Genomic DNA, 72,089 nt, shown 5'->3' on the forward strand with positions numbered 1-72,089 from the left:
AGTACAGCCGTTTTATTTGAATAGCGCATTAAGCGCCTACACTGCCCATTTATTATCTTTAGTTTGAAAAATGGGGAAATTAATGAAAGTAAATGAGAGGACACTGATTGAGGGCAGCAACACTAAACCCATTTTGTAAAGCTGGGTCCTGACATGAGTGCTAATCGACAGATAGGTAGGTTTAGCCTCTGCTCTCGTGTTATTAATGTTGTGGAGGGGTTTGAGATTGAATGTGATGAAACACCATTGTCGGAGGTTTTGTTTGGTGACATATCAGCCATTTGGTGTTGTCTTGTAAATGGGCCTTCATTAAGCAGGCTGATAATTTCAAATGCAAGGTTTTAGATTCCAGCAGGAAGGAGAAGAAAACATATCAGAGATTTGGATCCCTTCGTTTAATAGAAAAGGCAAGTATAACTGCCAGAGTGATAAATGCATTACAGTCCTGTTAGCATTCAATCTGCTCTCAGAAAAATGCAAATATTGTTGGAGAAGTTACTGTAGGCTCAGAGAGTAATAACTCAATGTGCTCACTCATCCATTCTCCCAGCCATCATGCATTATTATCAGTCACTGTGAATCGTGATCCAGAATATTGTGCCAGGGAAAAAAAAGTGATGGGATTAAGCTGTGGGCTCCTGAAAATTGCTTTCATATTTTGGGCATTCACCAGACATAGACACTCTGTGAAGATTTCACTGCCTTGTGGAAAATGTATTGCTCCTGCCAGAAAACCTCTTTCGAACAGTTTGTCACTTACAAGTGAGGACAGAACTGCAAGAGGGCCAGTCTTTTTTAATTTAATAGATTGTTGACTGAACTATAGTCAAGGTTTTACCTTTCCTCCTACCAGCCAACCTAACGTCTTGTACCAAAGCAGAACCTTTGGAGAAATTTCAACACTTCTCCAACCCCAATCTAAAAGCACAAAACTTTCAGAGTTTAATTAAAAACGACCAATATTAATAGGCAATTACAATTTAGATTTTTGTCTAAAGGTAGCCTTTTTGCTTGCTTGTTCCAGTCAGATTTTAAACCTATAAAATGGACAATCATGTTAGAATCTTTTTTTTTAAATTAAAGCTACTCGTACAAGTCAGGTTTGCTAAAATTATGACACTAAAATCCTTTTTATAAATTTGGGCCCTGACATGATTGGAAGGTTTAGCCTCTGCTTTCCAGCTACGGCCTGTGGAGGAGTTTGAGGTTAACCGGCTCATCAGAAACACCATTGTTAATTGCATGGTGTTGTCACGTTGTGAATCATAACAGTAAGGGTGGGGCTTTTGCTGTGGGCTTTGCAATCCTAACATTGGGACCAAATTGGAGTCTTAAGCTCTCAATTGCTGGTCGCAGGATCAGCATTGTAGAGAAATGGGCATTGGTGAGGCAGATAAGGGACCACAGAGATGCTTCAGTGTGGAGGTGTTATTGGAAGTGAGTCCAAACCAAAAATGATAAGGTTGGAACCTGATAAGCCCCTTTTAACAGAGGGGACATGCCTCCGGATGAGACATCTGGCCCACAAGTGCAGTATTTGTTGCCTCCAGCCCAATTATTGGGACATAGGGCGCGATTCTCCGCAAATGCGGCGAGTCGTAAAGGCTGCCGTGAAACTGCCCGTGTTTCACGGCAGCCTCCGCGCCCCCTCCCGGGACCCGATTGTTCCCCCCGGGCGGGGCTAGCAGTGCGGCCCCGTGAAGCACGGCATCGCGGGCTTAGCGACCGTCGCTAAGCCCGCGCGCCAAGCGTCACGGCGGCTGACGCGCAAGGTGACGTCAACCGCACATGCGCGGGTTGGACGGCTCCAACCCGTGCATGCGCGGATGACGTCATCACGCAGATGCGTCAAACCTGTGCATGCGCGGGCCGTCATGCCCCTCAGCCGCCCCGCGGACTGCTCCTGCAGGGCGGCGGAGGAGCAAATAGTGCGCGGGTATCGGACCCGCTGCCCGCGATCTGTGCTCACCGATTGTAGGTCCATGCCACCCTTGGCACGGCCGTGGTGCGGCCGTGCCAATCGGTGCCATGGTTGTCCGGGACGGCTCTTTGCGGCCGTTTTCATGAACGATGAGAGCAGGTGTGATTGCGTTCGTGAAAACTGCCGTAAAGGCCTGGGAACTCGGCCCATCGGCCTGGGGAGAATCGCTGTTCGCCGTAAAAAACGGCGAGCAGCGATTCGTGTCGTGGGGCGGCCGTGGGGGGGGGGTGGGGGGGGGAGAATAGCGGGAGGGCGGGAAAAATGTCGGGAAGGCCCTCCCGCTATTCTCCGACCCGTCGTGGGCAGCGGAGAATCGCGCCCAGAGCCTTTGGCTCTGAGTCGCCTGCAGAAAGGGTAGCATAGTGGTTAGCACAATTGCTTCACAGCTCCAGGGTCCCAGGTTCGATTCCCAGCAGGGTCACTGTCTGTGCGGAATTTGCATGTTCTCTCTGTGTCTGTGTGGGTTTCCTCGGGGTGCTCCAGGTTTCCTCCCACAGTCCAAAGGTGGTGCGGGTTAGGTGGATTGGCCATGCTAAATTTCTCTTAGTGTCCAAAAAATGTTAAGTTGGGGTTATTGGGTTACGGGGATAGGATAGATATGTGGGCTTCAGTAGGGTGCTCTTTGTATGGGCCGGTGCAGACTCGGTGGGCTGAATGGCCTCCTTCTGCACTGTAAATTCTATGATTCTATGATTCTATGAAAGACAGACCTCCTCTATTAAGCCAGGTAGCTGCTAATGTGGCAGGAGGCTACTCTGCTAATGGTAAAAGGCTGGGAAAGCTGCAAATTGTCCCTGAATGGTATTAACATCCTTGGACCACCATGTTAATCTTGCTCTAGAGATATGAATCATCTTTGTTGGCGGCACATTCACCCAGTTTGCAAGGCTCTTTAGAAAGATCGTTGTCTACCTACCTTGGTCTCTTTTACCACCGATCTTTCCCAGAAACATCAAACTTTCAAAGCCACAATGTCTTATTACATGCCCAAGAAATTCAAGCTGTCTCTTCCTGATCGTGGTCAGCAGATTTTACCACTTCTTCATTGGTAGTGTGGCTTGTCCAAAATATCTTCCTTATTCGTCTCAAAAACCACAATTCCCTAGCTTAATTTCTTCACTGCATTTCTTCATTGCTCGTACAACACATGCTTCTATGGGCGGGATTTACCGGGCAAGCCGTCGCGTGTTTTTGGCATCGGAGGCGGCCTGCCAGCAGGATTTTCTGTTCCTGTTGTTGTCAATGGGATTTCCAGTTTACTGCACCCCTCGACGTCGGGAAACCCATGCACCATCGGTGGGACTGTAATATCCCGCCAGCATGAGCAGCTGGTAAATTCCACCCCATATGTCAAATTGTTGCGGTGTTCCAAGATTCTCAGCTTTGTTTTCATGGTTAATCATGAGTTGATCATAATCTTTTTCATTTTTTGAAACACATCTCTGGCCGCGACAACTCTTTGTTTTATTTCTTGGTTGCACAGTTCCGTCCAATTTTAACATATTTCCTAGGTCACAAAATTTGTCTGCATCTTCGAACTTTTCACTCTTCACTGTGAACTTACATTCTGGTATGAATTTCTTTTTGGGCACTCCTAGACATCTTGGGCGAAATTCTCCCAAAACGGGAGAAATCGTCAAACTGCCGTAAAACCCGGGCGGGTTTTACGGCATCGCGCCCCTTCCCGACGGGGGACCGATTCTGGTCCCCCGTCGGGGCTAGCAGCCCGACGTCGGAGGCCCCGACAAGTCGGGCTTAACGAAAATCGTTAAGCCCGCTTGTCGGACTTAGCGCCGGCTGACGCGTCATATGACGTCAGCCGCGCATGCGCAGGTGGGAAGACTCCACCCGCGCATGCGCGGGTGACGTCATCGCGTTTTTGCGCGAAACCCGCGCATGCGCGGTCCGGGTTGCCCCTCAGCCGCCCCGCGTATTGATACTGCGGGGCGGCGGAAGGACAAATAGTGCGCGGGCATCGGGCCCGCTGCCCGCGATCGGTGGGCACCGATCGCGGGCCCATGGCACCCTTGGCACGGCCGTGGTACTGCCGTGCCAATCGGTGCCATGGTTATTTTTTTCCAGGTGGTCACGACGTTTTTACGAATGGCAGGACCAGGTGTGTTTGCCGTTCGTAAAAAGGTCGTAAAGGGCTGGGACTTCGGCCCTTCTAACAGCTGTGAATCGCTGCCGGCCGTAAAAAAACGGCGGCAGCGATTCGTGTCGGGATTTCGGCGGGGGGGGGGGGGGAGAATAGCGGGAGGGCGTCAAAAAAGTCGGGAAGGCCCTCCCGCTATTCTCCCACCCGTCGTGGGGGGGGGAGAATTTTGCCCCTTGTTTCCTGATAGCTTATGCTCAGAAAAAAACACAATTCCCTAGCTTAATTTCCCCTCTGCATTCCTTCTCATTTCTTCTCATTTTCACTCACTTCTCTATCCACAATCTTCTGCAATTTCTGTTTAGTGTCGGAAACAAAACAGTGCCATTGGAACAGGGACAGTAAAGAGACTAGATTATGAACTGTGCATTTATTTATAACTGTTATATGTACCCTAAATTGTTGATTTGTTAAAACACGCTTCTCCATATAGTAAAGAAAATATATAGCTCAAACTCCCGTAATCTTCTTTTCATTTTGCCTCATAAAATGAAATCTCCTGACTTATTTTCATTTTATCTTTCACTTTACTCTTTCTCTAACTCATATATATTACGTGGAATTACACTGAATATACAGTACATTTTAACCCACTTTCCAGCACCTGGTCTTACAGGTTACAGCATTTCCGATGCAGATCCAAGTACCTTTTAAATGAATTGAACATTAAATGAGTTGAGCTTGGCATGATGGCACAGTGGTTCGCACTGCTACCTCACAGTGCCAGGGTCTCAGGTTCGATCCCAACCTTGGGTGACTGTCTGTGTGGAGTTTGCACGTTGCTCTCCATGTCTGTGTGGGTTTCCTCTGGGTGCTCCATTTCCTCCTACAGTGCAAAGATGTACAGGTTAGGTGGATTGGCCAAGATAATTTTCTCCTTAGTTCCCAAAGATGTGCAGGTTAGGTGGATTGGCCATGATCAATGCTTAGGGTTACCACGTTACTGACGCCATAGGTAGGGGACAAGACCTTTCCTGTCTAAGCTATTTAGCTCCCTAATAATTTTGTATACCTCAATTAGGTCACCCCTTATCCCCCACTGTTCTAAGGAAAACAACCCTAGCCAACAAATCTGTCCTCATCTCTGCAATTTTCAATCCCTGGCAACAATCTTGTAAATCTCATCTGCACTCTCTCCAAAGCAATTATGTCCTTCCTGCAATGTAGTGACCAGAACTGTGAAACCCCAGCTGTGAATACCGTGTCCAGTCCATCAATGTTGATTTTGTAGGAGTTTTGCCTGAATGCCTGTGGAACTGGCTTCAAGAAGGTGGTGAAATTATATTCAATAAATAAAGAAGTTAGTTTAAGTAATAGTGACCAGGACAACTGTCATGGCCTATCCATCCCATGAAAGAATAAAAGAAATGATTTATATTGCCAACATTCAAGGACAGTAAGAGTTTCTTGTATGCAGAATTGAAAAGATCAAGAGTGATTTGCAAATCTGGTGCAGCATAGACAATGACACTGCAGTCATTGCAAACTGCAGATCATGTATATCTATGGTAGTTTAGTTTTGGTTTGGTGATGACTGAGGTTGAAGAGTTTCCTATCTAGATGGTATCTAATGTTGATACCAGAGGGCCGTTGATCTTTATGGTGAATAGCCATTTCTGGTGCCAGGTAGATTGTAAAGAGAATGGGGGCTATCACACAGCCTTGCTTGACCCGTCTGGATTCTGAAGCCATTGTCTTCAGAACTCTCACTCATCACCAAACATTTGGAGAATTGTGATGAAGTTGCTTGGACATTCAAAAATCTGGAGAAGAAATTACTGAGTTTAATGCTTTGGTATAGGCAGCTAGACAAGAGCTAACGCACACGACCCTCTTGAGACTTACCAGCCCAGAACACGGTAATGTTTTCCTTTACAGTATTTATCAAACCGATATTATCCATGGTGGCACAGTGGTTAGCACTGCTGTCTCACAGTGCCAGGGACCCAGGTTCGATACCGACCTTGGGTGACTGTGTGGAGTTTACATGTTCTCCCATTGTCTGCGTGGGTTTCCTCCCGGTGCTCCGATATCCTCTCACAGTCCAAAGACGTGCAAGTTAGGTTGTGGAGATAGGATGGGAGAGTGGGTCTGGGTGGAGTGATCTTTCAGAGGGTTGGTGTAGATTCGATGGGCCAAATGGCCTCCTTCTGCACTGTTGGGATTATATGATTCTATGATTATATTCTGTCATTGTTTTCAAGGCTTACCAAGAGCAGAGTGGGAAGAATTCCAACCACCAATGAAAATCTATCTTACAGCTTTCATTACTTCACTAAGCTCATTAAGGGGCCTCACGGTAGCATGGTGGTTAGCATCAATGCTTCACAGCTCCAGGGTCCCAGGTTCGAATCCCGGCTGGGTCACTGTCTGTGTGGAGTCTGCACGTCCTCCCCGTGTGTGCGTGGGTTTCCTCCGGGTGCTCCGGTTTCCTCCCACAGTCCAAAGATGTGCGGGTTAGGTGGATTGGCCATGCTAAATTGCCCGTACTGTAAGGTTAATGGGGGGATTGTTGGGTTACGGGTATACTGGTTACGTGGGTTTAAGGAGGGTGATCATTGCTCGGCACAACATCGAGGGCCGAAGGGCCTGTTTTGTGCTGTACTGTTCTATGTTCTATGTTCTAATCAGGTATCCTCAGCCAGGAAGATCCATTGTACTCCAGTGAACTAAAGTATTGGATTTCTGAGTCTGCCATAGAAAATCAAGTCTAGTTCCTATTGCCAGATATGAAATCTTGGAGCTAACTTGACTTCAAAAAAATCATGCTCAGCATGTCTTAGTGTTAAACTGAGTATCTCCCTCCTCTTGCGGATTTGTACATCCAATTTTTGAAGAACGGCGCATAACTTTTTAATTCCCTTGGCTTGTATTTAGTCCTTGATTGGCACACTTGAAAAAAACTAACATTTTTAACATCTATGAATAAATTAATTCATCTTATGTGTGATTGTTGGTATGGTCAGCATTTATTGTCCATTCCTTTTTTAAAATAAATTTAGATTACCCAATTATTTTTCCAATTAAGGGGCAATTTAGATTGGCCAATCCGCCTACTCTGCACATTTTTGGGTTGTGGGGGCGAAACCCACGCAGACACGGGGAGAATGTGCAAACTCCACACGGACAGTGACCCAGAGCCGGGATCGAACCTGGGACCTCAGCGCCGTGAGGCAGCTGTGCTAACCACTAGGCCACCATGCTGCCCTTATTGCCCATTCCTAATTGTCCTTTTGAAGGTGGCGATGAACCATTTCAGTCCTTGTAATTTAGGTACACCCACAGTGCTGTTAGGGAGTCAGCTCCAGGACTTTGAGGCAGCGACAGTGAAGGAATGACAATTTGTTTAAAGGTCAGGATGGCGCAAGGCCTGTTGGGGAGAAGCTTGCAGGTGGTGGTGCCACCTGCTGCTCTCACCCTGCTAAGTGATAAAGAATGCAGGTTTGCAAGATTGAGTTTGTAGCATTCTTGGCTCTGAATGAGAATGTTGTGGGTCGAACTACAGAATCTCACTAACATTTCAGTGCTTCCTGAGGTAGTTGTACACTGTCTCAGGTGCTGTGTTACTAATAGGAAGTTAAAGGTGAATGCAAAAGATTAAGGGGAGGCAGTGGCACAGTGTTATCATAGAATTTACAGTGCAGAAGGAGGCCACTCGGCCCATCGAGTCTGCACCAGCTCTTGGAAAGAGCACTCTACCCAAGGTCAACACCTCCACCCTATCCCCATAACCCAGTAAACCCCACCCAACACCGAGGGCAATCCACTTAACCTGCACATCTTTGGACTGTGGGAGGAAACCGGAGCACCCGGAGGAAACCCACGAACACACGGGGAGGATGTGCAGACTCCGCACAGACAGTGACCCAAGCCGGGAATCGAACCTGGGACCCTGGAGCTGTGAAGCAATTGTGCTATCCACAATGCCTGACTATAATCCAGAGGATATCTGGGGACCCAGGTTTAAATTCCGCTATGGCAGATGGTGGAGTTTGAAATTTATAAAAAAAACAAAATCTGGAATTAAAAGTCTAATGGCGACTGTAAAACCATTGTCAATTGTTGTAAAAATCTATCTTGTTTTCTAATGCTCTTTCGGGAAGAAAATCTGCCGTCCTTACCTGCTATGGCCTACATGTGACTCCAGATGCACAGCAATGTGGTTAACTCTTAAATGCCCTCCAGGATCGGCAATAAATGGTGGCCCATGAACGAATGAAAAAAAAAATTAATGGCACTATTTGGAGAACAGCAGGACAATCTTCTGATGTTCTGACCAACATTCCTCCCTGCACCGACTGTGTAAAAAACAAATGATTCGCTCATTTACTGGTTTGCTGTTTATGGGATCTTGCTGGAAACAAACTATTTGCCATTTCTTGCTTCGTTCAGCAGAGTGCACTTCAGAAATAATCAATTGATTGTTGCTCACTTTGAGATGTTCTGAGGATGTGAAAGATGTATAAATGCAAGTTTTACTTCCTTTAAAGATCTCCTAATTTAAAGTTTTTTAAAGGTAATTGGTAATATATTAAGATTTTTAATATTTATCATGAAAGTTCTACTGGAGTGGGATTTGAGACTAGAATCACCTGCTTAGAGGATTCATAGGATATTTAATATAATCTATCTCGCATCCTTCCTCCTTCCTAAACACGCAGCTATGTCCTCTTATATGTTACTGCCAACATAAGGTATTATATTTTACTGCTAACATACACTATTTCCAAATTTCTGTTGTTAATGAAGTTTAACTGTGCAATTGTGCAATTAAACAGAGTGGAAGGAACTGAAAGATCAATTGTTATGAGGAGTTAAGGCCTGTGCAGTTGCTAGAATCTGGTCAATAGTGAGATTGAAGAACTAACCAATGTGTATGATTACTTGATTGGAGACAGTAAAAATATAAAATCCTGAGGAAAAGTCAGACTTTCAATACGATTACCCTAATATTCTGCTGTAAAATCAGTTGGAGGTGGGTTGAACCCTTAGGAAAATAGCACAGACAAGGACCCCGAAGAAATTGCCAGGCATCCATATTTCAATACATAACACTACAAATTTCAAAATATAAGGGTTGGAGGACCAGCAGCAGGGTGCGAAATATCACCTGGAAGGCAGTGGCAACTGCTGCCTGTGCAAGCAGCATAACGAGGAGAACTGCTGTTCAATACCGGAAGAAGACCAATGACCTCCATCGAGTTACAAGGCTAAGTTACCACATCTCTCCTGGCATCAGTTCTGCCTGCCACTCCTCAAATTCCCAAACCCCCCCCCCCCCCTCCCCATCGACTGTCCAACACCTCGCGCCCCCTCGCATCCAATCTTCAAGCTTGTTCTTCAGCACCCCTTTGGCACCTACCAGCCCAACGCCTTCATGTCCACATGTGATGCCCACAATATGACCTGCTATAGAACCCCCTTAGCCATCAAGCTTCTGGTTCACAATGCCCTCTCTTTGTTCCCACAGGAGAAGAGAGCCCACAACAAACGGAAAAGGGCCAAGGCAGTGGGAGGATTCCCAGAGATCCGAGTCCTCACCCCCTATGAGGAACGGGCCCTGGAAATTGTGGGTTGCCCAAGAAAAAGCAGTCACTGACAGCGAGGTTGGCCTGTGCCTGAGAGGTGAGGGTCCACTGCCACTTCACCCAGATGACCTGTCTCAAGTGAGTTGTTCATGTCAGACAAACTATCCTACCCTCTCACTATCCACATGTCTGTTATTTCGCAGAATCACTATCTGATGAGGTGGGCCATCTGGGGTTGTACCCATACCTGCCACCCAAGACAACATCTTGGAGAGCTCTGAGGAGACCATTGGTGAGACTATCACCCCCACCTTCCACCAGCACAGAGACACACACCTTGGTGGGTGACATTAGTGGACAGGCTTACACAGACCTGGTGAGCACCACACGTGTTGAAGGCTGCGAAGAAGATGTCGTAGTTTCTCTGCTCCGGGAAAGTACTGGACGACGACTTTCCTGGAGCGGAGAAACTACGACATCTTCTTCGCAGCCTTCAACACGTCATCAATGGAGATGAACATTTTGCCAAGGTCATCCCCACACCCCCACTACTTGCCTTCAAACAACCGCGCAACCTCAAACAAACCACTGTTTGCAGCAAACTACCCAGCCTTCAGAACAGCGACCACGCCACCACTCAACCCTGCCATGGCAATCTCTGCAAGACGTGCCAGATCATCGGCATGGATACTACATGTGAGAACACCACCCACCAGGTACGCGGTACATACTCGTGCGACTCGGCCAACGTTGTCTACCTCATACGCTGCAGGAAAGGATGTCCCGAAATGTGGTACATTTTGACGAGATCATGCAGACGCTGCGACAACTAATGAACGGACATCGCGCGACAATCACCAGGCAGGAATGTTCCCTTCCAGTCGGGGAACACTTCAGCAGTCAAGGGCATTCAGCCTCTGATATCTGGGTAAGCGTTCTCCAAGGCGGCCTTCATGACGCACGACAACGCAGAATCGCCGAGCAGAAACTTATAGCCAAGTTCCGCACACATGAGTGCGGTGTCAACCGGGATCCTGGATTCATGTCGCATTACATTCATCCCCCACCATCTGGCCTGGGCTTGCGAAATCCTACCAACTGTCCTGACTTGAGACAATTCACACCTCTTTAACCTGGGGTTACCCCGATCTCTGGATCTGGAACGACTTAATCACCTGCTAATGCTCGCATTCTAAGCATTGTCTGGCATCTTTGAATTTGTCTATATATATGTTTCTGGAACATACCTCTCCATTCACCTGAGGAAGGAGCAGTGCTCCGAAAGCTAGTGTTTCAAACAAACATGTTGTACTTTAACCTGGTGTTGTAAGACTTCTTACTGTAACTTGATAGAGTTTTTCGAAGAGGTCACAAAGATGATTGATGAGGTAGAGCAGCGGATGTTGTCTATTTGGACTTCAGTAAGGCCTTTGACAAGGTCCCTCATGGCAGACTGGTCCAAAAGATGAAGTCACATGGGATCAGGGGTGAGCTGGCATGATGGATACAGAACTGGCCAGGTCATAGAAGGCAGAGAGTAGCAATGGAAGGGTGCTTTTCTGATTGGAGGGCTGTGACTAGTGGTGTTCCGCAGGGATCAGTGCTGGGACCATTACTGTTCGTAGTATTTATAAATGATTTGGAGGAAAATGTAACTGGTTTGATTAGTAAGTTTGCAGACGACACCAAGGTTGATGGAATTGCGGATAGCGATGAGGACTGTCAGAGGATACAGCAGGATTTAAATTGTTTGGAGAGTTGGGCGGAGAGATGGCAGATGGAGTTTAATCCGGACAGATGTGAGGTAATGCATTTTGGAAGGTCTAATGCAGGTAGGGAATATACAGTGAATGGTTGAACCCTCAAGAGTATTGACAGTCAGAGAGATCTAGGTGTACAGGTCCACAGGTCACTGAAAGGGGCAACACAGGTGGAGAATATAGCCAAGAAGGCATATGGCATGCTTGCCTTCATTGGCTGGGGCACTGAGTATAAGAATTGGCAAGTAATGTTGCAGCTTTATAGAACCTTAGTTAGGCCACACTTGGAGCATAGTGTTCAATTCTGGTTGCCACACTACCAGAAAGATGTGGAGGCTTTAGAGAGGGTGCAGAAGAGATTTACCAGGATGTTGCCTGGTATGGAGGGCATTAGCTATGAGGAGCAGTTAAGAACATAGAACATAGAGAAATACAGCACAGAACAGGCCCTTCGGCCCATGATGTTGTGCCAAACTTTTGCCCTAGGTTAATCATAGATTATCATAGAATTTTGGACACTAATGGCAATTTATCATGGCCAATCCACCTAACCTGCACATCTTTAGACTGTGGGAGGAAACCGGAGCACCTGGAGGAAACCCACGCACACACGGGGAGGATGTGCAGACGCCACACAGACAGTGCCTCAAGCCGGAATCGAACCTGGGACTCTGGAGCTGTGAAGCAGTTGTGCTATCCACAATGCTACCGTGCTGCCCTTAAGAACAAATTAATCTACACTCCATTATTCTACCATAATCCTTGTACCTATCCAATAGCCGCTTGAAGGTCCCTAATGTTTCCGACTCAACTACTTCCACAGGCAGTGAATTCCATGCCCTCACTACTCTCTGGGTAAAGAACCTACCTCTGACCCTATATCTTCCACCATTCACCTTAAATTTATGTCCCCTTGTAATGGTTTGTTCCACCCGGGGAAAAATTCTCTGACTGTCTACTCTATCTATTATAATCATCTTATAAACCTCTATCAAGTCGCCCCTCATCCTTCTCCGTTCTAATGAGAAAAGGCCTAGCACCCTCAACCTTTCCTCGTATGACCTACTCTCCATTCCAGTCAACATCCTGGTAAATCTCCTTTGCACCTTTTCCAAAGCTTCCACATCCTTCCTAAAATGAGGTGACCCGAACTGCACACAGTACTCCAAATGTGGCCTTACCAAGGTTTTGTACAGCTGCATCATCACCTCACGGCTCTTAAATTCAATCCATCTGCTAATGAACGCTAGCACACCATAGGCCTTCTTCACAGCTCTATCCACTTGAGTGGCAACTTTCAAAGATCTATGAACATAGACCCCAAGATCTCTCTGCTCCTCTACATTGGCAAGAACCTTACCGTTACCCCTGTATTCCGCATTCATATTTGTCCTTCCAAAATGGACAACCTCACACTTTTCAGGGTTAAACTCCATCTACCATTTCTCAGCCAAGCTCTGCATCCTATCTATGTCTCTTTGCAGCTGACAACAGCCCTCCTCACTATCCACAACTCCACCAATCTTCGTATCATCAGCAAATTTACTGACCCACCCATCAACTCCCTCATCCAAGTCATTAATGAAAATCACAAACAGCAGAGGACCCAGAACTGATCCCTGCGGTACGCCACTGGTAACTGGGCTCCAGGCTGAATATTTGCCATCCACCACCACTCTCTGACTTCTATTGGTTAGCCAGTTTGTTATCCAACTGGCCAAATAAACTCAGTTTGTTCTCACTGGAATGATGGAAGTTGAGGGGCGACCTGATAGAGGTCTTCAAAATTATGAGGGGCATAGACAGAGTGGATAGTCAGAGGATTTTTCCCAGGGTAGAGGGGTCAATTACTGGGGGGCATAGGTTTAAGGTGCAAGGGGCAAGGTTTGGAGGAGATCTACGAGGCATGTTTTTTACACAGAGGGTAGTGGGTGCCTGGAACTCGCTGCCGGAGGAGGTGGTGGAAGCAGGGACGATAGTGACATTTAAGGGGCATCTTGACAAATACATGAATAGGATGGGAATAGGGGGATATGGACCCAGGAAGTGTAGAAGATTTTAGTTTAGACGGGAAGCATGACGAATGGCCTGTTCCTGTGCTGTACTTTTCTTTGTTCTTTGAGGGCCTCGACATCATGTCCCAGTCACTGAGGGGCATATCCCAGATGCAGGTGGGCATTGCTGAGGCACTGCAGAGCATGGCCGAGTCATTGAGGACCATCACTGACGGCATTGACACTATGGTGTAGCCAATGGGGAGCCTCCAGAACTGGCAGTGCCAGGTGACTCAGGGGCTTCTGGAGTTCACTTCAGCTGCTCCTCTATTCCACGGTGCCTCCAGGACCCTACGGAGATGGTCAGGGAGGAGGAAACGCTGGAGATAAACCCCGGGGCCTGCCACCAAGGAACTATGGCAGTCTCCACTTCTCCCGAATCCCCCCTCCTGACATTGTTACACCTCAAGGGCAGTGGGTAGAGCAGAATGGCATGGTCATGCCAGTGACACCAGTATGTTATCCGGGGCCCCCAGCTCCGGCTCCAGGCCCTCCAGAGCATGTCTGCAAAGGGCATCAAAGGACACAGGACATGGAAAGCAGCAGGCTGCCCCACCTCCAATGTGCATCCTGAGGACACATCTAGACATAGCACTAGATCACAGAAGATCAAGAAAAATGGAGAGCACTGAGTGGGTGCTGGGGCAGGGAGTCATGACCTGTAGCTAGGGAGAATGGAAATCTGTCACAGTAAAATATTCACTATTATAACATCGTGCAGCACGGTAGCACAAGTAGATAGCACTGTGGATTCACAGCGCCGTGGTCCCAGGTTCGATTCCCTGCTGGATCACTGTCTGTGCGGAGTCTGCACATTCTCCCCGTGTCTGCATGGGATTCCTCCGGGTGCTCCAGTTTTATTCCACAGTCCAAAGAGACGTGCAGGTTAGGTGGAATGGCCATGATAAATTGCCCTTTGTGACCAAAAAGGTTAGATGGGGTTATTGGGTTACGGGGATCGGGTGGAAGTGAGGGCTTAAATGGGTTGGTGCAGACTCGATGGGTCGAATGGCCTCCTTCTGCACTGTATGTTCTATGTTCATGTCACACCTCATACATGTGTACAGTGTGTGCCCCATGTACAGCAGTCCAAGATCAATAGCTCCCGTGCTGAGCCCGTTCAGAGGATGGGTGTGAGCGTGCTGTCAGTAGAAAGACAATTTCCGGTATGTTTTGCTTTTGGTGCAGTATCATTCCCTATCTAGACTTCTTCCCGAGTTCCATAAGTCCTTAAAGTTTAAACCGTTCACTTGCTCAAACTGGGACACAAGTCAGTTTTTTTCTTCTTTTCTTTGATTTCCTAAACACACTGGTTGCCAATGAATCTTGCATTAAGCTCCTGCTAAGAGACTTGACAAACACTAATTTGTACAAATTACAGTTTTTAATTGTACACATAAATAACACATTTTGTGGATTTCAGTTCATTTACATTAATTGTTGCTCTCCATTGCACTGTAATCATTGTTTTACGGCTTTTTAAACAGCCACTTTATCAATGTTTTGCAAAGTGCTATTACTGTTGGGTTTGTGCGGAACAGTTGGTTCTTTCCCTTTCGAGGTTCAGACAGGATTGAATCTGCCTTATGTGGGGCAGGGATATTGGTGTATCATCCTGCTGCACACATTGGCCTGGTGGTAATAGGGTCGGTGGTGGAGGCCTGTTGCAGGGAGAACCGTGGGGAGCCATGTTGGGATAGTTCCCCAACATGGGTTGGTTGCCTGCTCCAAGGATGAAGGTCATCAATAAGTCCATTTAAGGCCATACTCAGCGGAGATTTGGTGCCATTGCTGGCATTTTACCAACTATACAAGTCTCCATGTGCAAAGCTGCCAGCTCAGTCGAAATGGCAGATAATTTGGAGCTGAAGACTCCATATACATTGACGGGTCCATGAGAATGAAAGACAGCAGCTCTGTCAGTGAATGGGCCTGCAGGACCATGTACCCTGTAACCCAATGTCCCTACCAGTTTTGGGAGTCTTCATTGCAGCTTTTCTGTGTTGGCCAGTAAAGGCACCTCCATGGTTTGGTGTGCTCCTGCTCCTTGATCTGCTTTAGCAGTGCTTACCTCTCGTTATGGGCTGCCAATGTTTCAGGGCTGCTGGCCCTCTCATTGGGAGCATCATCAAGAGCTCACAGACGATTGTGCCACTAGTCCTGCCGATAGCGAGTGCAGGCTTGGGACCCCTATTTGATTCCAAGATCAGGGTCCTGAAGCTGGCAGGAAAATTCAAACTTCAATGACCGCTTGATCCCAGCCAGTCAGCCTATGTGCTGTGCTACTTCCCACAGGAGGTCGAGTAACAGGGATTCAAAACCAAGATGCTTCCCTTTTAATGACCAATGACTACATGTGGTTGGTTTTACTTTTATTTGTTCATGGGATATGAGCGTTGATGGCAAGGACAACATTTGTTGTCCATTGTTCATTGTCCTGGAGATGGTGGTGGTGAGCCATCTTCTTGGACTGTTGCAATCTGTCTGGTTTAGGAACACCCACAGTGCTCTTCGGAAGGAAGTTCTGGGGGTGTAATCCCACAACAGTGAAGGAATGATAATATAATTCCAAGTCAGGATGGTGTGTGACTTGGGGGGAAACATGCAGGGGTGGTGTTCCCATGTGTCTGCTGCCCTTGACCTTACATGTGGTAGAGGTCATGGTTTTGGAAGGTTCTGTTGTTGAAGCCTCAGTGAGTTGTAGCAGCGCATCTTGTACTGTTGCCACTCAGTGCTGGTGGTGGAGGGAGTGAATGTTTAACGTTATGGATGGGGTGCCGGTCAAATTTTTCTTGGTAGGAGTCAAGCTTCTGGATTGCAGTCATCCAGACAGGTAAGATTGCCAACCCTCCAGGACTGACCTGGAATCTCTAGGAATTGAAGATCAATTTTTAGGAGACTGTCACATGCAACCATAGAGAAAATCTATACAGACATTGAAAAAGATTATGGGCACAATTCATCCAAAAAATTACTAAGTGCGATTTTGGCCGATTTTGGCAGGGTGTTTTCTGCCGTCTTTTTGGGTGAGATGCAGACCTGGTTCACCCACAGTTACTTGTTTTTTGTGGCCTTGGGGAGTTTCTCCCTGGTCTAGCCCACACTTCAAAATGTTTTCAGCAGTGAGGAACTGAACCCTGGCAAGACCAGCTCCTCAGAGATCGAGACGCCATTTTAAAAGGGTGCCCCTTTGAGGGTGAGTTTGAGGGTCCCCCTCCACCCTGGGACAATGCCATCCGCCGCACACATGGGCATTACCTACCCCCCACCCCAAGTGAGCATGCCCCACTATGGGGTTGCTGAGGGCCCTCTCCTTTGAGGCAACCCTCTCCCCTTTCAGGATCCCCCCCCCCTTTCAGGACCCCCATCTTTCAGGACCTTCCCTCTTCACTCCCCCAAACTTTATGAAGCCCCTTCATAAACCCTTTCACCCCCACCCTGCATACACCCTTTCAGACCCCCTTTCATGGGCATGGCCCCCTTGACAATGCCAACTCAGAACCCGGGCAGCCTGGCACTGCCATCCTGGCACCCTGGCATTGCATCTGGGATCCTGAAAGTGCCAACCAGACCCTTGCGGGGCCAGGCTGACATTGCTAGGGTGCCAGGGTGCCTGGGTGCCAGGGGTTTGCCAGGGTACTGTCCTGCCTGCCATTGACCAAGGGGAGGCTCTAATGGCCTCTGAGATCCCCAGAGTGTCCATCGCGACTGGAGACCAGTTTTAATTGACGACCAGGTAAGGCCTCACCGACGTGACCAGTGACTTCCGGGAGCCGAGGGAATTCAGCCGCAACTAGGCTGCGCATATTTAAATGAGCCTAATGGCGAGGGTGTGATGCACATCGCACAGGGCACTGCGGGTCGGTGACTCGTGGGCGGTTTTCTACCCAGCGTGAAGCCAAATTTAGGACTCTTCCGCTATTCACCGGGCCTGCCCGGATTGGCGCCGAATGGAAAAACTGTTCCTGTGTGTTTTTTTGTCATTTTCTTTGAACATTTCTCTTCAGCAGATGTAAAAAATATTGACAATGGTGAGTATTCCATCACACCTCTGAATTGTGTCTTGTCTATGCTGCACAAACTTTGGGGAATATGGAGGCAAGTTATTCATCGCAGGATTTGGTGGATTGTGTAAAAAGTGTTGTAGTGGATGAGTGAATACTTTCCTTGCAAGATGAATTCTGGGAGCAAATCAGGGCAGCTGCCGATAAGTCTATGCTAAGATACCAAGATGTAAAACTTGGCAATTCTCTGTTGTAATTATTGAAAAGTAAATCTGTACTGGGTACGCATGGACTGGTTTTTGCAATGTTCTGGATCACTGGGATAAGAATTTCTCTGGACATTGTGTGCTGAGAAATAAATTGGTGAAATTTTGTGTTGTTTGCTATTTTCATCTGAATGTTAAATGCTGGTTTTTGTAGAGGGTTAGCAAACAGTGTAATCGTACTATTTGCAATTTAGCCTTGCTGAACTAATTGACTGAGGATGGGAATCAAAATTCGGAAAATCTCGACAGCCCAAGAAGGATACAGAAATATCAAAAAGGCAGGGGGAGAGACATTGGATGGACTCAAATTTCTGGAAGAAATCAGTCACCTTTCTTTAGCCTCTTCCTCTCCAACACTGACTGACCAGAGTCCCTGTTGTTATCAGGCTCTTAACTGCTTCAGTGTCAACAAGCCCAACCACTTCCCAATCACAATCCCTGTGATCTCCTCCCCATTGCATAAATTCTCCATTCAACTACTTCCACCCTGAAAAAAAAATCTCAGCTTCTGCAATAACCTTTCATTATTGCTGGAACCCCTCTCGCATACTTAGATATGCAAGGACCATGTCAGACTTCCACAACCCAGAAACCCTCCCTCCAGTTCAGTTACACCCAGTGACCTATTACATCAATGTTTCCATACCCCACACACAACTGTCCTCAATATTCCCACTTCACAAAACCCCCTTCAGTTGCCACACTCACTAGGATTTTTCTTTTATTCTTCTCAGGGCGGGATTATCTGGCCCTTTCCACTGACGGGATCTTCCGGTCTCACCAAAGGTGACCCCCGCATTGAGCTCTCTGGTGGCAGGATGGGAGAGCCACGCAAAATGCTGTACACATCGCCAAACTGCCTCTTCACAACCCCCCCCCCCCCCCCAGGAAACCCTGCTCTTAGACTTTAGACCCTACCTACTTACCTACTGGGCTTGAGATCCATCTTCTAATTTGTCATTGTACCCATTTCTGAGAATTCCCCAAAACTAGGGTTGCTCAGAACTGTGGTATATCTAAATGATCTGGAGAAATGTGGATGGTCTGATCAGTAAGTCTGCGGATGACATGAAGATTTGTCGAGTTTGTGATAGTGCCGAGGATTGTCAGAGGATACAACAGGATATAGATAGATTGGAGACTTGGGCACAGAAATGGCAGATGGAGTTTAATCCAGATAAATGCGAGATGATACATTTTGGAGAATCAAATGTAAGTATGAAGTATACTGTAAATGTCAGAACTCTCAGGAACATGAACAAACAGAGGGAGTGGGCGTGCAGGTCCACAGTTTCTAAAAGTGGTAACACAGGTTGCCGAGGTGATTAAGAAACCATATGGCATGCTTGCCTTCATCAGCCGGGGCATTGAATACAGGAGTTGGGAAATCATGTTGCAGCTATATAAAACCTTGGTTAGGCCACATTTAGATTATTGAATGCAGTTTTGGTCACCACACTATCAGAAGAACATGGAAGCTTTGGAGAGAGTGCAAAGGAGTTTCACCAGAATGTTGCCTGGTCTCAAGGGTGTTGGCTATGAGGAGAGTTTGAATAAACCAGGATTGTTTTCATTAGAATGACGGAGACTGAGGGGATACCTGATAGAGGTCTACAAAATTATGAGAGGCCCAGACAGAGTGGATAGTCAGAGGCTTTTACCAAGGGTGGAAGTGTTAATTACAAGGGGCCACAGGTTCAAGGTGAGAAGGGGAAAGTTTAAGGGAGATGTGCAAGGTAAGTTTTTCATGCAGAGAGCCTGGAATGTGCTGCCAGAGGATGTGGTGGGAGCAGGCACATTAGCAACATTTAAGAGGCATCTGGATGGATACATGAATAGAGAGAAAATGGGGGGATATGGACCGAGTAGGGGCAGAAGGTGTTTTTTTAGTTCGGGAATCAAGATTGGCGCAGGCTTGGAAGGCTGAAGGGCCTGTTCCTGTGCTGTACTTTTCTTTGTTCTGTGTTCTTTGTACTCCAACACCCAGAGTTTGGCATGAAATAGTGTGAATCTAGAAGTGTGGACTGGTGTTTAAGCCTGGTATAGCAGGACAGGACAGACTGTGACTATGGGCTTGCTAGGTGTACCAGAGAACCCCACCAACCTACACCAAACAGCACCCCCACCCCTACATGGCCTCCACACCCCCTCCTATACTCCTTCCCCCTTTCGCCGACCTACAGGAATGAAGCTCCTAAAGACACACTCCCGGAGTCCACGCATGTGCCCGCATCGACGAGTTCACCACCCATGCCCGCACCGATGTGTTCTACACCCTTGCCCGCTGCAAAACCAGAGCTCCGGCAATCGCAGCATACGATCAGGGACAGATTGAACCTGTGAGCCCTTCACCCGACCAGACTTCACTTTTTTAACAGGGGGTGAATATGGTGAACGTATTATAGTGACCATTCACCACTGTACTACATTGTATCACACTGTTGTCCATGCGGGCTCCACCTATGGACCATTGTACTGTACTACACTGATTGTATCATGTCGGTGCCCTTGTGGGCTGCACCCCTGGCTCTGCCCCCTTGAGGGGAGGTATAAAGAGCAGCTGCCCTGTAGGCGACTCTCATTGCAGAGCAGTCACAGGCAGGCACTGTTCTAGTTGATTAAAGCCACTGTTGACTTCAACTCTCTGTCTCGTGTGAATTCATGGTTGCATCAATACCCAACCGAGGCGAGTGTCTCTGCGATGGTGGAGGATGCTGGAGACAGCGGTGACAGGAAATCAGTGTCATCCCCGGACTTGAGCTCCGGCGTGTTCTTGGTCTCGGGTCAATGGCTTGTGTTGGTGTCCTTGTCGCTGGTCGGTACCTGGGGCTCTGGCTGTGGCTGTGGCTGGAGGTGGGGTACACCAGAAAGACCAATCCCAGAGGGCGTGTTTGGGAGGGGTTAGTAGGGGTGGTGATGAGAAGGTGTTGTGGGGATGAAGGTGGGGCGGAGGTGGTGTTGGGGAGGTAATACACGTGTCACGGGGAACCACAACTCAGTTGAGTCTCATTTCCTGGTCCAAGGCCATCTCCATGCCATCTCCTTGAGCCTGCCAACTATGTCCAGGGCCCGCTGCTCTGGCCGATACGGTGAGGAGTCGCAGGTCTGGCGGTCCCCCTCCAGTCTCTTCTCCTGCTGCCTGTGTTCTGGGCTGCTGGGAGGGGGGGAACAGAATATGCAGAGCATTAGACAGTCTGACGCATGCAGCCCAGGGGGGGAAGCTGGTGGCTTCAGTGGCCAAGGCACCCAGCCATGGCAGCCAATATGGGTGCTGGCATGTCGTGCATGGTGGGGCTTTGGCCGCCCTCCAGTGGGTGTGTGTGTGGGGGGTAACGGGGGTTGGTGCCAGAGGCACAGCACTGCCTACTCGCCCTGGCTGCGCTGAGGAGGTTGTGCCATTTCGTACGGCACTGCAAGCCGGTCCGGATGTTGTTGCTGGCAGTGCTTACTGCCTCTGCCACCTGCGCCCAGGTACAGTCAAAGGCGGTGGCTGGTAGCCTCCTTCCTGGGGGTACCGCGTTGCTCACCTTTCTTCCATGGTGGGTCTTAAGCTCGGCGTCAGTGAATAATGGGCCTCTCTCCTTGCTGCCATCTTGTTAGCTGGGATGGTGTGTGTGGGGAGAGCAGTGTGTATATGCGGCTGCAGTTTGTCAGCCTCCTGAGTGTCAACCTCGAATCCAGCGAATCCCACATCGTTTCTCATCGGAACCGATTGTGTTTCACATGGCACCGGTGGTAGCCCCTCAACAGTCGCTGAAGTGGTCCAGGAAGTCCACGACTCCTGCCCTGTTGTTATTGTAAAACTAGACATTGTAGTATAGGGCTGGATTCTCCGATTTTGAGGCTTTGTCCGGAGGAAGTGTCTAGTTTTACAATGAAAAAAATCAGCAAGGGCCCAGCCCCGTTCCTCCGACTGGTGAGGGGCTAGTAGCTGTGCCACATAAAATGCACGGCCTACCCAATATAAACGGCCAGGTCACTAGCCGCGTATGCCCACGGCAATGACCTGCAGCGGTCGCATCATACAACATGGTGCCGGCCATGCGCGGACCCGACCTGACAGATAGTGGCCACCCGCTGGCCACCGCCCACCAGTCCCCCCAGCCCTCACCACAGCAGCATGGCTGCCCCCCCCTCGCCACAGCAGCATGGCTGCCCCCCCTCGCCACAGCAGCATGGCTGCCCCCCCCTCACCACAGCAGCATGGCTGCCCCCCCCCGTCACCACAGCAGCATGGCTGCCCCCCCCTCCCTCCCCCCATGCCCGACTGTGGCAGGATCATGAAAAATGAGAGTACACGTGCCCTGCGCTGTCGGGAACTCAGCCCATCGGATACGGAGCATCGGGAGGGCCTTCAGGTAATGTCCTGAGGCTGTCCCAGCGGTGTGCGACATACTCCTCTATGATGCTGTTTTGGAGGGGCGGATTATTCGAAAACAGGCACCACCCCAGATATCAGCATCAGGCAATGGAGAATCCCACCCTGGGTCTCAGGAACGGAGAATCCCGCCGACTATATACGCTGGTCCAGCCCACACTCGGGCCGGGTCTTTATATTCCGGTTTGCTCTCCCACTGACTAGGGATTGCTGTCCCTCAACATATTTAAGTTGCAACTGGATATTGCGAAGGGCAGCCTTAATATGGCGGCAGAGCCGTATGCTCAAACACAAATTGGAAGGTAATTAATCCTGTTAATCAGACAAGTATCTGCAATTTTACGGGCGGTTTCAGAATTTTGAAACAGTGCTAAGAAACCATGTGGCTTCAGAATCTCGGCAGATATAAAAAGACAGTTAGTTGGGGGCTTCAGTTGACGTGGCAAATGGTTGAGCGTTAGGAGGGCCCTACCTGGGAGGTGCTGGAGTGGGGTTACGTTCAGGACATCGGAGGGGGAGAATGCACAGTCGGGCATGGGGGTGTGCAATCATGTGGGCATGGGATGGGGAATGGCTCATTAAGAGAGTCGGTGTGGACTAGTTTAAACTAGTATGGCAGGGGGTGGGTACCGGAGCAATAGGTCAGAGGGTGAAAGCATTGAGGGAGAACTAGGGAATAGGGCCAGTGTGGCTCTGAGGCAGAGCAGACAGGGAGATGTTGCTGAACACAGCGGGTCTGGTGGCCTGAAGTGCATATGTTTTAATGCAAGAAGTATTACGGGTAAGGCAGTTGAACTTAGAGCTTGGATTAGTACTTGGAACTATGATGTTGTTGCCATTACAGAGACCTGGCTGAGGGAAGGACAGGATTGGCAGCTAAACGCTCCAGGATTTAGATGTTTCAGGCGGGATAGAGGGGGATGTAAAAGGGGTGGTGGAGTTGCACTACTGGTTAGGGAGAATATCATAGCTGTACTACGGGAGGACACCTCAGAGGGCAGTGAGGCTATATGGGTAGAGATCAGGAATAAGAAGGGTGCAGTCAGAATGTTGGGGGTTTACTACCAGCCTCCCAACAGCCAGCGGGAGATAGAGGAGCAGATAGGTAGACAGATTTTGGAAAAGAGTAAAAACAACAGGGCTGTTGTGATGGGAGACTTCAACTTCCCCAATATTAACTGGGACTCACTTAGTGCTTGGGGCTTAGACAGGGCAAAGTTTGTAGACAGTCCAACTAGGGAAGGGGCTGTACTGGACCTGGTATTGGGGAATGAGCCCGGCCAGGTCGTAGAAGTTTCAGTAGGGGAGCATTTCGGGAACAGTGACCACAATTCAGTAAGTTTTAAAGTGCTGGTGGACAAGGATAAGAGTGGTCCCAGGGTGAATGTGCTAAATTGGGGGAAGGCTAATGATAACAATATTAGGCGGGAACTGAAGAACCTAGACTGGGGGAGGATGTTTGAGGGTAAATCAACATCTGACATGTGGGAGGCTTTCAAGTGTCAGTGAAAGGAATTCAGGACCGGCATGTTCCTGTGAGGAAGAAGGATAAATACAGCAAATTTCAGGAACCTTGGATAACGAGAGATATTGTAGGCCTCGTCAAAAAGAAAAAGGAGGCATTTGTCAGGGCTAGAAAGCTAGGAACAGACAAAGCCTGTGTGGAATATAAGGAAAGTAGGAAGGAACTTAAGCAAGGAGTCAGGAGGGCTAAAAGGGGTCACGAAAAGTCATTGGCAAATAGGGTTAAGGAAAATCCCAAGGCTTTTTACACGTACATAAAAAGCAAGAGGGTTTCCAGGGAAAGGGTTGGCCCACTGAAGGATAGGCAAGGGAATCTATTGGTGGAGCCAGAGGAAATGGGTGAGGTACTAAATGAATACTTTGCATCAGTACTCACCAAAGAGAAGGAATTGGTGGATGTTGAGTCTGGAGAAGGGTGTATAGATAGCCTGGGTCACATTGAGATCCAAAAAGATGAGGTGTTGGCCGTCTTGAAAAATATTAAGATAGATAAGTCCCCAGGGCCGATGGGATCTACCCCAGAATACTGAAGGAGGCTAGAGAGGAAATTGCTGAGGCCTTCACAAAAATCTTTGGATCCTCACTGTCTTCAGGTGCTGTCCCGGAGGACTGGAGAATAGCCAATGTTGTTCCTTTGTTTAAGAAGGGTAGCAAGGATAATCTAGGGAACTACAGGCCGGTGAGCCTTACGTCAGTGGTAGGGAAATTACTGGAGAGAATTCTTCGAGACAGGACCTACTCTCATTTGGAAGCAAATGGATGTATTAGTGAGAGGCAGCATGGTTTTGTGAAGAGGAGGTCGTGTCTCACTAACTTGATAGAGTTTTTCGAAGAGGTCACAAAGATGATTGATGCAGGTAGGGCAGTGGATGTTATCTATATGGACTTCAGTAAAGCCTTTGACAAGGTCCCTCATGGTAGACTGGTACAAAAGGTGAAGTCACACAGGATCAGGGGTGAGCTGGCAAGGTGGATACAGAACTGGCTAGGTCATAGAAGGCAGAGAGTAGCAATGGAAGGGTGCTTTTCTGATTGGAGGGCTGTGACTAGTGGTGTTCCGTAGGGATCAGTGCTGGGACCTTTGCTGTTCGTAGTATATATAAATGATTTGGAGGAAAAGGTAACTGGTCTGATTAGTAAGTTTGCAGACGACACAAAGGTTGGTGGAATTGCGGATAGCGATGAGGACTGTTAGAGGATACAGCAGGATTTAGATCGTTTGGAGACTTGTGCGGAGAGATGGCAGATGAAATGAAATGAAATGAAAATCGCTTATTGTCACAAGTAGGCTTCAAATGAAGTTACTGTGAAAAGCCCCTAGTCGCCACATTCCGGCGCCTGTTCGGGGAGGATGGAGTTTAATCCGGACAAATGTGAGCTAATGCATTTTGGAAGGTCTAATTCAGGTAGGGAATATACAGTGAATGGTAGAACCCTTAAGAGTATTGAAAGTCAGAGAGATCTAGGTGTACAGGTCCACAGGTCACTGAAAGGGGCAACACAGGTGGAGAAGGTAGTCAAGAAGGCATACGGCATGCTTGCCTTCATTGGCCGAGGCACTGAGTATAAATATTGGCAAGTCATGTTGCAGCTGTAAAGAATCTTAGTTCGGCCACATTTGGAGTATAGTGTTCAATTCTGGTCGCCACATTACCAGAAGGATGTGGAGGCTTTAGAGATGGTGCAAAAGAGATTTACCAGGATGTTGCCTGGTGTGGAGGGCATTAGCTATGAGGAGAGGTTTGACCTTTGTCCTAGGTTAATCATAGAATTTTGGACAATTTGTCATGGCCAATCCACCCAACCTGCACATCTTTGGACTGTGGGAGGAAACCGGAGTACCCGGAGGAAACCCACGCAGTCACGGGGAGGATGTGCAGACTCCACACAGACAGTGACCCAAGTCGAAATCGAACTTGGGACCCTGGAGCTGTGAAGCAATTGTGCTATCCACAATGCTACCGTGCTGCCCTTAAGAAGTTAACCTACACTCCCTTATTCTACCCTAATCCAAGTACCTATCCAATAGCCGCTTGAAGGTCCATAAATTTTCCGACTCAACTACTACCACAGGCAGTGCATTCCATGCCCCCACTACTCTCTGGGTAAAGAACCTACCTCTGACATCCCTCTATATCTTCCACCATTTATCTTAAATTTATGTCCCCTTGTAATGGTGTGTTCCACCCGGGGAAAAAGTCTCTGACTGTCTACTCTATCTATTCCCCTGATCATCTTATAAACCTCTATCAAGTCGCCCCTCATCCTTCTCCGTTCTAATGAGAAAAGGCCTAGCACCCTCAATCTTTCCTCGTATGACCTACTCTCCATTCCAGGCAACATCCTGGTAAATCTCCTTTGCACCTTTTCCAAAGCTTCCACTCCTTCCTAAAATGAGGTGACCAGAACTGCACACAGTACTCCAAATGTGGCCTGACCAAGGTTTTGTACAGCTGCATCATCACCTCACGGCTCTTAAATTCAATCCCTCTGCTAATGAACGCTAGCACACCATAGGCCTTCTTCACAGCTCTATCCACTTGAGTGGCAACTTTCAAAGAACAATGAACATAGACCCCAAGATCTCTCTGCTCCTCCACATTGCCAAGAACCCTACCATTAACCCTGTATTCCGCATTCAGATTTGTCCTTCCAAAATGGACAACCTCACACTTGTCAGGGTTAAACTCCATCTGCCACTTCTCAGCCCAGCTCTGCATTCTATCTATGTCTCTTTGAAGCCGACAACAGCCCTCCTCACCTATCCACAACTCCACCAATCTTCGTATCATCTGCAAATTTACTGACCCACCCTTCAACTCCCTCATCCAAGTCGTTAATGAAAATCACAAACAGCAGAGGACCCAGAACTGATCCTGCGGTACGCCACTGATAACTGGGCTCCAGGCTGAATATTTGCCATCCACCACCACTCTCTGTCTTCTATCGGTTAGCCAGTTTGTTATCCAACTGGCCAAATTTCCCACTATCCCATGCCTCCTTACTTTCTGCATAAGCCTACCATGGGGAAACTTATCAAATGCCTTACTAAAATCCATGTACACTACATCCACTGCTTGTACCTTCATCCACATGCTTGGTCACCTCCTCAAAGAATTCAATAAGAACTTGTAAGGCAAGACCTACCCCTCACAATCCGTGCTGACTATCCCTAATCAAGCAATGCCTTTCCCAGATGCTCAGAAATCCTATCCCTCATACCCTTTCCATTACTTTGCCTACCACCGAAGTAAGACATTACTGGCCTGTAATTCCCAGGGTTATCCCTATTCCCTTTTTTGAACAGGGGCACGACATTCGCCACTCTCCATCCTCTGGTACCACCCCTGTTGACAGCGAGGACGAAAAGATCATTGCCAACGGCTCTGCAATTTCATTTTCTTGCTTCCCATAGAATCCTTGGATATATCCCGTCGGCCCGGGGGACTTGTCTATCCTCAAGTTTTTCAAAACGCGCAACACATCTTCCTTCCTGACAAGTATCTCCTCAAGCTTATCATTCTGCTTCACGCTGTCCTCTCCAACAATATGGCCCCTCTCATTTGTAAATACTGAAGAAAAATACTTGTTCAAGGCCTCTCCTATCTCTTCAGACTCAATACACAATCTCCCGCTACTGTCCTTAATCGGACCTACTCTCACTCTAGTCATCTCATATTTCTCACGTATGTGTAAAAGGCCTTGGGGTTTTCCTTGATCCTACCCGCCAAGATTTTTCATGCCTCTCTTAGCTCTCCTAATCCCTTTCTTCAGTTCCCTCCTGGCTATCTTGTATCCCTCCAGCGCACTGTCTGAACCTTGTTTCTTCAGCCTTACATAAGTCTCCTTCTTCCTCTTAACAAGACATTTCAACCTCTCTTGTCAACCATGGTTCCCTCACTCGACCATCTCTTCCCTGCCTGACAGGGACATACATATCAAAGACAAACGCAGTACCTGATCCTTGAACAAGTTCCACATTTCACTTGTGTCCTTCCCTGACAGCCTATGTTCCCAACTTCTGCACTTCAATTCTTGTCTGACAGCATTGTATTACCCTTCCCCCAATTATAAACCTTGCCCTGTTGCTCGCACCTATCCCTGCTCCATTACTAAGTGAAAGTCACAGAATTGTGGTCACTACCTCCAAAATGCTCCCCCACTAACAATCTATCACCTGCCCTGGTTCATTACCAAGTACTAAATCCATATGGCCTCCCCTCTGGTCGGACAATACTACATACTGTGTTAGAAAAGCTTCCTGGACACTGCACAAACACTACCCCATCCAAACTATTTGATCTAAAGAGTTTCCACTCAATGTTTGGGAAGTTGAAGTCGCCCATGACTACTACCCTGTGACTTCTGCACCTTTCCAGAATCTGTTTCCCAATCTGTTCCTCCACATCTCTGCTGCTATGGGGGGCCTATAGAACACTCCCAACAAGGTGACTGCTCCTTTCCTATTTCTAACTTCAACCCATATTACCTCAGTAGGCAGATCCCCCTCGAACTGCCTTTCTGCAGCTGTTTACTATCTCTAATTAACAATGCCACCCCCCACCTCTTTACCACCCTCCCTAATCTTGTTGACACATCTATAACCAGGGACCTCCACAACCATTTCTGGCCCTCTTCTATCCAAGTTTCCGTGATGGCCACCACATCGTAGTCCCAAGTACCGATCCATGCCTTAAGTTCACCCCCTTATTCCTGATGCTTCTTGCATTAAAGTATCACACTTCAACCCATCTCCTTGCCTGCAAGTACTCTCCTTTGTCATTTTTACCTTCCCCACTGCATCACTACGTGCTTTGGCATCCTGACTATCGTCTACCTTAGTTGCTGGACTACAGATCCGGTTCCCATTCCCCTGCCAAATTAGTTTAAACCCTCCCGAAGAGTACTAGAAAACCTCCCCCCCAGGATATTGGTGCCCCTCTGGTTCAGATGCAACCCGTCCTGCTTGTACAGGTCCCACCTTCCCCAGAATGCGCTCCAATTATCCAAATACCTGAAGCCCTCCCTCCTACACCATTCCTGCAGCCACGTGTTCAACTGCACTCTCTCCCTATTCCTAGCCTCGCTATCACGTGGCAACCGGCAACAAACCAGAGATGACAACTCTGTCTGTCCTGGCCCTTAACTTCCAGCCTAACTCCCTAAACTTGTTTATTACCTCCACACCCTTTTTCCTACCTACATCGTTGGTACCAATGTGCACCACGACTTCTGGCTGCTCACCCTCCCCCTTCAGGATCCTGAAGACACGATCAGCGACATCCCTGGCCCTGGCACCCGGGAGGCAACATACCTTTCGGGAGTCTCGCTCGCGACACAGAATCTCCTATCTATTCCCTTAACCATTGAATCTCCTATTACTATTGCTTTTCTATGCTCCCCCCTTCCCTTCTGAGCCCCAGAGCCAGACTCAGTGCCAGAGACATGTTGAATAAACTCGGTTTGTTCTCACTGGAACAATAGAGGTTGAGGGGCGACCTGATAGATGTCTACAAAATTATGAGGGGAATAGACAGAGTAGATAGTCAGAGGCTTTTCCCCAGGGTAGAGGGGTCAATTACTAGGGGGCATCGGTTTAAGGTGCAAGGGGCAAGGCTTAGAGTAGATGTACGATGCAAATATTTTTACACAGAGGGTAGTGGGTGCCTGGAACTCGCTGCCGGAGGAGGTGGTGGAAGCAGGGACGATAGTGACATTTAAGGGGCATCTTGACAAATACATGAATAGGATGGGAATAGAGGGATACGGACCCTGGAAGTGTAGAAGATTGTAGTTTAGTCGGGCAGCATGGTCGGCACGGCTTGGAGGGCCGAAGGGCCTGTTCCTGTGCTATACTTTTCTTTGTTCTTTGTATGAGCGGACGTGTGACCTGCTGTGTTGTGCTGTAGCAATTCTGAAATTCTGTACCCATTGAAGGCATGGCTACTGACACCAGTAAGGAATGCCCGCACTGATGCAAAGGAGAGACACAACACCTCCCAATGGACAACTCGAGTGATGATCGAGTGGGCCACAGGACCTCTGAAGATACAGTTCAGATGCTGAGAGCAACCTTTCAGAGCCCTTCTGTATATCCCAGCAAGGACATTGCTTATTGTCCTGTGTTAGAGCTGTGTGATGCACGATCAATTACACAAAGACGAGAGTTGAATGCAATCGAGGCTTTAATACACTGAGATGTGTGGCCTCCTACAGCAGCTGGTGAAATGGCTGCTGTACAGTAAGCACACATATTTATACTCCGCCTACTGGGCGGAGCCAGAAGGCAGGGGACTACCCCCGTACCTGTAGTACAGGGCCTTACCACAAATCACCTAACATATACATCAGTGGTGACTACCACACTGTGGCACTACAGAGGGCAGAGGAATTGACCAATGAGGACATCCTAGATCACGATGCCTCCTCCCTCAGTGAAGGAAGATGCTGATCAGATGCTGCACGCTGAAGAATGCCAGGGAGACAGACAGAGCACAATCAGATGTGCAGAAGGGAGACTCAGAACACACTAACATGTACACGTTTCAAATGATCCTCACCAACAGATCCATTCAATCAAAGAACGATTCATCTTTCTGCAGCTCTGTCGCCGTTTCCTTCATTGACCTTACTATGTATCTGCACTCAATAAGACAGTGGGCTGCAGCATGGGAATGCAGCAACCTCAGGTTGTGTGATCTCTTCCATCCTTCCATCACACTGTTTGACAGAGCTAGGATACTGCTAAAGTCCCAGTGGTCTGGCAGAAATGAAAGGATAAGTGTTGCCTCACCTCAACACAAATTTATTGGAGAGCAGGAAAATAATAAGTCAGCATGCTTTTAGAATATTAACTCACGAACTGTTGGCAAGTTATTCTTCTGAAATCTCTGACATGTGCTCCTATAAGGTACTCCCTCTGTGCGGTCAGTTAGTGTGGGGGCAGCCTGCTGAAACTTCTGCCAATGGCTTCGGATGACCTTGGTGGCTATTTTCTGGCTGCCTGAGACCGCATTGTGGGCCTGTGGTGCAGGGCCCTCCTCTGTCATTGAGGCTTTGTGAGGCCACTAAGAGGGGTGATTGAGGAACTGCTATCCACACTAGGAGCTGCCTGAGGTGAGCCTCCAGATGCAGTTGCTCCTCTACTTTTCAGGGCAGCATGTACCTTCCTGTTCATCTGAGGAGTCCGAGGATCTGGAGGAAGCCAAACGTACATAGCGGTATTCTTTCCCTGGATGGATTCTGTCATCGCTCGTGCTTCAGTCCATAGAACCTCTGGAAAACTTTGCCAAATGTTCCCACACCCCTGTAGCTCCACCATCTGGCCCAAGAGGAATGTCATCAATCTGCGGCTCAGCATCACCCTGGCCTCCCAAAATCTTCCAAGTGGTGGTAGCCTCGGCTGTTGCAGTATCTGTTAGCTACTCAGGTGCCTCTTTGTGCTGTGCCTGGCAGGTTGTCACTCCAAATCTACTCATGAATGAAAAGCCATCAATGTGAGAGGCCCTTCCCTCATGAAGGTTGCAGGAAATGATGTGGCAGTGCACCATCTGAGGCCTCTTCATCCTTCTAGTTTACTGGCTGATCACTGGCTACTGAAGCTGTCTGCTCTTGTGCTTGACCTGTATGAAAGAAAAACATAATTGTATTCCGTCATGTTTTTCCGATTACTACTAGTATGAAGCTCTAGGTGACCATTGATGTACACATTTACACCATGGGCTCCATTTTGCTTCTGTATTCAGCCACTCATTGTCTTGAGTTTGCCTTATGACTTGCCATCAATAGTGGAACCAGTCCCATTTTCTCCTCTGCTTTCAAAAGCCTCCACTTCTATTGGGGTCAAAATGGTCACCGTCTGGCTTGTCCCTTCTTCTGGTATTGTGCACTTTATTGTCCTGCAAGCATATAGATCACTATTGTTAATTGCCTGACAGAAACACGCATGATGGAAACAGCCTAAGTATCTATGATGGCACACTATGATGGTTTCCTGCACACAACCACTCAGAGGTGACAGTACAGGGGTCAACTCTGACTGACCGGTCCCTTTCACAGAGAGGCATCCATGCCAATGGCAGGCGATGCTGCTTATTGACTTCATTACCACTGGCTGTGTTGGCATTAACAGAAACACAGAAAATAGGAGTAAGAGTAGGCCATTCAGCTCATCGAGTCTACTCCAATCTGCTCCACCATTCAATGTGATCATGACTGATCCTCTTATCTCAATGCCATACTCCTACTCTTTCCCATACCAGTTGACCCCTTTACTGTCTCGAAAATCTACCTATATCTTTCCTGAATACAGCTGTAGTAAACCATCCTTGGTCCTGCACTCAGATTCTCTTGCAATGAAGACCAACATACCATTAGCCTTCCTAACTGCTTGCTGCACCTGCATCTTGCTTTCAATAACTGGTGTACAAGGACATTATTATTTTTCAATCTATCACCATTCCTTTCTACCAATCCTAGCCTCGCATTTGGACACATGTAAGCACCTATAGAAAGCAATGTGTTGTTCACTCACCTTGGCTGATCACATAAAGTCATCAATCCAATTGTGATACTGCCGTCTGGCTTAAGGGACCACTCCTTTACAATCTCCTTTGCAATCTCCATCCAGACTTGCTTGGTCTGACTCGCTGCTCTCCTCTTCCCGTCCCCAAATATGAAGTCCTTTCTCCTTTCACTTGTAGCCAGGAGGAGGACCTGCTGGAAGGCATCGTCGAACCGTGGGGCCACGTGGGCTGTTCCTCCGGCCATCCCTTCACAAGTTTTCTTTCCTTGGGCCTTCAGTTGATGCAACTTTCTTGGGAGGATTAATTTCAGGGGGCACGAGATAGCCTTTTAAATATGGTTCCAGAACTTATGGCGAAGCGTGACCTCATGTCGTCTCCACACCTGACTGGATGCCTCCCCGACCGGCTGTCAGCTCCTTTCCCGTGAATATCCTCTGCCCGAGTGGCAGTGGCTCCCACTTCTGGTCCTGGTGGCGAACCTTGGGCCTTCCATAAAATCCAGCTCTATGTGTTTAGAATCAGAATTTGTTGCCTTGAAGAAAAAGCTGAATAATGTGATAGTTTAATATATGGTATAATCTAATACCAGCATATCATTTGATTTAGTGTAAATACTACTAAGGGACTTCTCTAAGTAACAATTGAAAACTAGTGAAGCTTTTGCATCCCCAACTCCTGACTTTATAGAATCATAAGAGTTTTTACAGCATGGAAAGAGGCCCTTCGGCCCATCGTGTTCCCACTGGCCTTTTGCTCTAATCCCATTTTCCTGCATTTGGCCCATAGCCTTGTATGCTATCGCATTTCAAGTGCTCATCCAAATACTTCTTAAATGCTGTGAGGGTTCCTGCCTCTACCACTCTTTCAAGCAGTGAGTTCCAGATTCCAACCACCCTCTGGGTGAAAAATGTTTTCCTCACATCCCCTCTACACCTTCTGCCCCTTACCTTAAATCTGTGCCCCCTGGTTATTGACACTCCGCTAAGGGGAAAAGTTCCTTTGTATCCACCTTATCAATGCCCCTCATTGTTTTATACATCTCAATCAGGTCCCCATTCAGCCTTCTCTGCTCCAAGGAAAACAGCCCCAGCATATTTAGCCTCACTTGATAGCTGAACCGCCCCAGCCCAGGCAACATCCTGGTGAATCTCCTCTGCACCCTCTCTAGTGCAATCACATTATTCCAATAGTGTAGTGACCGGAACTCTACACAGTACTGTAGTTGTGGCCTAACAAGTGTTTTGTCCAGCTCCATCATGACCTCCCTACTCTGATATTCTATGCCTCAGCTAATAAAGGCAAATATCCCAACTTATCTACCTGTCCTGTTGTCTTCAAGGGTCTATAGACATGCACACCATTCTACGCATTCTATGATCGTTTCAAGCAGGCAACCAACAAACCTTTGTCAACTGCCCCAGCAGCCTCGGGCGCACCCATACCTGCCGTCACAGCTTCCGAAGTCAGATCAGCCTTCTTGAAAGTGAACCCTCGGAAAGCAACGGGTCCTGGTGGATGTGGTGATAACCACTGTAGATATGCATACTTGCAGTAGTACCGGTTCCTCCGGTAAGCCCTGCCAGCTAGCTCCGCCCACAGGGAGCTTGTGTATAAATATGCGTGTGAGTCACTCAGACCCTAGTCTACAGTTGCAGCCGGAGGAATAGCATCACACAGCAATAAAGCCTCGATTGTACTTGTCTCTCGTCTTTGAGTGCAATTGTTAGCGCCACAGTGGAGTCCATGTTCATGCACCCAGATCCTGCACGGACCAACTGGCGGATGTGTTCGCAGACATCTTCAACCTCTCCCTACTCCATTCCGAGGTTCCCACCTGCTTCAAGACCAGGCACTTGTCTCAACGACTAACATCTGGTGACCTTGATATATATCATTATGAAGTGTTTCAAGAGGTTGGTCAGAGACACATCAACTCCGTACTCCCAGAATGCCTTGATCCACTGCAATTCGCATACCGCCACAACCGGTCCACAGCAGACGCTATCTCCCTGGTCCGACACTCATACCTGAAGCATCTCAACAACACAGACTCCTATGTCAGACTCCTATTCATTGACTACGGCTCTGCCTTCAACACCATAATCTCAGCCAAACGCGTATCAAACCTCCAAAACCTAGGACTTGGCTCCTCCCTCTGCAACTGGATCCTTGACTTCCTGACCTATAGACCACAATCAATAAGGATAAAGAATAACACCTCCTCCACAATAGTTCTCAATACCGGGATCCAGCAAGGGAGTGTACTGAGCCACCTACTATACTCCTTATACACACACAACTGTGTGGCAAAATTCGGTTCCAACTCTATCTCCAAGTTCCCTGATGTCACGATTGTGGTGAGTCGGATCTCGAACAACGATGAGTCAGAGCACAGCAGGGGGATAGAGAACCTAGTGGTGTGTTGTAATGACAAGAATCTCTTCCTCAACAACAGCAAAACTAAGATGCTGGTAGGAAGCAAAGTACCGTACACACCCCTGTCTGCATCAATGGTGCGGAGGTGGAGATAGTTAACAGCTTCAAATTCCTCGGTTGCACATCACAAATAATCTGTCCTGGTCCACCCATGTCGAAACTACGACCAAGAAAGCACAACAGCGCCTATACTTTCTCAGGAAACTAAAGAAATTCGGCATGTCCACGTTGATTCTTACCAATTTTTACAGAATCTGTGGAGTGAGAAACACAGATAACCTTTCAGGTTGATAACCTTTTATTGGAACTGGGAAAAGTTTAAAAATGTAAAAGACTTTGAACAAAGGTGTGCATGCTTCACATTTCCAAGATCTTAAGTAATTTGCTTTACTTTGTGATTGTTCATGGAACACTATTCCTCTTTGGCATGTTCTAAATGCAAGTTGTTCTTATTTACTCAACATCTGGAAGAGATTGATAGGCTAGCATTGCAATTTAACTGCAATTTGGCCATAAAACATTCAGCTATCATTCTCTTTCAGGTGCGGATTTATCAGTTACATATTTTGCACTTGTTCTACTTGTATTTCAGACTTGAAATATTTCTGGACTTTTGGGGGAATGGAAAGCTCACGATTTAACAATTGCATGTATGGATTTTAAAATCCATATTATGTTTTTTTTATTAAGCTGTTTATAACTTTAAAGACAAATGGATAGATGATTTTTTCTGATTTACTAAAACTGGGCATGAACAGCAAATCACAACAACAATGCACAGAAATATATGACCATAGTTTTGACATTTCTTTAGTTAAAGAAAAGTTATTCACAGGAGACCCTGGAAAACACATTTGGGTTTTAGTTGTCATGAGTTCCCTGCAGTTGGCTGGCAAAAAATAAATCCTGCTTTCATCTTCAGTGTTTACCTCCACTGTCAAAGAGTATCAAACTTTAGTCATCAAAATAAATTCACTACAAGAGGACATCCATTGAGCTGAGTGCAGATCAAACAGCTTAACATTGTGTTTATCTTTTTTTTAGTATCTTGTTTCCTCATGATTAATTTAAAAGGATACTGTGGGTAAGAAAAGCAGTGGCTGGTAGACCCAGATGTAGATTTTTCTGAGCAAAGTATCGGTATTAAGGAGCAATGTTTTACATATGTACAGGGAAATTATTATGTTTTAAACAAGAAGGAACCTAAAATCCTACAGCTTGATGGTAGCATTGTGGTAATGTTGACCAGTCTACTAATCTGAGGCCTAGATTACTGATCCGGAGGCACGAGTTCAAAATCCCACTATGGCAGCAGGGAATTTAAATTCAATTAAATAAATCAATCTGGATTAAAAATTTAGGATCAGTAATAATAACCAGGTCCAGGATTTTTAGAATTGCGGGGTTTCTTCCTGCCATCCAAGGACCTGCGTAGAACACACCCTGTGGCAGTCGCCACTGGCTGTATTATATGTATTACGGTAAGACACATATACTAGAGGTACATGGGTAAATCTCTGCCTGCTGGCTCCACCCAATAGGCAGCGTATAAATGTGTGTGCTCACCGGTGCTGCAGCCATTCTGATAGCAGCTACAGGAGGCACAACATCTTTGCTCAATAAAGCCTCGATTATTCCACTACTCTAGTCTTTGTGGTAATTGTTAGTGCATCAATTCATTGAGCAAATATTTTCAAAACAATGGATCTTCGCATCAAGCCTGATCGCCTGCAGCTGAGCCCTCAAGCAGCCAATGCTATGTCCGCTTTTGACCGCTGGCTAGCCTGCTTCGAAAGCTACCTCCGAACATCCGCTGCGGAAACCTCGGACGCACAGAAGCTCCAAGTCCTTTATTCACGGGTGAGCCCTGACATTTTTCCTCTCATCCGGGATGCACCCACTTACTCCGAAGCAATGGAGCTCCTGAAGGGACATTCAGTTCGGCCAGTCAATCAACTATACACCAGGCACCTCCTGTCCACGAGACAGCAACTCCCCGGTGAGTCCCTAGAAGATTTCTGGCGTGCCCTGCACATCCTGGGGAGGAACTGTGAGACTGCCAGGCACAAATTCGGCGGACCCCTACCCCCCTCATCGTATGCAGCCTCACGACCCTTAAGGCTGATCCACCTTCCTTGTTTGCGAACCTAACCCCGGTCGCCACCAGGAGAAGATGGTACAGTGCCCAGGACAGGACCTTCATCAGGTTGGAGGTTGATCGGCTTCTGCGGGAAGGCATCATTGAGGCCAGAAACAGCCACTGGAGAGCCCAAGTGGTAGTAGTAAAGACTGGGGAGAAGCACAGGATGGTCATTGACTACAATCAGACCATCAATCGGTACACGCAGCTGAACGTGTACCCCCTCCCACGCATATCTGACATGGTCAATCAGATTGCACAGTATCGGGTCTTTTCCACAGTGGACCTGAAGTCCGCCTACCACCAGCTCTCCATCCGCCCGGAGGACTGCCAATACACTGCAAGCAGATGTCCGCCTCTATCACTTCTTTAGGGTTCCCTTCGGCGTCACTAATGGGGCCTCAGTCTTCCAACGTGAGATGGACCGAATGGTGGACCGGTACGAAAATGCATGTTCCGCACCAACCGCTTAGCCATCCTTGGCTTTGTCGTGAAAAATGGAGTTCTAGGGCCCGACCCCGACCGCATGCATCCCCTCATGGAACTCCCCCTCCCCCACTGCCCCAAGGCCCTGAAACAATGCCTGGGGTTTTTCTCCTACTCTGCCCAGTGGGACAAGGCCCGCCCTCTCATTCAGTCCACAGTTTTTCCCCTGATGGCTGAGGCCCGCCAGACCTTCAACCGCATCAAGGCAGACATCGCCAAGGCCACGATGCACGTGGTCGACCAGTCCCTCCACTTCCAGGTCGAGAGCGATGCATCGGACGTATCTCTGTCCGCTACCCTCAACCAGGCTGGCAGGCCCGTGGCCTTTTTTTCCCGTACCCTCCATGCCTCCGGAATTCGGCACTCCTCTATTGAAAAGGAGGCCTAATCCATTGTAGAAGCTGTGCGGCATTGGAGGCATTACCTGGCCGGCAGGAGATTCACTCTCCTCACTGACCAACGGTTGGTTGCCTTCATGTTCAATAATACACAGAGGGGCAAGATCAAAAATGATAAGATCTTGAGGTGGAGGATCGAGCTCTCCACTTATAATTACGAGATTTTGTATCACCCCGGGAAGCTCAACAAGCCCACTGACGCCCTATTCCACGGTACATGTGCCAGTGCACAAGTGGACCGACTCCGGGCTCTCCACGATGGCCCCTGCCACCCGGGGATCACCCGGTTCTTCCATTTCATCAAGACCCGCAACCTGCCCGACTCCATTGAGGAGGTCAGGACTGTCACCAGAGAGTGCCAGGTCTGCGCAGAGTGCAAGCCGCACTTCTACCAGCTAAATCGAGCGCACCTGCTGAAAGCCTCCCGCCCCTTTGAACGCCTCAGCATGGACTTCAAAGGGCCCCTCCCCTCCACCGACCGCAACACGTACTTTCTGAATGTGGTCGATGAGTACTCCCGGTTCCCTTTTGCCATCCCATGCCCTGATATGACTTCTGCCACGGTCATTAAAGCCCTCCACAGTACCTTCACTCTGTTTGGTTTACCCATCTACATCCACAGCGATGGAGTGATGAGCTGCATCAGTTCCTGCTGAGCAAGGGCGTTGCCTCGAGCAGGACGACCAACTATAACCCCCGGGGAAACGGGCAGGTGGAGAGGGAGAACGGGACGGTCTGGCAGGCTGACCTGCTGACCCTGCGGTCTAAAAATCTCCCGGTCTCCCACTGGCAGGAGGTCCTCCCTGATGCGCTCCACTCGATCCAATCGCTCCTCTGCACCGCGACTAACGAAACCCCCCATGAACATCTCTTAGCCTTCCCCAGGAGTCCACCTCCGGGGTCTTGCTCCCAACATGGCTGACAGTTCCTGGACCCGTCCTCCTTTGCAAGCATGTGCGGACTCATAAGTCAGACCCTTTGGTTGAAAGGATCCACCTCCTACACGTGAACCAACAGTACGCCTACGTGGCGCACCCCAGCGGGCACCAGGACACAGTCTCCCTCCGGGATCTGGCACCCACTGGATCCCCACCCACGGCCCCCGACCCAACACCCCCACTCACCCCCCCTCTAGTTCCCTCATTCACCCCTGCGCCACTTACCCTCCCCCCAGTGAACCTCATCGCAGCCCCCGCCCCAGGAGGATCCTTCTTCCCACTGGTTCCACTCAGGGGTGACGAAGACAAAGACAACACGCTCCCGGAGTCACCCGTGACCAAGTCGGCGCCCACATCACCACCAGGACTGAGGCGATCACAGAGGAGCATCAAGGCCCCCGACAGACTGAACTTGTAAATTTCTTTTCCACCACCCCCACCGGACTCTTTTTTTAACAGGGGGTGAATGTGATAGTCACCACTAGCTGTATTATATGTATCACGGTAAGACACATATACTAGAGGTACATGGGTAAATTCCTACCTGCTGGCTCCACCCAGTAGGCGGCGTATAAATGTGTGTGCTCGCCGGTGCTGCAGCCATTCTGGTTCCAGCTACAGGAGGCACAACATCTTTGCTCAATAAAGCCTCGATTATTCCACTACTCTCGTCTTCGTGGTAATTGATAGTGCATCACACTCACACTGATACCATCCGGCAGGCAGCCATTTTGAGCTCCAGCAAGTGTTAATTGGCTGGAGGTGGGACCTCAGTCCCTCCTGGCAGCTCTCTAGTCCTTGCAACACCACAATCTGCAGTGGACAGGACAGGAACTGCCAGAAGCCCCCAGAGCCTAATCAAAGATCAGGTACATTCCAGTAGTCTAGGCCCAAGTACGTTTTGGGGTTCTCAGGGCGGGGTGGAGAGATGATCCCCATGGAGGTGGGCAGAGGGAGGTTGAGTGGGTTAGTGGAGAGGCCAAGGGGGAATGAAGGACTTATGGGGGCCAGTCCTTTTTGTGGAGCGGAATGCAAGGGAGGAGAGGAGGGGTTCCCAATTTTTAAAGGAAGCTGCTGCTGTTTCTGGATGTGCCACCCCCTTCCAGCCCAATGCCTAAGCAGGGTTACTTTTTGGGCTTCCCCTATCCCCGATCTCCGGCTCTTTTTAAATCTCCGCTCTGACTCGTAGCTCTTGCTCTTTTTAAATCTCCGCTCTGACTCGTTGCTCCCGCTCCTTTTAAATCTCTGCTCTGATTCTCAGCTCCCGCTCTTTTTAAATCTCCGCTCTGACTCTCAGCTCCCGCTCTTTTTAAATCTCCGCTCTGACTCTCACTCCTTGGAGAAAAATGAAGGACAGTGATTTCTTGTGTTGAGTTCACACTGGTTCACCCAAAATAATTGCAAACTTTTTGCTTTCCAACCAAAAATGGTTAAGCCTCTGTATTGAAGAATCATAGCATTTCAGGTAAAATGGATAAGCCCAAATTCTCACCCTAAAATGACTTTTGAGGAAGGGTGATATCTTATGCTGGGCAAGAGATAGTTCCACCCTAGTCTTTGCACTTTAGACTAACCTTTTTGTGCTATTCTCAGAACAATAACATATTTACTATCTCAAGTCAGTTTTGATCGTGTGACTACAAAATCAATACTTCCAGTGTCCACATAATGATACAATGTTATATTGTCGCACTAATGGAAATAATGGTGGCCGTTCACACTTGCTTGTGATAAAATTGTTCCTTCACACTCCACTTTGTTATATTTCAAGTTTGCAGATGCTGCGCATGCGGTGGCCATTATATTTGAATTTCTGAAAGGGCAGCACGGTGGCGCAGTGGTTAGGGCTGCTGCTTCATGGCGCCGAGGTCCCAGGTTCGATCCCGTCTTTGGGTCACTGTCTGTGTAGAGTTTGCACATTCTCCCCGTGTTTGCGTGCGTTTCACCTCCACAAATCAAAAATGTGTATGGTAGGTGGATTGGCCACGCTAAATTGCCCCTTAATTGGCAAAATTTTAATGGGTACTTCAAATTGAAGAAAAAAAATAAAAAATTTGGATTTCTGTGAAAGGCTAGGCAATAGTATCTGTAAATCCCATAAGTGATTGTACTGCATCCTGATTCTCTTCAATGGAAGGTGCGCCACAAGGACATTTACATTTTAACAAATTTAAAAAGGCACGTTCAGACATGAGTTGGTCCTTATCTGTATAGTCGCCACAGAAAATGTCATATGACTTTCTGTACTCGATTTTGTGGAGGTAAATTGTCTATTTAATAATAATAACAATAATAACCTTTTATAGTCACAAGTATGAAGTTACTGTTGAAAGCCCCTAGTCGCCACATTCCGACGCCTGTTCGGGTAAGCTGGTACGGGAATTGAACCCGCGCTGCTGGCCTTGTTCTGCATCACAAACCAGCAGTTTAGCCTGCTGAACTAAACCAGCCGCAATTTCATTATGCCTTTCCAAAATTAAGAAAAACTGTCCATCTTCCTAATCAGTCTACTGTGCCCGCAACACATGAGTGAGTGATACAAAAAAAAGAATATAAATGTGCAATTCAAGGATTGATTTAAATTCCTGTAATGCTAATTTTGTGCTAGTCTTGTAACTGTTCCCCTTTCTTACTGCGTGCTACCTCGATGCTATTGTGCCCAGGCCCAAAATTGAGGTTGCTAAGAAACATGACATGCAGTATCTATTAAAGGCAAGTTTAAAATCGGAGTACATTGGAAGATGAAAACATAACATTTACCGGACCTGTGGGATTCAGCGTGTTGTCAGTGATTGGCCTGCTCTGCAGTTTTGTTTGAAGGTTATGTGAAGCTTTTGTCATAAAAAGTCAGCAATGCTGACATGCAATATCCTCAGTGGGTTTTAGACTGAACGCCAAAGATAAGCACAAAGGCAAGATGTATGAGATATTGAGTTCAGTTCCTTTGCTTCTTGACTATTGTATGTGCCGACTTGCAATCCAGTTTCTGAATTTACCATGCTTTCTATTTTGTGCAGGCTATATGTTAACACAGCCATTCACAGAGCATGTTCTTCTTCTAAACTTTGGATTAAGAGAATAAATGAGCAATTTCTGTTCTTTTGACATCAGCGTTTGCTGTAGCTAATGGGAGAAACATGGAAAGTTTTAGCAATTCATTATTATCCCAAAATGCAATGCCAGTGTTTCTTTTCTTTCTTTATATGTAGTAAATATAATAGATACACACAAGTTTGAATTCTGCATGAACAGATGGGAGTTGCAGATGTAGAACCAGAGGTGAATGGGCAAAGCTCTTCTACTTCGACCAATGTTCATGGATAAATCCGCACCGGCAGGTTAATTAAAGGTTGGCAGGTGACGTTGCTGACAACTCTGCATCTGGAAGTGGGACTTGAGATGGTAGTTGTGTCATCACCTGATGTGGAAAGAATGCTGGCAGCAAGACTAACTTCTTTCAGCCTGAGACCAAACCCCTTCAGCCCGAGACCAAACCCTTTCAAACCCAAAACCTGCCCCGGGGCCAGCCTGACACCAGCCCCCTTTCAGCCCAAGACCAGTCCTATTCAGTCCAAAACCTGCCCTATTCAGCCTGACACTAGTCCCCCATCAACCTGACATCTGCCCCCTTCAGCCTGAGACCAACTCCTTTCATCTCGAGACTTGCCCCCTTCAAGTTGAAACCTGCCCCCTTTAGCTCGAAACCTTCCACCTTCAGCTCAAAACCTGCCCCCTTCAGCTCGAAACCTGCCCCCTTCAGCTCGAAACCTGCCCCCTTCAGCTCGAAACCTGCCCCCTTCAGCTCGAAACCTGCCCCTTCAGCTCGAAATCTTCCACCTTCAGCTCGAAACCTTCCACCTTCAGCTCGAAACCTGCCCCCTTCAGCTCGAAACCTGCCCCCTTCAGCTCGAAACCTGCCCCCTTCAGCTCGAAATATGCCCCTTCAGCCCAAGACCAGCTCCTTTCATCTCGAGACCTGCCCCCTTCAGGCCAGGAACATCCACCTTTCAGCCCTAGACCAGCCCCTTCAAATAAGACCTGCCTCCTTTAGCCCGAGGCCAATGCCCTTCAACCTGAGCTAGCACCTATCTGAGCGAGACCAGAAACCTGCCCTTCAGCCAGAAACCTGCGCCATCAGCCCAAAAACATCTCCCTTCAGCCCCAGGTCAGTCCTTCCAACCCGAGAACAGCCCCCCATCAGCGCAACAGCATCCCCCTTCAGCTCGTGACGAGCCCCCTTTCAGCCCGAGACCTATCCCCTTCAGCGCAAGAAGACCATAAGACATAGGAGCAGAATTAGGCATAAAGCCCATTGAGCCTGCTCCACTATTCAGTCATGGCTGATATGTTTCTTATCCCTATTCTCCTCCCTTCTCCCCATAACCCCTGATTTTCATATTAATCAATAACCTATCTAACTCTGTCTTTTTAACAATAAATTTAGAGTACCCAATTCTTTACTTCCAATTAAGGGTCAATTTAGCGTGGCCAATTCATCTGTTTGTGTTGTGGAGGTGAGACCCACAAAGCCACGGGGAGAATGTGCAAACTCCACATGGACTGTGACCCAGGGCTGGGTTCAAACCTGGGACTTTGGCCCCGGGAGGCAGCAGTGCTAACCACTGCGCCACTGTGTTGCCCTATCTATCTCTGTTTGAAAGACACTGAGTGATTTGGCCTCCACAGCCTTCTGCGGCAAAGAGTTCCACAGATTCACCACCCTCTGGCTGAAGAAATTCTTCCTCATCTCAGTTTCAAAGGATCGTACCTTCAGTCTGAGGCTGTGTCCTTTGGTTCTAGTTTTTCCTACTCGTGGAAACATCCCCTCCATGTCCACTCTCTCCAGGCCTCACAGTATCCTGCAAGTTTCAATAAGATCCCCCCTCATCCTTCTAAACTCCAATGATTACAGACCCGGGGTTTTCAACCGTTTCTCATATGACAAGCTCTTCATTCCAGGGAGCATTCTTGTGAACCTCCTCTGGACCCTTTCCAAGGCTAGTATCCTTCGATGCAGGGCCCAAAACTTCTCACAATACTCCAAATGGGGTCTGACCAGAGCCTTATTCAGCCTCAGAAGTACATCCTTGGTCTTGTATTCTAGCCCTCTCAATATGAATGCTAACGTTGCATTTGCCTTCCTAACTGCTGACTCAATCTGCACGATAACCTTAAGAGAATCTTGAAATAGAACTCCTATGTCCCTTTGTGCTTCTGATTTCCTCAACCTTTTCCCATTTAATAAATAATCTATGTCTCAATTCTTCCTGTCCAATGTTTATTCTTGCCTCTCTCTAACAGTTTATATATTGAAAAAACACTCTTGCTATCTTTATTACTAGCTAGCTTGCATTTATATTTCATCTGGTCCCCCCTTATTGCTCCCCTTGCAGCACTTGACCTGACCCTTCAACATGTGATCTGCCCCCTTCACTCGAGACCTCTCTCCTTCAGCCCGTGATCAGTCCACTTCAACCTGAGACCACCCCTTCGGCCCGCGATCAGCCCCTTGAGCCTGAGACCAGTCCCTTTCAGCCCAAGTCCAGCTCCCTTGAGCCCGCGATCAGTCTCTTGAGCCGGTGACATGCCCACTTCAGCCCGAGACCAGTACATTGTTAGCCCGAGTCCAGCTCCGTTCAGCCTGAGACCAGCTCCCTTCAGCCCGAGTCCAGCTCCCTTCAGCCCGAGACCAGCTCCCTTCAGCCCGAGACCAGCCCCCTTCAGCCCGAGACCAGCCCCCTTCAGCCCGAGTCCAGCTCCCTTCAGCCCGAGACCTCCGTTCAGCCTGAGGCCAGCTCCCTTCAGCCCGAGACCAGCTCCCTTCAGCCCGAGACCAGTACATTGTTAGCCCGAGTCCAGCTCCCTTCAGCCCGAGACCAGCTCCCTTCAGCCCGAGACCAGACTCCTTCAGCCCGAGACCAGCCCCCTTCAGCCCGAGTCCAGCTCCCTTCAGCCCGAGTCCAGCTCCCTTCAGCCCGAGACCAGCTCCCTTCAGCCCGAGACCAGCTCCCTTCAGCCTGAGACCAGCTCCCTTCAGCCCGAGACCAGCTCCCTTCAGCCCGAGACCAGCTCCCTTCAGCCCGAGACCAGCTCCCTTCAGCCTGAGACCAGCTCCCTTCAGCCTGAGACCAGCTCCCTTCAGCCCGAGACCAGCTCCCTTCAGCCTGAGACCAGCTCCGTTCAGCCCGCGATCAGCCCCTTGAGCCTGAGACCAGCCCTCTTTCAGCCCGAGTCCAACTCCCTTCAGCCTGAGACTAGCTCCCTTCAGCCCGAGTCCAGCTCCCTTCAGCCTGAGACTAGCTCCCTTCAGCCCAAGACGAGTCCCCTTCAGCCCGAGACCAGCTCCCTTCAGCCCACGACCGGACACCTTCTGCCCAAGACCAGCCCCCTTTCTGCCTGACAGCAGCCCCCTTCAGCCCAAGACCAGCCCCCTTCAGCCTGAGACCAGCTCCCTTCAGCCCAAGACCAGCCCTCGTCAGCCCGAGACCAGCTCCCTTCAGCCCGAGTCCAGCTCCCTTCAGCCCGCGACCAGCCCCCTTCAGCCCAAGGCCAGCTCCCTTCAGCCCGAGACCAGCCCCCTTCAGCCCGAGACCAGCCCCCTTCAGCCCGAGACCAGCCCCCTTCAGCCCAAGGCCAGCTCCCTTCAACCCGAGTCCAGCTCCCTTCAGCCCGAGTCCAGCTCCCTTCAGCCCGAGACCAGCCCCCTTCAGCCCGAGACCAGCTCCCTTCAGCCCGAGACCAGCTCCCTTCAGCCCGAGTCCAGCTCCCTTCAGCCTGAGACCAGCTCCCTTCAGCCTGAGACTAGCTCCCTTCAGCCCGCGACCAGACACCTTCTGCCCGAGACCAGCCCCCTTCAGCCCGAGACCAGCCCCCTTCAGCCCAAGGCCAGCTCCCTTCAGCCCGAGACCAGCCCCCTTCAGCCCGAGACCAGCCCCCTTCAGCCCGAGACCAGACATCTTCTGCCCAAGAGCAGCCCCCATTCCGCCTGATACCAGCTCCCTTCAGCCTGAGACAGAATCACAGAATTGTTACAACACAAAAGCAGGCTTTTTGGCCTATTGAGTCTGCACCCATTCTCCATCACTGGATGGTGATACAGTGGTTAGCCTTGCTGCCTCACAGCGCCAGGGAACCAGGTTCAGTTGCAGCGGGGGTGACTGTCTGCGCACGTTCTCCCTGTGTCTGCATGGGCTTTCTCTAAGTGCTCCGATTTCCTCCCACAGTACACAGACCTGGTGGTTAGGTGGATTGGCCATGATCAATCAATGCGTGGAGTTATGGGGATAGGGCGGGGGAGTGGGCCAAGGTAGAGTGCTCTTTTGGAAGGTCAGTGCAGACCCGATGGGCCGAATGGCCCACTTCTGCACTGTAGGAATTCTATAGACTCTAAGTCAGCGATTCAGCTTGTTCCTCTCTCCGCCTTCTCTTTGTAACCTTGCACATTCTTCCTTTTCAGGTAACAGTCTGATCCTCCTTTGAATATCTTGATTTGATCTGCCTCCACCATACACTCTGACAGTGTGTTCCAGACTCAAACCACTTGCTGCCTGAAAAAGCTTTTCCTCGTTTCACTTTTTCTTCCTTTGTCAATTGCTTTAAAGGCAAACAGTCCCAACTTCACCGATCGATCTTCATAACTAAAGTATCTGGAACTATTCTTGTGAATCTTCTCTGCATTCTCCAATGCCTTCACAACTTTCTTGTGTCTGATACACAAGTTCTATATAACCTTTATTTAAAATTCATTTAAGGGATGTGGGCTTTGCTGGTTAAGCCAGCATTTATTGCCCATCCCTAGTTGCCCTTCAGAAGATGGTGGTGAGTTGCCTTCTTGAATCGCTGCATTCTAGGAGGTGCAGGTCCACCCACTGTGCTGTTAGGGAGGGAGTTCCAGGATTTTGACTCAGCGACAGTGAAGGAATAGCGATATATTTCCAAATCAGGCTAGTGAGTAACTTGGAGGGGAACCTCCAGGTGGTGGGGTTCCCAGGTTTCTGCTGCTCTTATACTTCTAGATGGTAGTGGTTGTGGGTTTCGAAGGTACTGCCGAAGGAACCTTGGTGAGTTACTGCAGTGCATCTTGTAGATGGTACACATGGCTGCCACTTTTCATCAGTGGTGGAAGGGGGTAGCAATCAAGTGGACAGTTTTGTTCTGGATGGTGTCGAGCTTCCTAAGTATTGTTGGAACTGCATTCACCCAGGCAAGTGGAGAATAATTACACACCTTATTTGTGCCTTGTAGATGGTGGACAGAGATTGGGGGGGTCAAGAGGTGAGTTCCCCGCCATAAGATTCCTAGCCTTTTACCTGCTCTAGTAGCCACAGTATTAATATGGCTACTCCAGTTGTGTTTCGGATCAATGGTAACCCCAAGGATGTTGATTGTAGGGGATTCAGCGATGGTAATGCCATTGAATGTTAAGGGGTGATAGTTATATCCTCTCTTGTCGGAGATGGTCATTGCCTGGCACTTGTGTGGCGCAAATGTAACTTGCCACTTGTCAGCCCAAGCTTGCATATTGTCCAGGTCTTGCTGCATTTAGACATGGACTGCTTCATTATCTGAGGGGTCACAAATGGTGCTGAACATTGTGCAGTTATCTACAAACATCCCTACTTCTGACCTTATGATGGACCTCATTGATGAAGTAGTTGAGGATGGTTGGGCCTCGGACACTACCCTGAGGAACTCCTGCAGTGATGCCCAGTAGCTGAGATGATTGACCAACCACCACAACCATCTTACTTTGTGCCACATATGACTCCAATCAGCGGAGAGTTTTCCCCCGATTCCCATTGACTCCAGTTTTGCTAGGGCCCGTTGATGCCATACTCGGCCAAATGCTGCCTTGATGTCAAGGGCAGTCACTTTCACATCACGTCTGGCATTCAGCACTTTTGTCCATGTTTGAATCAAGGCTGTAATGAGCTCAGCAGCTGAGTGACCCTGGCGGAGCCCAATCTGAGCATCAGTGAGCAGGTTATTGCTGAGCAAGTGCCGCTTGATAGCACAGTTGATGATTCCTTCCATCACTTTGCTGATGATGGAGTGTAAACTGATAGGGCGGTAATTGCCTGGATTGGATTTGTCCCATTTCTTGTGTACAAGACACACCTGGGCAATTTCCCACTATGCCAGGTAAATGCCAGCGTTGTAGTGTATTGGACAGCTTGGCTAATGATGCGGCAAGTTCAGAAGCACAAGTCTTTAGTACTATTGCCGGAATATCATCGGTGCCTGTCGATGTTGGGATCTTGCCTGTAGATGCTGGGATCATCTTTATATCCTTTTTGATTAAGGATCTAACATTTACAATTCTCCAATCTCTGGAACCACCTGAGTTTAAAGAAAATTGGAAAATTATGGTCAGCAACTTCTACTCTCACTCCCCTCAGTGACCTTAGATGCATCTCATCCAGTCCTGGTGCCTCATCAACTTTACGTACAGAAATCCTATCCAACACCACCTCCTATTTAGTCCAATTTTAAGTCTTTCAGGTGTCTCTCTCACCATGGCCTGGGTTGCATCTTTTTCCTTGGTAAAGACAGATACAATTCATTTAATACCTCACCTGTGCCCTCTGCATCCATGCGTACTTTTTAAAAATTGTGCCAATCGTCTATACTCCTCCTTTTACTTTTTATATGCCTAGAGAAGACGTTGGGATTCCCCTTTATTTTATCTGCCAGTCTCCTTTCATACTCTCTGCTTCTCTTATTTGCTGTGTCACTTCCCCTCTGAATCTTCTAAAATCAGCCTGGCTCTCCATTGTGTTATCCAACTGACAGCTGTCATAAGCACTCTATTTTTTCTTCATCTTAATCGCTATCCCTTTTGTCAGAAGTCTCACAACACCAGGTTAAAATCCAACAGCTTTATTTGAAATCAGAAGCTTTCGGAGCGCTGCTCTTTCATCAGGTGAATTGAGGCAGGTTCACAAACACAGTATATAGAGGCATCGACACAATTGTAAGATAATTACAGATTGGAATGCGAAGAATGGTTGGAATGCGAATCTTTACAGGTAAACAAGTCTTTACAGGTTCAAAAGTGTGAGTAGAGTGAGGGATAATCATAGATAATCAAGCCAGTTGGTAAGATTCTGCAATGAGGGAGTTATATGTAATGTGACATGAACCCGAGATCCCGGTGAGGCCGTCCTCATGCATGCGGACCTTGGCTACCAGTTTCTGCTCAGCGATTCTGCATTGTCGTGTGTCTCGAAAGCCACCTTGGAGAATGTTTACCCAAAGATCGGAGGCTGAATGTCATTGACTGCTGAAGTGTTCCCCGACTGGAAGGGAACACTCCTGCCTTGTCATCCAGAGAGCTTTGGATTTGACCCTTAGAGAGTCAGCTGGAAATTGAGGAGCAAATATGTGCACAATTCTGGAGGTGTGTAAAAATATTAATAAGGTAATTATATTAGGTGATTTCAATGTTTCCAATATTAATTGGGATAGTCATAGTGGTAAGGGCTGAGATGGAGTGGAGCTCTTAAAATGTATACAGGAGAACTTTTTAGCTCAATACAGTATATAGAGGGTCCAACAAGGGATGGTGCAGTGCTGGACCTAATTATGGGGAATGAAGTCGGACAGGTGGTTCATGTGTTGGTGGGTGATAGTGACCACAACATGGTACAATTTAAGTTTGTTGTGGACAAAGAAATAGACAAGTTGCAGCAAAAGGTTCTGGATTGGGGGAGAGTGGATTTTAGTAAAATAAGGCAGGATCTGGACAAGGTAGACTGGAAAGAATTGCTTCACAGAATCACAGAATCCCCACAGCGCAGGAGGAGGCCATTCAGCCCATTGATTCTGCACCAACCCCTTAAAAGAGCAATCCACCTAGCCCCAATCCCCCCCCCCAACCCCATAACCCAATAACCACACCTAACATTTTGTACACTAAGGGGTAATTTAGCATGGCCAATCCACTTAACCTGCACGTCTTTGGGCTGTGGGAGGAAACCGGAGCACCGGAGGAAACCCACGGGAGAAAGTGGAAATTTCACACAGTCACCCGAGGGCGGAATTGAACCCGGGTCCCTGGCGCTGTGAGGCAGTTGTGCAATTGTGCTGCCCCTAGTGGGGAAATCTAAAGATGAACAGTGGTGGGGTGGTGTTCAAAAAGGAAATGGTGAGGGTACAGTCCCAACATTTTACCTATAGGGTAATAGGAAGGAATAACAAGTCCAGAGAACTATGGATGATCAGAGATATGAGAAGGAAAAGAAAGGCTTTTAACAAGTACAAAAGGAGCAAATCAGTGGAGGCATTAGTGGGAGTACAGAAATGTAGGATGGAGCTTGCGAAAGCAATTAGGATAGCAAAGAGGGGATATGAAAACCTCTGACTGGTAAAAGTAGGGAGAATCCCAAGATATTCTATAAATATATCAATGAGAAGAGGATAACCAAGGTAAGAGTAGGGCCCATTAGGGACCAAGGGGGCAATTTGTGAGTGGAGTCAGAGGACATTGATTGGTAGGGTGTTGAACGAATAATTCATATCCCTCTTCACCCAAGAGAATGAGGATGTAGGTATGAAACTCAGGGAGAGAGACTGTGAGGTTCTTGAGGAAATTAACATAGGGAATGACAAGGTATTGGAGGCGTTGGCAGGCTTAAAAGTGGACTAATCTCCAGGTCCGGATGAATTGTGCCCCAGACTGCCATGGGAGACGAGGGAAGAGATTGCAAGGGCTCTGACCCAAATTTTGAATTCCTCTCTGGTCATGAAGGAGGTGTCAGAGGATTGGAGATCAGCTAATGTGGTCCCATGAATTTAGAAAGGTTGGAGATATAAGCCAGGGAACTATAGACCAGTGCCCAGGTACCAGAGTGGAACTGCCAATGGTTGGGGCATGACGGGGGCCTTGATCATGAAAGGAGGGATGGTAGGAAGTATGACGAATGGGGGAGTGGAGGATCGGTATGAAGGGGCTTCTGGAAGATTGGAGGGGTGAAGGGTGGGGGGTCCTGAATGGGGGGTGGGGCACCCGAAAGGAGGTGTGGGAAGGAGGGGAGGCCCTCAGCGACCCCATAGCGGGGTGAGGTCACTGGGGGTGTGAGGGTTAATGTCCATGTGTGTGAGCGGTGACAGCCTTTCACTACCTAATAAAAGCCTCCATGTCACTGATACAGAGAAGAAAGTGCAACCTACAATGTGTAAACAGACATAGAACATAGAACAGGACAGCACAGAACAGACCCTTCGGCCCTCGATGTTGTGCCGAGCAATGACCACCCTACCCAAGCCTAACGTATCCACCCTATACCAGTAACCCCCCCCCCCCCCCCCATTAACCTTACTTTGACACTAAGGGCAATTTAGCATGGCCAATCCACCTAACCCACACATCGTTGGACTGTGGGAGGAAACCGGAGCACCCGGAGGAAACCCACGCACACACGGGGAGGACGTGCAGACTCCGCACAGACAGTGACCCAGCCGGGAATTGAACCTGGGACCCTGGAGCTGTGAAGCATTTTTGCTAACCACCATGCTACCGTGCTGCCCATTGCAATTCTTGTAATTCCATTAGTTTGTGTCAACAAACATCAAAGGGGAAACCTGTATTTCAACTTCTTGAAACTGTCATTTATTTTCAGGTGAATGGAAAACATTCTGAAACTAATTTGGACTCAAAACCCAGCCAAGCATTCAGAATGGCTAGGGCAGTGCAAATAATGGACAACTGTACAGGGAAGGGAAGAACAGAAGGTACTCATTTCACTTTCAAAGTAGAGTGTCTATTGATCAGTGGAAAGGAGCAGGTGATTAGGTTTTTTTTTCCAAGTATCAAAACCAAGTTTTTTGCTATTGGCCAGAGCCATTCAAATCACAGCAGAAAAGGTGACAACACAGGATGACAGGACATTTTGTTGTATCTTTCACGGCTTTGGAAAAACATTGTAAAATAATTGCATTGTTCCATTGGCTAAATACTGCAATGCAGGTGAACAAATACACAGGCTGGTCAATATAAGGGTCAATTTTCCTTTAAAGGACAGATCTCTATGATGAATAAAAGCAAAATACTCCAGATGCTGGAAATCTGAAAGAAAATCACAATTTACAGGAAATACTTGAAATGTTAAATCTGTTTTTCTGTTCACAGATGCTGACAGACCTGCGGAGTACCTCAAGCACTTTTCATTAATATACCTATGATGAAACACTGCATTAAAAACAAATCTGCATTTGAATAAAGCAACTTCTAGTGATATTTGAAAGTGTGAAAACACTTTACACTTACCTTTCAGAATGTCCCCAATACGTTTTCCATTTGTATCACAAACTCTCAAACCTGACGTGCTTTTAATGGGTTTCCAGAGCCCCACATCACCAAAAGAAAATTGTATGCAGAAGGAAATCCGATTTTAGCTCGCATATAGAATGGTGAACCCAATCTCAGCAAGGTGGGTGTACGTTTTGCCACATGAGACATTGCTGACGCACAAAAAGGCCAGAAGAAATTGGAAATGTAGAGGAAAATTAAACTCCCCCCTCCAATAGAAAATCAAAATGTGGCCATTCATCTACTGAAACAAAGCTCTGCGCCCAGGCAAAACGTCAGCCCACACTCTCTGCTTCAGTACTGTAATATATTCATGCCACTATCTCACAATCCTTTCTAAAATAGGTATCTCTTTCTATTTGTAATCTTCTGTGTAACCTTCTATCAATGTCTATTTTATTGGATCCCTCAAAAGATCTAAGATCTTTCTATTTCTATGTAATTTTCCGCAAGTTTTGTATCCTCCGCCCCCTCTAAAATGGCATCATCATGTCACGCGCTACATGCCGTTGGGACGGCGTTAGAACATCACCTGAAGACCCACCCCCGATGCTCTGCCCCCAATAATCCGAGTTCCTGCCCGTGCGGTTGAGGTGTGGTCTCAGTGGTCGGGAACCTGGTGTTGCGGCTGTGGACTATGTCCAGCGCCGCCACAGTCGGGCAGGAGCCATGCTGCTGGCCGGGAGGGCTTCCGCGAGGTCTGGGGGGACTGGTGAGAGGGTGGCCAGAGGGGCCACTTTCTGACAGGTCAGGTCCGCACACGGCCGCGCCATGTTTCATGGTGCAACCACTGCAGCTCATCACGGACCGGGCCATTCTCCAGCCATTTCAATCATGGGAGCCAAGACTTATACACGGCTGTTAGTCCCTCACCAGCTGCAGGATTGGTGAGGAGTTGGCACCGATTATTTTGACACAAAACGCCACAGATCCTCCGCACTTCGGCACAAAAATGGTGAATCCAGTCCATGGACTTTCCATATCCTTTTAACAAGACGCCAGAAAGGAGACTACAGGGAAATATGAGGAATGTGTAATTGGGAGAGTAGCAATTTGAATTAAGAACTGGTCAGAAGGGAAGAAATATAAAAAAAGAGTTAAGGACAATTTCTCAGAGTTGTTTGAAGTTCGTGGTGGTGTCCCAGAGGGTTCTGTTCTTGAATCATTCACCTGCGGAAGGAGCAGTGCTCCGAAAGCTAGTGATTTGAAACAAACCTGTTGGACTTTAACCTGGTGTTGTAAGACTGCTTACTGTAGATCATTTTAATTCTCTTCCACATGAATAATTTGGATTTGGTGTCCAAATCTACAGATGATACAAATAATTCTGAGAACCAAAGGATTAAGAAAAGCGACAATTGAAAATATAGTGGTTAGGCAAAATAGATGACAGATGGAATTCAATATCAATAAATGTGAAGTTGAATTTTAGCGTGGGTCCCACTTTAAATTCAACTTCACATTTACTGATATTGAATTCTATCTGTGGGTCAAGCAGAGGGACTTGGCAATTCAGATTGACAAGACATTCGAAATATGCAGCTCAAGGGATTAGGCCATTTAAAAAAGCTAATAAAATACACAGTTTTATGGTAAGTGCTATAGAATACAAAAGTGGAGATGTAACGGGGCTCCAAATAAAACATTTACAAGACCACAGTTGGAATATTAAGTGCAGTTTTTGGGCTTTTTTTATTGGTATGATGTTGAGGTAATAGAAAAAGCACAAATTTGCTAGAATACTGCTTGGTATAAGGAAATATGAATAAAAGACTTAAAAAGTAGGGGATGCTTTCATTGAAACAACAAAGATCAAGAAGCGATTTAATAAAGTTGCCCCCAATTCCGGCGTCATAAAGTATTCTCCGCCCAATCGGCGATTACAAAATTGGAGGCGGGGAACGGTGAATCCCGCCCTAAGTACACCACATCAATTGCATTCCTCCCATCCAATCTATCCATCAGTTCTTCAAAGAGCTCATGTTTGTCAATCATGCTCTTCCCTTTTAAAATTCATGTTGGTTGCTTCCAATTACTATGCATTCATCTAGATGTTTGATACATCTGTCTTTAATTAAATATTTAGATAATTTGCCATCATAGATGTAAAGAACATAAGAAATAGGAACAGGCTACCCAATCAGTTTGTGGCTAATCTTTCTCAGCTGCACCATCCCACACTATTCCAAACCCCACGATTCTTTGAGTGAGTGTCTAAAAATCTGCTAATCCCTAAATTGAATACATGCACTGACTAAGCATCCACAATATTTCTGCAATAGAGAATTCCAAATGTTCACTACTCTTTTGACGGAATTTGTCCATTCCCTCGGCGGGATTGGAGAATTTAGCGTAAGCCTAAAAGCTGTAAATGTGCTGACCTGAAAGCAGTTTGCAATTCTCCTGACGATGGGTTAATGGCGGGTCAGTTACCCTGCCATCTAATAGTGTGGATGCCGTTTACATTCATTAATATCTCAGGAATGCTCAGTAAAACAGCTGCTCACTCCGTGGAATCCCCTTGCGCCTTCCAATCTTGTGTCACGCCAGAGGGAACTCATGTCAGCCTGAATGCCATTTGAAAATGAGTAGCATGCACAAATCAGGGCTTACCTTTAGGGCCTTGCTCAGCTCCTGGACATCTTACAAGAGGAAGATGATGGAGGCCTATGGTTACCACATCCTGCAGAATATGTGCATAACATGGTGGATGGATTCTCTACCAAATGGTCCCTCTATGAAGCAGTTTTTCGAAGGTGGGACATCTCCACACTCCAAGGGGGTGGGGAATGTTCAGGTGAACGTACTTACAGGGAGGGGTAGGTGGAGTCAACTCAACTGCTGATTGCTGGGGTGCAAGCTAAGGGTGGGTATAATAGGAGAGGATGGTTAACGTAATCTGCGAAAGAGGGAACCTGCAGGGTGGGATGATGAGGGTTCAACGTGTCGGGTGAAAGGGCGGCGAAAGTTGTTAGTCAAGACACGGAGTTACACCGGGACACAGCAGGCGGGAAGGCAGGGGTCAGTGAGGTCAATTTGAACGCATCCTGGAAAGCGAGGGTTTTGGGCTGGAGGATGGTGGTATAGAGATTGAAGATGATGCCAGGAGTGGTCAATGGTGATGTGGAAAAGGACATGGATGACTTGGGGGGGGGGGGGGGGGGGGGGGAATGATGGGGAGCTTATAAAAAATGTAACCATCACTATAGGTTTTAATTGAAGGCGAGCAGAGCCTTATGTTGGGTGGCCACAGGTGATGCTTGGGAGTTGGGTTAGTGAGTGGGCGGAGATGCAGGTCATCTCAGCTAGACAACAGAAAGGAAACTGCAGTAGGCAAGACTGAATATGCTAGTGACCAGTGAGACTGGTTTGATGAATAAAGGCTCGGTGTGCATGTGAGGGAGCTTGCACGAGGCTCTGAAGGGTACTACCACAGACCCTTCCCCAGCAAATTTAGTCATGGGTTTGCCTGCGTGCTCACAAAACCTTTAGAAGGACGTTGAATGGAAGACGACGAACAACCTTCACAGCGCTCACCCGAATGGAAGCAGTGGACAGTATGTAGTGAAACTGAATAGATTAGAAGATGTTTAATTAGTTATAATTATTGTGTTCAACAAGTTGCAACAAGTTGTGAACCAACTGTTTTGATTTATCTCAGCCTTCCACTCCTTCTCAATGCTGCCCCGACATCTGCAGCAGGGACGGATGCAGCCTGAAGAGTTGTTGCCTGTCATAATTGTGGTGGTATGATTTACATAGCTGCCTGCCATTGGTGCAGAACACCGGCTTACCATTGGCCCTGGTCGGTCATGTGCCTCTCGACCGATTGGTTGAGACCAGTCATGTGATGGCTCCCCGATTGGTCGAGAGGCTGAGTTAACCCCGCCTCCAGGGCGAGGTATAAATACCCAGAATGCCTGGCGGTCGTCCATTTACTGTAGTCGACCGCAGGGCTAACATCTAGCTTATTAACTTTTGTACAGCAACTCGTCTCGCGTCCAATTGATGGTTCATCAATAATATACACCAGTATATCATGGTGCAGACACACACTGATGGACACACACAGGGACCAATCAACATGTGTAAACACCACAGCCAATCACCAGTTCGAATACACACACTATAAAGGCAGAGGGCACCACAGTTCCCGCTCATTCTGGGTGCTGTCTCTCAGTGTATCAAGAACTCATCCAGCCCAGCACAGACTCAAACCACATGCTGAGAGAATCAACTGGTTTGGACAAGGCTTAAGTCTCTAGTTTAAGTTAGCATCATTTAGACCCACAGTCATCGTGTGTTAGTTAGTTAGAAGTTAGTTAATAAAATTGAGCTGAACCTTCATCATGTTGAGGAAATGAATAAATGAATGTGATAAAATTAGAATTATTAGTTAAGATAGGATAGATAGTAGGGCCGGTCTGATGGTAGGGGGGTGGACCGCAGGACCCTGAGCGTACTGTGTTCACAGACAGAACAAAGGAAGAGCAGAGCATGGCTCGCGGGGGATGGGAACCTCGTGGTGAGCATGGTGAAAAGGATGCTGGGGTTACAATGCAAAGTGACCAATTAGGATATAGGGCCAGGTCAGGAGGTGTATAGAATGACCAATGGGAAGCTTATATGTGAATCTTACTGTGATTTTGAATATATCAGCAGAAGTTTCTTTGTATACTCTCTCTCTTTATTCTGGGCTCTCAGAAGACAGTGTGTGTGTCCTGAGGTCCTATGGATTGAGTCAGCCTTGCAAGTTAGTTATTATTAAATGATATGATACCTGCAAATCCATCTCAGATTTTATTGAATCTAGACTGACAGCAAATTAACCAGGAATCTACATTTGGTGCCGAAATCCGGATTTCTCGACTATCTTGCCTTTCATCACGTAAGATTCATTGCCCTCGTCCCTTTGACAACTTTGGCGGTTGTTCTCTTTCAGGAGTTCAAACACCGCTGCATAATATTCTCTCACTCCACCTCTTGTTGACTATACATCATGCGTTGGAAGGTCACTTCGGAGTTTTTCAGAATGGAGATCTGTAACTAGTGGTGTTCCACAGGGATCAGTGCTGGGACCACTGGTGTTTGTAATATATATAAATGATCTGGAAGAAATGTAGATGGTTCGATTAGCAAGTTTGTATATGACACTGTGATCTGTGGAGTTGTAGATTGTGAAGGGGGCTGTCAGAGAATACAGCAGAATATAGATAGATTGGAGAGTTGGGTGAGGCGACGCATTTTGGAAGATCAAATTTACGTGTGAATTAAACAGTAAACGGCAGAACCCTTAGGAGCATTGACATACAGGGGTATCTGGGCATTCAAGTCCATAGTTCCATGAAAGTGGCAATGCAGGTAGATAAGGTGGTCAAGAAGGCATACGGCATGCTTGCCTTCATCGGTCGGGGCACTGAGTGCAAGAGTTGGCAGGTCATGTTACAGTTGTATAAAACTTTAGTGAGGCCACATTTAGAATATTGCATGCGGTTCTGGTCGCAACACTATCAGAAGGACTTAGATGCTTTGGAGAGAGCATAAAGAAGGTTTAACAGGATGTTACCTAGGCTGGAGGGTGTTAGCTATGAGGAGAGGTTGAACAAACTTAGAGTGTTTTTGTTGGAAAGACGGAGGCTGAGGGGAGACCTGATTGAGGTCTACAAAATTACGAGAAGTATAGACAGGGTGAATAGTCAGAAGCTTTTTCCCAGGATGAGAGGGGGAAAGTTTTGGGGAGAGGGGAGATGTGCGGAAAAAGTTTTTCACGCAGCACGTGGTGGGTGCCTGGAACATGTTGCCAGTGAAGGTGATGCTGGCAGGCACGATAGCAACTTTTAAGATGTATCTTGATCATCACATGAATAGGCGGGGAATGGATGGATACAGATCATTTGGGAAATAAGTAGTAGGTCTAAATAAGGAATCTGGATCGGCACGGTCTTGGTGGGCCGAAGGGCCTGTTCCTGTGCCGTAACACTTGTTGTTCTTTGTTCCAGAAGCTGGTCAAATGACTCCGAGCTAGCGGGTGGCTGTCTGCTCTCAGCAGCCCTGCAAGTGCTGGAGACTTGGGCTGTCCCTGCCTTTGTCTGCTGTGGGAACATGTCAGTGAGAACTTCTCCAGAAAGTAGCCCCTAGCCTAATCTAGAACTGTGCCCCACCAAGATCATAGATCATAGAATTTACAGTGCCATTCGGCCCATCGAGTCTGCACCGGCTCTTGGAAAGAGCACCCTACCCAAGGTCAATAACTCCACCCTATCCCCATAACCCAGTAACCCCACCCAATACTAAGGGCAATTTTGGACACTAAGGGCAATTTATCATGGCCAATCCATCTAACCTGCACATCTTTGGACTGTGGGAGGAAACCGGAGCACCCGGAGGAAACCCACGCACAGACGGGGAGGATGTGCAGACTCCGCACAGACAGTGAACCAAGCCGGAATCGAACCTGGGACCCTGGAGCTGTGAAGCGATTGTGCTATCCACAATGCTACCGTGCTGCCTACAGAGATGTGAGTCTCTGTGCTGCTGAGAGTATGGGTGAGCGCTGTGACGGTTGTTCATCGTCTTTCTCCCTGGTCATAATCTGGTGGGTGGGAGATCGGACCCCAGGGGGTGCCCTCATGGTGGCCTGGCTCGCGATCGGGGCCCACCGATCGGCAGGCGTGCCAGTGCCATGGGTCACTCCTTTTCTTCTGCCGCCGCCACGGCCTCCACTATGGTGGAGGTGGAAGAGACCCCCCCCCCCCCACCGCGCATGCGACGGTGGTGACGTCAGCGGCCGCTGACGCTCTGGCGCATGCGCGGACTCATGCTGGCCGGCGAAGGCCTTTCGGCCAGCCCCGCGCCGGCCGGCGTAGCGCCAAAGACCGTTGGCGGCAGTCAATGGAGCGGAAGCCACTCCGGCATGGGCCTAGCCCCTAAAGGTGCAGAGAATTCCGCACCTTTGGGGAGGCCCGACGTCGGAGTGGTTGGCGCCACTCAGCTACACTGGGTAGGGGAGAATTTCACCCCACCTCTTAAGCCCTATTTCCACACAATTACCGAGAGCCTCCCCATATCCAATGGCCTCCTGTCATTCAGCCTCCTCCCCAGAAAGTGCTCACGCTGGCACCGATTAGTACTCCTTTTGAAAAACGTGAACCTGGCAGAAGGACTTCTTTGGGGAGACGAGGAGGTGAGTAGCCATCTTTGCTCACAGCCGAAGAGCCCAGGGCTGTGGGATTGTCATCCCAGTGCTCGGTGAAGGGTGAGGGATCTCGGCTGTATGTCGGGACCTTCCACGGGGATGGGCCATGGGAGGGTGTGAGTGGCACTTGGGGTGCAATCGGCAGGCAATCATTCGCGGCATCACCATGTCAACCCCTGGGATCATTTACCCATTCTGCAGACAACCCTTGTCCCTGCCCATCTGCCCCAAAGCCCACCCATAACCTCCACCGACTGCCAAGGCCTCAACGTACTTGTCCCTCCCAGCTCTAGCACTACGTCTGGATGTTTCCCCAGGATGCACATCTGAGGTGGAGGCAGGCAGCTGCTTACCGCGTCCCGTGACCTTTGGTGCCCCTGGCGGGTGTCCTCTGGGGGCTCTGAGGTTGGAGGGGGGGGGGGTCCTGGCTCACTTGCCGGCGGCACATGCACCGCCATGCGCCTTGTCCCATGTGCTGACTTCGACACACGGCCTCAACAGAGGGGTGGAACATAGGGGAGCTGGTGGCCACCTTCGCCACTCCATGGGACGGGTCCGGCTGGGCACTCAGCACCCTTGCCTCCTGCTCAGTATCCATCTGGCCCCGGGGTTCACCTTGGGATGGAGGTGCAACTGGTTCGAGTTCTGAGTGCCAGCCCTGGTGGCTTGCCATTGTTCGCACCATCGTGCCGACACCCTCGGTGATGTTCCTCAGTGATTAGGACATGCTCTGCAGTGCCTCGGCAATGCCCACCTACGACTGGGACAAGCTCCGCAGTGCATCGGCAATGCCCATTTGAGAGCAGGAACCTCATCAAGGTCGGCCTGGGACTGAGTGACATCCCTCAGCAAGGCGGACATTCTGCCGAGACCCTCATCTATGGACGTCACTGGAAACCTTCACTCATGGTGCAGACGTCATGCACCAGGCTTCCCACTGCGGTCGCCACCCTAGCAGTGTTGGCCTCGATGCTACGCATTGCCGGAGACACCTCCTGCACCCTTAGCCTCTGGGACTCCTCCAACCAGCTATGAATCTTCTGGAGTGACCCTCTGAATGTCCCGACTGCTCCCTATCATCTCCATCAGCTCCAAGTACCACAGGCTTAGCATCAGGCTAGGACCCAGCTAGGTTCTGGGATCCAGCAGACCTCCGACTGTGGACTGCAGTCTTACCTGGGGCTTCCTGCCTCCACCTCATGTGCATCATCAGCTGTGTGGTGCTCATCAGATTGTTGGCCCTGATGCCTGATCACTAACATGTCCTCCTGAGGTGCGTGTATCTGCGCTGGTGGGGGGTGGGGATGACAGCTGTGCCACCACTATAACGGTTGCATCCTCGGAGCTCACAGGATAATTAATTTAGAATTCGTCCAGTGAACCTTTGTTTTCACTCCCTGTAAAGCAAGTACATCCATTCTTAGATAAAGAGGTCAGAGCTGTACATATTACTCTGAGTGTAGTCACAAAAGTCCTATACAATGATATATTTCAATTCCTATGTAATACAAGATGAAAGCAATTTGTTTTTCTAAATGCTGCACCTGCATGTTTACCTTCTGGGATTTTCTGTGTCTACGTGGCCCACCTGGTCCCTCTGAATGCCAACATTTTCCATTCTCTCGCATATTCTGTTTTCTTATTTTTCCTGTCAAAATTGTACTTCACATTTCTCCATGTTTTTTTTTATATCAGCCTCGTTTTTGCTGACTTGGTTAACCTATCTACATTCTTTTGTAGATTGTTTGCTCTAGTGACCAGGATGTCGTCCAAATAGACCGCCACTCGTAGTAATCCTTGGAGGATATTCTCCATGACTTTTTGGAAAATAGCACAAGCTGATGACACTCCGAATGGCTATTTTGTATTCTCATAGAGGCCTCTGTGGGCATTAATGGCCACAAATTTTCTGGAACCGTCTCACTCCAATTGAAGGTACATGTGATTTGTATCGAGTTTAGAAAAAGAGTGTGTTCCAGCCAACTTTGCGTGGAGGTCCTCTATTCAAGGCATTGGGTATCTTTCCACATGAGGGGACTTGTTTACTGTTGGCTTGTAATCCCCGCACAAGCAAACTGTTTTGGCTGGTTTCAGTACTGGGAGTACAGCTGCTTCCCAATCTGCAAATTGTACCGGCCGGATGATTCCTAGATTTTCCAAGCGGTTGAATTCATCATCTTCCTTTGTCAGCAATGCGCGGGAACTGGGCGGGCCCTGAAGTATTTTAAGCCTTAGGTTTTACGTGTATCTTTGGCCATGGCGCCTTTGATTTTATCCAGGCCCTCCTGAAAAACGTCCCGCAGGACTTTGTATAATCCATTCTGAAAATCCGCTGCCAGTTCAAACGGAGCCAATCACGGCCCACAGACTCAGGCCGGGTCCCCGTAGTATTATCTAAGGCAATCAGGCAGACTGCTATCTGTAGGCAACTGGGATGATTTTTGTACTCACGATGGCTGGCGGTTTCCTGTGTATGTTACCCACCTCGCTTTGGTGTCCCTTAAGTTTAACTGTTGGATTCCCGTCCTGATCTTTTTCACCATCTGATGCCCTATCACTGAGACTACAGTCCCCGTGTCCAGCTCCATTTTTAGTGGGTGACCATTCACCTGGGCAGTGATTTTGATCGGGGTGACCCATGGTGTGTCGCTACTATTCAACTGCATGCACTCTTTTCATCAATCTGCTCTAGGTGGAGGGTCCAGGCTCTAGATGGGCTAGTCCCTCAACCAGGGTGAAGCGCTTCTTGGCTGACCCAGCATTGTTGGTCCCTGCTATTTCTCTGGCCACCATTGTCGCAGTTCTGTGGATCCTCCTCCTCCAGTGGTTCTGGGGAGATGTCTCGCCTGGCTGCAGCAGCCCTCAGCCAACAGGCCCGGCCCCAACAGTGTTCGGGCAAGGGCGGAGTCCCAGAAATCCCATTCCAAGGGGGCACTGCTCATCTGAATGGGGGGCATCCTATCCTACGCTATTCACCTTCATCCCTATGTGTCCTGGAGCTCCTGGACCCCATTCTCCATGCTCTCCCATGCGAGAGAGATCTCAATGGCCCTTTTAAGGTCCAACGATGGTTCGGCCAGCAATTTCTGCTGGCCCACCATATTGTTTATGCTGTATTCAAGGCGTTCTCATAGCACCTGGGTAGGGACAGCCCATAATCACAGTGTTCTGCCAGTGTGCGTAATCGTGTCAGAAACTGTAATAGACTTGCCCGGGGTTGTCTTAGCCGCATTAAATCGGGAACTTTGAACAATGGCTGACAGCTTGGGGTCACGAGTGGCACAAATTCCTCAAACGTCTTGGTGTCTGGGGCAACAGGGTAGGTTAGGCTCCTTATAACGCTAAAAGTAGGACCCCGCAGGGGGTCAAAAGGATCACCTTCTGGTGATCTTCCCCAGCAATAGCGTTTGCTCTGGGCCCAATTTTCCACAGTCTCATCAAATGCGTCAAGTGTACCGAAGAGCGGCATTTTAAAAACAGTGCAAACCTTGGCCCTTTGCATTGTGAAGCAGCCTTAGTCTGAGTGGCCTCCAGTACTGTCTGTAGTACCGTTTTATCCTCGTCGGCAAAATTGTAGACAATGAGGAGTCCCGAAAAGGTGAGTCAAAAGTAATTTATTTCCTACTCTTAGCTAGGAAAGACAGAAGCTAAGCAAGTTTGTGGACCATCCTGAGATGCTGGCTCCTTCCTGGGCTGCCTTTTATCTCGCAGAATTAACAAGTCCACTTTTGGGCCTCCATTCCTCAGAGGGGGAGCTCGTCCTTCATATGACCTATGGGAAGATCAATGTGGTCATGCCCTTCGGTCACGTGGGGGTTATAACACATGGGAACTCTGGAAGATCAAATTCATACATCCACTCTCTCCGCAGCCACCTCTTTTAAAATCCTGAGGTGCAGGCCATCAGACCGAGGGGATTTATTGCCCCTTAGTCTCATTCATGACACCTTTGGTTCCCCATTACTTCAAAATATATTTAATATTGTCTACCTGCACATTGAAGATGATGCAAAGTATTTCTTTAATGTCTCTATAATTTTCTTGTTTACCATTATAATTCCTCCTGTCTCTGTCTTAAAAGGATCAATGTTTACTTTTCTTTCTTTATTCTTTCACGGGATGTGGGGCTCACTAGCAAGGCGAGCATTTGTTGCCCATCCTGGCTTGCTAGGCCATTTCAGAGGGCAGTTAAGTGTCAATTACATTGCTGTGGTCTGGAATCGCATGTAGACAAGATTTGGTAAGGCCAGCATATTCCCTTCCCTAAAAGACATGAATGAACCAGATGTATTTTTGGGACAACCATTACTAAGGAAAACTGACTGTCAGCAGGAGGGGGGAGGGGAGAGGGGGGAGGGGAGGCATGGCATTGTAGAATAAGGATAGGGAATCTAATATACAGGCAGTCAGGAGTCTGGGCGGGGTGGGGGGGGGGGGCGGAAATTGGGTATGTTATTGTGACGTTGTTGTGTGTGTCGGACTGCTCTGTTGTTTAGAATGTTTAAATGTTAAAATTATAAATGCTTAAATGAAATGGTTTCAAAAAGAAATTGATCCAAATGGGCCTCCTAATGATGCCTTTGAAGAAATGCTTTCAGATTGTTGGTGCTTTTGTTGCTGGTGTGGTGAGTGCTGCGTATAACTGGCATGTCACCGTGGGTTAAACATGTGGAAGTCAAGGGTTTTCAACTGCACCGTGAACGCCAGTGGAATATGTGGAATATAGGGGAGGCGGTGGTGTAGCGGTATTGTCACTGGAGGAGGAAATCAGAGACTCAGAGTAATGCCCTGGGGACTCAGCTTCAAATCTCACCATAGCAGATGGTGAAATTTGAATTTAATTAAAAGTCTAATAATGACCATGAAACCATTGTTGCTTGTCATAAAAACCCATCCGGTCCTTTAGGGAAAGAAATCTGCCTTCCCTACCTGGCCAGGCCTACACATGATCCAGACCCTCAGTAATGTGATTGATTCTTAACCGACCCACAAGGGCAATTAGGGATGGGCAATAAATCCCAGCATAGTCTTTTTTTTAAATTCATTCGTGAGTGTTGCAGGGTGTGCCATAATTTATTTCCCATCCCAGAATTTTAGTGAATTCAATTTTCACCACTTGCAGTGGTGGGATTTGAACCTGGGTCCCCAAAGCATTACTCTGGGTTTACTATCCCAGTGAAAATACCACTACGCCACTGCCTCCCCTCATGTCCCATGAACGAATAAATAAAATAAAAAAGGATTTGGCTCCGGTGAGATTGGGCAATGTAGGAGGACCTGCACTATTGAGGCTCCTGGACGGAGAATTACACTGATGCATGGAACAAGTCACACATTGATTGGCAGCTCATTTCTACAACCAAGTTCTGGACATAGTAACACATTCTCAGGCTTATCCTCTGTTCCTGTTGAGGAACCTGAGAGGGGTGATACCTTGCGTTTGTTTTTTTTGATAAAAATGAGCCGATATAGCTTTGGATTGTTACTAATATGGGATGGTGAAGTTTCCTTGTTGTTGTTACGTAATTGATTTTCCAATCTTTGTTACTGTTGACTGTTCAATAAACAAAATATTCTCAAGTGGCTTCTCATGGGTACATGTGCCATGTCTCAGACGATGATTATTGCATCGCATTTCAATCAAACATTGAAGCCTGAACAATTTGCCTGAAGCATCAGCACCATAGAGGCAGCAGCCAACAATCACATTTTCAAGAGCTGGCCTTCAGCACTGGGGATATCCTTGCGATCATAGGGTAAGTGTATGGATCAGGGGAGGGCATCTGAGCACGGTCTCCCTAATGTTCCCGGCAGGGGTCTGGGATAAAGGGTCTGGGGTTTAGGGGCCCCTGCTGTGTCCTGGGGTGTGTGTGCAGAGCAAGGTTTTCCAGCACAGCTGGCTTGGTGAATGGCCCTTAGAAGGCAGGACTTTATAGAATCATAGAATTTACAGTGCAGAAGGAGGCCATTTGGTCCATCGAGTCTGCATTGCCCCTTGGAAACATCATCCTACTTAAGGCCACACCTCCAACCTCTCCCCGTAACCCCAACTAACCTTTTTCAACACTAAGATCAATTTAGCATGGCCAATGGACCTAACCTATAGTCGGGCGCTTTAGTGAAGAGGCGCCTGGGACACTATCTGGTGCGCACCACACATCGCCTCTGGTACAGCAGGTGGAAGTAGGAACTCCCGAGGGTTCGGAGAGACAGAGGGCGGGCCGACCCCACAGACTAGCTGCCGTCCAGATGTGTTTTGTGCTACTGGAAAGGACAGCCCCATTGATTGTGAAGATGCAGTCACAGAGCCAGGTACTGCATGAAGGATAGTCGGTGAGCATCCAGCTCCTGCAGGCGCAGGTGGAGGAGTTCAGCCGCATGCAGAAACAAGAGGTGCACCCAGGCCAACACCTCACAGGTGGCGTCCATAGTGGAGGCCCTGGGGGGTGAGGGATTTGGCTATGGATCAGCATGTCCAATGCCTGGGGCATTCTGTGCAGGCTGTGGCTGGTGCCGAGGACAAGTTGCTGCCTTACAAGCAGCCATGTGCAAAAACTACCTGGACATTGCAGCTGTGCTTCTGAGCGTCACAGCGGGCAATGGCTGAGAACGTCGCCGGTATTGTCCAGGTGCTGGCTGATGTGCCGCAGACACAGAGGGAGATGGCCCAGTCCCAGAGTAAGATGCTACAGTCACTGGCTGATGTGACACAGACCCAGTAGGTGGTGGCAGAGTCAATGGGTGATGTGGCGCAGTCCCAGACAGCAATGATCACCCCCTGTGCTCCATAGCTGCGAGCATGCAGACACTGGTTGAGACTAGAGCGGGCCTCCAGGACTGGCAACGTTAGGTGGCGGGGAAGCCTCAGGGGAAAGGTCCGCTTGCACCCCCGTCATATGGAGTAGCCGTGGGGCCATTGGGCACCCCGAGGGAGGAGGAGGTGATGGGCCTGTGATGGTGACTCCTGCAGACGAGGTGCCAGAATACCGCAGTACCTCGGACTCCATCTCCCTCCTGTCCTGGTCACATCTGGTCAGCAACGGGCAGAACAGGGCGGCATCACAACACCTGAGCAGCAGCCGGGTCCATCCAGGCCTGGTCTCCCCAGAAGATGGCTGCCAAAGGGGACCCTCATCGCAGGTCGGAAGTCACAGCTGGCTGCCTCCACTCCTTCTGTGCCGTCTGGGGATACACCTAGACATAGCATTAGGGCCCGTAAGGCCAGAAAGCTAGACACCAGTTAAGTTGGCATGGGTGCAGGGCACAGTTTAGTTTTAGGGGCTAGGGCAAGTATCTGTAAAATTTTGTGCACATTAAACACCTGTTCATACTGTTACAACCTGCCTCGGTCAGATGGGTGAGGGGTGGGCTGGTCGGGGCTTGCCAGAGAGGGAGTGCAGTGGAGGGCCCCTCCAGAGCAGTCCAGGCACCTGAACTGCATCTTCAGGATGCTGAAGCACCGCTTGATCACGTCCCTGGTTGCTGCATGGGCGTCCTTGTAGCGGTGAGCCAACTGTGTCACTGATGGGGAGCATTCTATGAGTGTGGGGAGAAGGCCAGCAGTCTATTAGCTCACCAGCTGAGATGACAGGCAGCTGCACAAGAGATAACCCAGATTAAGAAAGAGGGGGGAGGGCTAGTGATGGCTCTGAAATGTTTTGGGTTTGGGCCAACGTTTATCTCCTGGGTGAGGCTGTTATATACTTCTCGCACGGCGAGAGTCAGCACTAATGCGCTGAGCTCAGAATATTTCCGGCTGTACAAAGGCAGGAGGCAGGGATGTCTGTTGTCGCCGTTGTTGTTTGCACAAGCAACTGAACCCTTGGCCATCATTGTTAGGTTGTCACAATAATGGAGAGGTATCAAGAGAGGAGGTAAGGAGCATACATACGGTGTCCCTTTATGTCATGCGAACCCGCCTCCCATCCATTGACTCTGTCTACACCTCACGCAGCCTTGGGAAAGCGGGCAGCATAATCAAAGATTATAGCACTGTTGCTTCACGGCGCCAGGGACCCAGATTCAATTACTGCTTGGGTTACAGTCTGTGCTGAGTCTGCACCTCCCCCCACCCCGGTGTCTGGGGGGTTTCCTCTGGGTTCTCCGGTTTCCTCTCACAAGTCCCGAAAGACATGCTTGTTAGGTGAATTAGACATTCTGAATTCTTCCTCAGTATACCCGAACTGGCACCATAGTGTGGCAACTAGGGGAATTTTCACACTAACTTCATTGCAGTGTAACTTAAGCCTAATTGTGACAACAATAAAGATTAATATTATTATTAAGACCCCTCCCACTGTGGTTATTCTCTCTTCCAACCTCTTCCACCAGGCAGAAGATACAAAAGTCTGAGAACAAGTACTAACAGATTCAAAAAGAACTTCTTCCCCGCTATTTCCAGACTCCTGAATTACCCTTTTATGGACTGAACTAATCTCTCTACGCATCTTCTGTACTGTTGTAGCACTATACCCTGTATGCTTCATCCAATGTCTATGTCTATATATTTACATTGTGTATTTATTGTGTGTCCTATGTTTTTCATCTATGGAATGATCTGCCTGGACTGTACACAGAACAATACTTTTCACTGCACCTTGGTACATGTGACAATAAATCTAAATCAAATCTAAATCAAATTTATGAGGATGAGCTGTTGTTGTACGTCTAGGACACTCTATCATGTATGGGGAAGATAATGGGGCTGTTAAGGAAGCTTGGATTCTTCTCAGGGTACAAACTTAATGTCACCAAGTGTGAAGTATTTCTGGTAAATCCCCCTGGGAACGCTGCCATTCAAGCTGCTCAAAACAAGATTAGGATATCTCCGCAGGCTGGGAGGGCCGAAGGGCCTGTTCCTGTGCTGTAATTTTCTTTGTTCTTTGTATCTCGCATTCAGGTGGGTCATGATTGGGTCTTGCTGCACAAATTGAAGTTGGTAGAGGGGGTGAAAAGGGACTTGGAGAGGTGGGATGCCCCCCCTGCTTTTCTTGGTGAGAAGAGTATAGACGATCAAAATGAACATTCTGCCGTGATTCCCATTTGTGTTCCAGTCCCTCCCGATCTTCCCCCCCCAAATCTTTTATTGTTAGGGTGGATAAGTTAATCTCGTTTTTTGTGTGGGAAGGCAAGACATCCAGGATTCGGAGAGCCTTTCTGCAGAGGGGCAGCGCTTGGGAGGGCTGGTCTTACCAAATCTAATGTTCTACTTGATGTGCGATCAATAACCACAGAAACGAAGGAGTAGGCCGAATTGAAGGCTTTAATCTACAAGATGTTTCCCCAGCAGCTTGAGTACAGAAAGAACGATGGCTGCTGGGACCACGGGTTCTTATACCCCGCCTCATTGGGCGGAGCTACCTTACGTCTTGACCAATGAGAAAGCAACACTTGGGCCAATGAGCAGCGAGCCTTCTACACCAATGGTAGCTCGCACTCCCAGGTGCCGTAGTACCTCTAGTCATACTACCACATTACTATTGTGCGGCGAATATTGAGAAGGTGCGACGGTGGTGGGGGGAGCAGGGGGTCAAGATGGTGTCAAATGGAAGAAGTCTCCTGTGTTGGGTTCTGTTTAAGGGCATTGGTTACGGCCCCTCTCCTGTTTTCCCAGCTGAATTCACCACAAACCCGGTATTAGTGGCATTCCTTAAAATCTAAATCAGGTTCGGCAGCATTTTTGATTAGGGGGCATGTCAGTATTGTCACCAATCTGCAGAAACCATGGGCTGGATTCTCCGGTGTGGGAGGTGCAGGTGTTTGGTGGTGTGGAAGGTGAGGATGTTCGATGGTGTGAGAGGTAAGGATGTTTGGTGGTGTGGGAGGTGAGGGAGTGTGGTATGGTGGTGTCCGTGTGCCTGGCCAGCGAACCCCTCCCCCCCCTAGTCTGTGTAACGTGTCTCGATGAGGGTGTTCTGTGCGCTCTGGCGCTGGCGATGGTGTCATGCGACCTCCCGTGCCTGGCCAGGCCCCATGTCCCAGTTACTGTCCCCCTCCCCCTCATACTCCTCGAGCACATCGCCCCTCTGCTGCGCAATGTTGTGGAGGACGCAGCAGACCATCATTATGTGGGCGATGCTCCTCGCCTTGTACTGGAGTGCCCCTCCTGAGCAGTCCAGGCACCTGAAATGCATCTTCAGGACCCGAAGCACCTCTCGATCACACCCGTGGTCGCTGTATGGGCGTCGTTGTACCGGGTCTCTGCGTCGCTCTGTGGCCTCTGTAAAGGCGTCATCAGCCACTACCACAATGGATAACACTGTCGCCCATCAACCAGCCCCGCAGCCGGGGGTGTGGGGTGTCCCTCGAACATGAAGGGAATCACTGAGTGCACCATGATAAGTGAGTCGTGCACACTGCCCGGGTATCGGGCGCAGACGTGCATAATGTGCATCTGATGATTGCACACCACCTGAATGTTCATCGAATGGTAGCCCTTCCTGTTGGTGAACAGCGGCCTGTTATCCGCCAGTGACCTTAGTCCGCAGGTGGCCATAGGGCAACGTGCACCCCATCGATGACCCCCTGGACCCGGGGCATTCTGGCGATGGCAGCGAACTCTGCTGCCTGGGCGTGGTCCACAGGGTACTGCATGTACCGCTCTATCTGGGCAAACAGGGCGTCTGTGATGGCGCGGATGCACCTGTGTGCCGATGCCTGGGAGATGCCGGACAGGTCTCCACTCGGTGACTGGAACGACCCCGTTGCGTAGATGTTGAGCATGACCGGCTACCTTGGCGACCACTGGTAGGGGGTGTCCTCCCCCATACTCATGCGGTGCCAGGTGTGCCATCATCTGGCAGATGTGTCGCAGTATCTCCCTGCCCAACTGCAGTCTCCTTCTGTATGGCTTGTCCGGAAAGTCTTCAAAGGACAGGTGGTCGCAGTACACGCATGGCCTCATCAGGCACCTCCTCCTCCTCCTCACCTGTCGGGCGGGCAGCCCTCCAGCCTGAGCTGCTGCCACTTGCCCCTCTGCAGCTACTCAGCTACAGCCCCCGCCTTCTCTCTGAGCGCCCCCCGCTCATGCTGCCACAGGGCAGCGTCCATCGCCGTCGCGGCCGGCATCACAGATTGATGTCCAGACGCAATAATTCTCTGCAGTGTGGTGAAAGGCAAATATGTTATCATGGCGAACACCCTTGTCCAACCAGGTACCATGGGCTACACGGTGTCCGGTTGTCACCGTGCGCACCAAACACGCATGCCCCCCACCCCAGCACCACGGCCCCTTCGGTGCCCCCATTCCTGGCGGCGGTCCCTGCTGCCAGAGGCACCATTGGATGGCACTGCCTCACTGGGGGCTGCCGTCGGTATGGCCCTGGGTAGTCCCTCGGTGAGTGGCTGCCGGTTGGGTCGGGGGTGGGGGGCATCCATATGGCCGTTGTAACTGCGTTCACCCAGGGGCCGGGATGGGTGGCCAGCAAGATGGCCATCTTAATGCCGTTCGGTGCCTGGGCACCGCCCTTGGCCTATTGAGGTGCTCCCCGGCTGCTCGGCCTGGACCTCCCCTCCCCCTCCCCTTCCCCAGCCCTGGCAACAGAAAGCATGGCCGGTGTCTGAGCCAGAAGCCGGCAGTGACCCCTCACCGGTTCCTACCTCCTCTCTCTGCCGCTACAGCCAGCATGCCAGGTTGACAAATTTTTCTAGCACATTAGAAATTCGGCCCATCTGAGGCGCTGAATCGCAGAGGCCCCGGAGAATCGGCCATCAGGACTGCTAACGAGATTGCCACTGTACTTTCAGGCCACGAGGTGGGCACACAATTTTGTCGTCTTTGGGGGGGCTGGAGAATCCCGATTGGGCGTGAAAATTGTATCTAGCTTTTCGGCATCAGGGGCTATTCTCCGCCCGATCGCGTTTCCCGATTTCGCCGTGCGTTAACGGAGAATCCAACCCCATAGATTTGCACTGTTTGGGATAGATACAACCTAAAGGATTTGGAAGAGGGAGGGGGTGGTCGAGCGGATTAGGGATCTGTTTCAGGAAGGTAGGTTTGCGACACTGGAGGAGTTGAAAGAAAAAGTTTAGATATATGCAGGTGTGGGCTTTGATTGAAAATAAATCTTTTGATTCCCTAGTTGCCAAGTCACACATTGATATGTACGATGTTATCTTGTGATGAGCTGGGGAAGGGATGATTTTTGATATATGTGGGTGGTTGCTGGAGTTTGTGAAGGCTCCATTAAAAGAGATAAAGGGGAAGTGGGAAGAATATGTGGGAATATGTAAGATATTGTATAGGGTAAACTCTATTTCCTCTTGCCCCAGTCTGAGCTTGATACAATTTAAAGTTGTCCTGAAGGTGCACATGACTAGAACACGCAGGAATGGGTTCTTCTCCAAGGTGGAGGATAGGTGTAGGAGGTGTTTAAGGGGACAGCAAACCACTCACATATGATCTGGTCCTGTCCAAAATTGATAAGGTTCTGGGCCTCGATCTTTGAGACCATATTGATGATCGTGGGGGTGAGGTTGCAGCCGTTCCCATTGGTGGTGATTTTTGGAGTGTTAGATTTGCTGGAACTTCTAGAGCAAAAGAGAACCAGTATCTTGGCCTTCGCCTCTCTGATTTCCCAGCAATGAATCCTGCCTGAGTGCCACCTAGGGCCATGGCATGGTTGGCGGTCGTGGCAGAATTTCTGTGACTAGAGAAAAATCCAATATGCTCTTCAAGGGTTGGAAGAAGGGTTTACTCAGGGTGGAGGTCGTTCATCTCTGTCTTTAAAGATCTGTTTGTTGCCAGCAATTAGGGTGGGGGGGGGGGGGGGGGGGGGGGGGTGGAGGGGGAGTAGATATTGCGGGGGGGGGGGGGGGGGGTTGGGGACTTCTGGGTTATAATAGTGCGTTTGCAAAAACAAAAAATGACAAACTGATTGTAATATATTTGAGTGTTTTTTCATAAGTTTGTGGAATTTTTTACATTGTTTGGAATCAAATATATTTAAAAAAATAATAATTTTCCCACCAAAAAGTCCCGGGAACTAGACAAAAAGGGCCAAAAAACAAGTAC

The 72,089-nt window shown here is 48.6% G+C and overlaps 1 long non-coding RNA gene across 1 annotated transcript; it reads left to right on the forward strand.

Moving 5' to 3' along the window:
* The first annotated feature begins 5,884 nt into the window (after positions 1-5,884).
* Positions 5,885-51,790, forward strand: LOC119965646. The gene is made up of 3 exons (XR_005460592.1): positions 5,885-5,995; positions 51,194-51,305; positions 51,703-51,790. It is a non-coding gene; the product is annotated as an uncharacterized LOC119965646 (long non-coding RNA).
* Positions 51,791-72,089: the final 20,299 nt, after the last annotated feature.

Source organism: Scyliorhinus canicula, chromosome 5 (genome assembly GCF_902713615.1).
Source record: "Scyliorhinus canicula chromosome 5, sScyCan1.1, whole genome shotgun sequence".
NCBI classification, from domain to species: Eukaryota; Metazoa; Chordata; class Chondrichthyes; order Carcharhiniformes; family Scyliorhinidae; genus Scyliorhinus; species Scyliorhinus canicula.